This window comes from Myotis yumanensis, unplaced genomic scaffold (assembly GCF_028538775.1).
Source record: "Myotis yumanensis isolate MYYU_CA2020_CCGP unplaced genomic scaffold, mMyoYum1.0.hap1 SCAF_9, whole genome shotgun sequence".
NCBI lineage: Eukaryota > Metazoa > Chordata > Mammalia > Chiroptera > Vespertilionidae > Myotis > Myotis yumanensis.
In genome coordinates this window covers 13,142,754-13,214,471 of record NW_027223760.1, presented here as the reverse complement: position 1 = coordinate 13,214,471, position 71,718 = coordinate 13,142,754, and the positions used below count along the sequence as shown (strand labels likewise).

The 71,718-nt window shown below is 43.8% G+C and overlaps 1 protein-coding gene and 2 long non-coding RNA genes across 4 annotated transcripts; 2 read left to right on the top strand and 1 right to left on the bottom strand.

Annotated features, from left to right (window-relative positions):
- The first annotated feature begins 13,019 nt into the window (after window positions 1-13,019).
- On the top strand, window positions 13,020-27,703 carry LOC139016772 (leucine-rich repeat-containing protein 37B-like). Its single transcript, XM_070424992.1, has 11 exons — window positions 13,020-13,090; window positions 14,548-14,619; window positions 15,240-15,314; window positions 18,263-18,378; window positions 20,179-20,310; window positions 20,566-20,693; window positions 21,514-21,612; window positions 25,628-25,665; window positions 26,975-27,017; window positions 27,099-27,208; window positions 27,320-27,703. Exons 1-11 carry the CDS (start codon window positions 13,071-13,073, stop codon window positions 27,399-27,401), a joined length of 915 nt encoding a protein of 304 aa, XP_070281093.1. The 5' UTR covers window positions 13,020-13,070; the 3' UTR covers window positions 27,402-27,703.
- A 229-nt stretch (window positions 27,704-27,932) lies between these two features.
- On the bottom strand, window positions 27,933-51,928 carry LOC139016771 (uncharacterized). Of its 2 annotated transcripts, XR_011472719.1 has the most exons (4): window positions 51,658-51,928; window positions 35,108-35,178; window positions 34,747-34,823; window positions 27,933-28,384 (listed from the first exon to the last, which is right to left on the bottom strand). It is a non-coding gene; the product is annotated as an uncharacterized lncRNA (long non-coding RNA). The 2 variants fall into 2 exon arrangements; XR_011472718.1 differs by lacking the exon at window positions 27,933-28,384 and having other exon boundaries at window positions 34,688-34,823.
- A 6,903-nt stretch (window positions 51,929-58,831) lies between these two features.
- Window positions 58,832-65,756, top strand: LOC139016770 (uncharacterized). Its single transcript, XR_011472717.1, has 3 exons — window positions 58,832-58,882; window positions 62,803-62,909; window positions 65,566-65,756. It is a non-coding gene; the product is annotated as an uncharacterized lncRNA (long non-coding RNA).
- The last annotated feature ends 5,962 nt before the right edge of the window (window positions 65,757-71,718 follow it).

Sequence of the window (71,718 nt, the reverse complement as noted above, 5' to 3'; positions counted from 1 at the left end):
TTTCAGCTTTGTAGAGGAGCTCAGATTGCCAGACTGGACTAGCTCTTCTGAATTTCCTGAGAATGAAGTATGGTAGCAACCATCTCAGGTAGAAACTGTAGTTTAACTCTAACCCTGCTTTTTGGCTTAACAATAGAAAAGTTATTTTGTTTTTCTGAATTATATAAATCATCCCATTAGTGTACTGGGCTGCATATCCGTGCGCGCTGTGCTGTCTGTTTCTGGAACAGACAGATAGAAAGGTACTGACATCAGGTCAGGCCTTGAGATATGGTCTCATGGTCCTTCCTCAATATACTGTGCTCTCTGTCCCCGGAAAACATAGATAGGAAGGTGATAATGCTATACTGTGTCGGGAACAAATTGCGTAAACAAGGCTTTGTAACTTTGTAGTTTTTGCAAATAAATATGCTGTAACTTTTGCAGTCTGGACCACAGTCAGCCTTTTGCTTCGGCGGGGTGCTGGAACTGTAGTCAGCTGGCCAGCTTAATAAAGGCGCCTAAATTTAACTTCTGAGTCCTTGGTCTATCTCGCTGAGTCAAGCCATACAATTAGATTGAATGCCTTATTGATTGTAATGTGAATATCCCATTGATTGTGATCTTACTGGTTTTAGGAAGCATATTTTTCTGGTCCCCAAAAACCAGGACAGCGTAATTACTCTAAATTGCCTCCATGGCTCTAGATAATGTGTTCCTGGTAACTCAGTGGTCCCAAGACCCGAGGGCTCTAGATCATGTGTTCCTGTCAGTGCATTGATCCGGAGACCCAAAACTATAATTAACATGCTTAATTCTGCTTCTGCAAACTGCTTTATTGCCAACCAGGTTCCTCATCCCAAACCCGGGGATGTAGTCAATACCTTTGTGATTTTTGCCTCTATAAATCTGGTATTGCGGCCATCTTATCAATTTGAGATTTGGGAGAGTGAAATGCCCCCTCAGAGCCCCGGATTGCAATAAATGTGACTCTTTAATTCGACTGCTTGAGGCATCCTTCTGTGATTCGTGGGGTACATTATAACAAGATGCCAGGCCCTGTGGCTTTCTTGGAAAGCTCTTCAACACTCCTCCCTCCCCACCTTCTTTTACACCCCCTCCACACATCCCACCATGCCTGGGCTCTGGGGCCACCCAAGTGTGCAGTCCAAATCCTGCCTCACTGTGAGTGGAGAGGGCAGACCCAGAGGGAGATAGTTCTCTTTTCTGCAGGTGAAAAAACCACTTGGTCCCTGATGATTCTGCGGAAAAAAGCTCCCTCTTCTGTAGGCACTTCAACCCAAGAATAATCAAGATTGCCTACATAACGGTTAGAACTTGAGGTGGGGGAGGGGTGCTTGGTTGCTAAGGGCACATGCAGGACAGGCTGCCAATTGTGACATGGCTGCCAATTGTGACATGGCTGCCAATTATTGGGCTCCTGCTCAGCGCAAGCACTTGCATCCACTTCTCTGGGTTGCGTGTACGTGCCCCAGTATTTTGGATCGCTCCTTGTGCTCCAGTCTCCTGGATCGCGTATTGTGCTCCATTATTTTGGATTACCTCTTGTGCCCCAGTCTTCTGGGTCACTCTCCTTGCCCCATTCGCCTTGGTGGCTCACTGTGCCCCGGACCTCTGCCTGTCATGTCCGGGCTGCACATGTGGGCCCCACGGTTCCTGTTCCTATGGCAGCTGTTGTGGCTGCAGGTCCAGGCAGCTCCGATTCCGGAGGTGGCCATGGACTCTCTCCTGCTGACCCCCATGCCCCTGGGGCCCACCAAGCCCTGGTCTTGGGATCAGCAAAATCCTGCACACGTTGAAATTTCTTCTGTCAACCATGAAGTCTCAGCTGTACTTGCAGAGGCCCCTGAGAAAAGGGAACCTTCTCCAAACCCTCAGGAGGCTTTAGTTCAGCTTCCACCCCAACAAGAAGCTGCAACTCAGCCTGCAGTGTCCTCTGAGCCGTTGAAATTTTTGTTGGACCACCACGGAGATCAAGATAAACAGCAACCCTATCGTGAATATGTTCGCTCTTCAAAGAGATCAATTCTCCCTTCTGTGCCTCTTGAAGAGATAAAAAATTCTCACATCCATCAGGCTCAGCAGCCAACCTTTCCACCCGTGGACCTGGGACTCACCATCACTCCTGAACACACTTCGGGGGCTGCGGCTACAGCCCTGCAGCAGACTGCAGCTCCACCAAAGCCCTCTGAGGTGACATTTCAACAGGAAGCGGGGGTTCAGGGTCAGTGGCCAACCATCCCACCCGTGGACCTTGGACTCACCATCCCTCCTGAACACACTTCGGGGGCTGCGGTTACAGTTCTGCAGCAGAATGCAGCTCCTTCAAAGCCGTCTGAGGTGACATTTCAACAGGAAGCGGGGGTTCAGGGTCAGTGGCCAACCATCCCACCCATGGACCTTGGACTCACCATCCCTCCTGAACACACTTCGGGGGCTGCGGCTACAGCCCTGCAGCAGAATGCAGCACCTTCAAAGCCCTCTGAAGTGACATTTCCACTGGAAGTGCTGGTTCAGGCTCAGTGGCCAAACATTCCACCCGTGGACCTGGGACTCACCATCACTCCTGAACACACTTCGGGGGCTGCGGCTACAGCCCTGAAGCCGAATGCAGCTCCTCCAAAGTCCTCTGAGGTGACATTTCCACAGGAAGCACCGGTTCAGGCTCCTCAGCCAACCTTTCCACCTTTGGACCTGGTGATCACCATCACTCCAGAACCGACTTTGGAGGCTGATGTTACAGCCCTGCAGCAGACTACAGCTCCTGCAAAGCACCCCGAGGTGACACTTCAACATCCAGAACTTGCTCAGGTTACGCAGCCAACTTTTCCTGAGGTCACAGCCACAGGTCTACTGTTCAACCTAGAAGTCACCATAACTCCGCCTCCAGAGACATCAGAGACAGTTCCTCCAATGACTGGACAGAGTGCCACCATGAACATCTGTGAGCTCTGTTCCTGCAGTAATGGGACACTGTCGTGTATTGGTTTTGACTCAAAGCAGAGGCTCGACAGAGTGCCAGTACCAGAGCCCAGCACCTATAATGGCACCTTCACCATCTTGTAAGTATTGCCTTTCCTCATTTGCTCTCTGCATCCTGGCTGACATGGCAGCCTTTTCCTTGAGGTCTTCCTGGGCCTTCCTCATCTCCCCCAAACCATGTTGAATGACTTTGTTTTTATCTTTGTTTGATAGCTCTTTCTTATCTTTATTCTTCTTAATACTTTGTTCCCCCTTAACCAGTCTTTTGCTTGTAATTGCCCATATTATTTTTCCAAATTTTTAGCCCCAGCCCTTCATTCCTTAACCTCTACTGTCCTCCCACTTATGCTTCATTCTCTTTTTAGCCACATGGCCCTCTCCCAGACTCATTGGTGGTGATACAGCAAAGTGGTTTGGAGTAGAGATTCTACAACCAGAGTGACTGGGTTTGAACCCAGTACACCTTTATTAGTGTTGAGACTCAATTTTCTCACCTGTGAACTGAAGATTATATAGTTACCTTTACATAGGATTGTTGTGAGTTTTAGGAGAGTTAATGTGTGTGTGTGTGTGTGTGTGTGTGTGTGTGTGTGTGTGTTTGTATACATATATATAATTTATAAAATTTCCTAACATATGTCTGTGTTTGCTATTATTATTTGATCCATCAGTCTTATCTAGAACTTATCTTTGCCGCCTGGCTTTCTATATAAATGACCCATTTTGTTCCCAGCCCAGGTTTAAGTACTGTGTGAGCCACAGAAGTATGACTTTGTCTATGGAACATGACAGTGGTAGGGGGGAAGAAAGGGAATATACATAAAAAAGGAGGTGATATATAATTAAGCTCTGAAAGAAATACAGGCCAGAGGTGCTATAATACAGCAGAATCTTTAGATATTGGTGTATGGAAGTCAGGGAAAGCTGCATGGATAACCCAGAAGTTTAGCTGGGACTTAAGGGAGGCTATGGTTTGGTAAAATAGTGAGTACAGTAGGGCAAAGGCATGGCTACAGGAATGGTCATGACTTAATAGACCAGTCTGGTTATAAAGAATTGATTTAGGAAGTAGTGATAAATATGATGATGAAAACTCTTGACTATCAGATCTAGGGGTTTCGAAGTTACACTGAAAAAAGGAGTTCTAGTGAAAGTTTTCAAGTGAGGAAGACAGATCAGTAAAAAAAAGGGGGGGCGGGGCGGATTATTTCAGATTCCATTGGTAGAGTGATCTAGAAAGGAAATCTTGAGTCAGGGAGACCAAGTTGAATACTCTAGGAGTTCAGTGAGAAGACTCTGAATCAGAATGTTGTGATAGAAGAAGAAAGAAAATCCTCGGAACACTATAAAGGAAGAACTGACAAGCTTTAGTAATTGACTGGAGTGAGGATGGGATGTACAGTCAAGAGAAAGATCAAATATGACCCTGGAAAATTTCTGTCCTGGATGATGAGGAGAATGATGGTGGTATGACAGGTGGGCATACAGCAGTTGTGAAAGAGAGCCAGGTTTAGGAGGTGAGCTCAGTTTGGGCTTCTTTCATTGGTGAGCATAAAGCAACAAGAAGGCTTCTGCTTGAGAGGAGATGTCCACTAGGCAGAGGGGCAGACAGATAACTGACTTTTTCTGACCTTCCTGAAAAATATGTAAACTGAATAGGTAAGTTATTGCTGAGGGATGAGGACAAAGCTAAAGATTCAAAGTCATCCACTGAGTTAGTGTTTGAAACTGAACCTCAGGAATTTAACAGCTTCTTTTAAACACTTGTAATTCATGGACACATTCTCACTGTTGTGGGTTTTTAAAAAAAATACATTAATATTGATTTCAGAGAGGAGGGGAGAGGGAGAGAGAGAATGATGAGGTCAATGATGAGAATCAATGATGAGATGAATGATGAGAATCATTGATCTGCTGCTTACTTCACGCCCCCTACTGGGGATGGCGCCACAACCCAGGCATGTGCCTTTGACCAGAATTGAACCTGGGACCCCTGAGTCCACAAGCTGATGCTCTATCCACTGAGCAAAACCAACTGGAGCTCACATTATATCTTTATTAATTGTGCAAACTGGAAAGCTGTCAGATGTGTAGATTAGAAAGCTTGTGTTTCCTGCATTTAAATATCAAGGTTGCAATGATTGTTTTACTTATTCTGATCATTTGTTTCTTACTTATTCAATGATATTAACTGTTTCTTTGCAGAAACTTGCAAGGAAACGCCATTTCTTACATTGGTAAAGATACGTGGAAGTCATACCATTTGGTTGAGAAACTGTGAGTATATTCTCTCCATACGTAAATTAAAAAAAACTAACTGCATTGTAAGAACTTCTTGGTCCAGAATTTTGAGGTCAGTAGCTCTGAGAAAAGGTATTTCCTACTCTGTATCCCAAATCCAGTCTATTGATTGCAATTCTGTTCATTTTAAAAAATTAAATTTGGTAGGCCCTCTTTATAATCACAGTCAATTGAAACTTATTTTCTATTATGATAAGCAACACATGATTATTTTTTTTAATATATGAAAATTAGAGAGCAGATATACTGAAAACCCTGCTTGTGTCCTCATCCCCACCCGAAGGTAACTGATTCTCTATGTTTCCTATATTTCCTTACATATCCTTTTCAATGCATTTGCCTACATACATATTTACAGATAGCAAAATAGGTATGTTATGTGATTTTCATATCTTTCTTTACATAATTGATAACATCCTACGTCTTGATTCTTTCTCCTCATAATATATCTTACACATGTTTCCTTCTTGTTAGAGAGAGGGTTACCCAATTCATTTAAACTGTTTCAGAATATTTCATAGTTTAATAATCCCCCTATTGATGGCTATTTAGATTATGTCCAGTTTTCTTGTTACATGTATTTGATGCAACATACATTCTTGTTCATGCATCTTTGGGACCATGGGCTGGTATTTATGTAGAATAGATATTTAGAAATGGAATTGTTGGGATGAAACTATATTGATACAGCATTTAATTTTCCTTAAAGAAATTATGCCAATTTATACACCAGTAAGTGGGCAACTACAGTATTTATTGTCTTCTATCCTTCCATCACTAGATAGTCTCCATTTTTTGGCTGATCTAATGGGTGAATAAAGGCGGTCCCACCTAAGTTTGAATTTTTCTGATTACTTGTGAATTCAGATACTTTTATTTATTTATTGAACATCTGTTTCTTAAAAATAATTTTTTATTGATCCCAGAAAGGAAGAGGGAGAGAGAGAGAGATAGAAACATCCATGATGAGAGAGAATCCATTGATTGGCTGCCTTCTGCACACTCCACACCGGGGATTGAGCCCGCAATCTGGGCATATACCTCTACTTGGGAATCAACCGTGACCCCTTGCTTCATAGGTTGACATTCAAACATTGTGCCATGCTGGCCAGGCAGGTTTGGAGATTTCTAAGTCAGCTTGAGATTTATACCTTGGAAAGAAGAGGTTCCTAACTTAGAGTCAGTGGACCCCCCACTGCACCATTTCTTACCATTTTTCCTCCCAAATATCTCTTGGTTATCTACAGAAGCCTATATTCTTGAGGACTATATTTTTAAAAGATGTATAAGTTAAAATATATATGAAAATAAAGGAAAGCTATTATTAAAATGCGTATTCAAAAACATTTTTTATTTTCCTATGATTATTTATTTTTTAATCCTCCCCTGAGGATATTTTCCCTTTGATTTCTGGAGAGAGTGTAAGAGAGAGGTAAAGACAGAGAGAAATATCAATGTGAGAGAGACACATTGATTGGTTGCTTCCTGCAGGAGCCCCTAACAGGCCTGGGCTGGGGAAGAGCCTGCAACCCAAGTATGTGCCCTTGACCAGAATTGAACCCGGGACCTTTGGTCCATAGGCAGACATTCTATCCACTGAGCCAAACCAGCTAGGACTAAAATATTTTTAAAAAATAGATTATTGAAAGGCCAGCCACCATGGCTCAGTGGTTGAGTGTCAGCCTATGCACATCGAAGTCCCTGTGGGATTCCCATTGAGGACACATGCCCAGTTGCAGGCTCAACCCCCAGTGGGCTGTGCAGGAAGAAGCTGATCAATCATTCTCTCTCATCATTGATGTTTCTCTCTCTCTTTCTACCTCTTCCTTCCTCTGTAAAATTAACAAAAGTATATTTTTAAATTAAAGCAATAAAAATATTATTGATACTACTTCTCTTTTTTACGTTTTTCTTTAATCCTTGTCCTAAGATATTTTTTCCATTAATATTTTTCAAAGAGAGTGGAAAGAGGGAAAGAGAGAAAGAGAGAGAGAGAGAGAGAGAGATAGAAAGACATGAGAAAGAGATATAGATTGACTGCCTCCTGCTGGTTTGGGGCTAGGGATTGAACCTACCACCAAGGTATGTGCCCTTGACTGGGAATTGAACCCATGACCTTTTGGTTTGTTGGCCAGCACTCTAACCACCAAGCAAAACCCGCCATGGCAAATCTGCTCCTCTTATAAGTAACACAATCTATAGTGCTTGATCTGATAACTATTATAACTTCAATGTAGTGATGAGAATAAATGTTATTTTGAGATATCTGCAACAAGTATATTATATGAAAACATCTGTGAATTTATTGGAGACCTAATGAAGTACTATACTGTTAATCTAGTATGGTTTGTTGCCTACATTCACAATGTAGGGCAATGCTAATTTTTGGTAGATGTTCATGAAAATAGAGATGTAATTTTATTTCCCATTCAGGTTTGGCCCCCTGAATTCAATCCATACAATGCTATTCACCGACTCTGGCCTGAAGTGGTAATCAGCAAATGAAAATTATATGCACACTTTGGCATGTATTCAAGAAAGTGTAGTTTTCTAGGGAAAGGGTCCATAGTTTTATGAAATTCTCACAGGGCTCTTGTCTCCAAAGATTAATAGTCACAAATGTAGAGGAAAAGAAAGACAGTTCCTTGCCTGTAAAGCTGTGCTTATTCTCATGAGTAATAGTAAATGGATGATTTGTTTTACACAAAAGTAGTAGACTGAAAATGACGTTTGTCATTTTCTGAAATCATGGAAAAGGTATTTATGGAACGTCTGCTGTGTGCCAGGAACTGTTTTATGTGCCAGAATTACATGCTCAAGAACAAAGTAGGCAAATTACTCCATTTTTCAAGGGGTTTACAAGTATATAATATGAAAATGAATACCTATATATATAAAAGCCTAATATACATATTGTCCCCATGGGATTTCAACTGGGAGGCCGATGGCTTGCTAAGATGTGCGCTGACAATCAGGGAGTGGTGCGAAACAAATGAAGGAAGGCCCTGGCCAGCAGCCAGCAACCAGGGGAGGGAGGCCCTGGCCAGGCAGCAGGAAGGTCCCAATTAGCCCTGATCACCAGCCAGGTATATGGACCCTACCCTATTCATGAATTTTGTGCACTAGGCCTATATTGTGTATATATATACACACATATATACGTATTAACTAGGTACATATCATTTCAAATATTGGTAAGTTCTTTGGAAAGAAAGAAAGCTGAGTAAAGAAAGTGAATCCATTTTAGAATGCTATATTGTTTGCAAAAGAGGACGGGAGAAGAAAGGTTTGAAAAAAAACACACAGATTATCTTCCTTCAATTAAATAAGAATTAGGGTATTTCGCGGGCACCATTACCCGGGTTTCCCCATATATATTTCTGTGCAGGAAATAATTGTAGTTATTTTGCATTTTGATCCAGATATAACCTTTTCATTTTTCAGAAATCTCAGTGCAAATAATTTGAGAGAATTACGTAAAGATTCATTTGAAGGCCTGGCTTCCCTCCAGTATTTGTAAGTTAATTGTATTTACTTATGAGATTTTAGTTATATTATCTATAAAATAAATAAGGGGTTCAAATGAAAAAATTTCTACAATTTCTTCCAGCAATAAAATTCTACAATTCCATAAGTCTGTGTAGCTCATCTCTAGCATTTAATATCTCCTATGCATTTTCAGTTTCAGTTTTGCCCTCTAGACAAAATATTGATAGGAAAAACTCTTCAGTTATGGAGTAAAAGTGGTGATGAGGTCTGAGTAATGATACACACCATTATGAGCCTTGTTATATAAGGTTTATATACCATCTGCTTATATTTATATTTAGTTTAGGGACTAAGAATCAAATTGAGCCTATGATTGCTCATTACGTTTTTTAAATTTAAATTCTTTATTTTTTAAAGTATTACATAAGTATCCTTTTCCCCCCATTTACCTCTCCCTGGCCACCTCCTTCCTCCCCCAGATTGTTTTGATCTTACAGCACATAAGTTAAGAAGGATTTTCACACTTTTAAAGGACTTTGAAAGAAAAGAAACAAAGAAGAATATGCAAGACAGACTATTTGTGGCCTGCAAAGCCCAAAATATTTACTTTCTGACCTTTACATAAAAGGTTTTAAAATGTTGATTTAGTCAAATGAGAGGAATTTAGCTTAACCTCAAATTGCCTCCTATAGGACAAGAAACTATAAAGCATTTACATTAATTTGAATGCCATTAACCCAAAATTTTTTAATAATTGATTCTAAATTAGATTAACATTTACAATTAAATGTTTTAGCAGATGACTTATGTAAAAAATATTATTAAGAACATATTATATTATGAAGAGAGCAGACTGGTGTTGAGGATTTCAATGCAAGAATTGGTATACCAATACTAAAAATAAATGTATAAAATGATGGTTAAGTGGTATTAGAAATGTCTCCACTAAGTAAATATATCAGAAATTCCCCTGACTTGACTTCACTAATTACAAAATAAAAATCTCTTCAGCCTCCTTGTCAAGGAAGAAATGCTTGCCTAGTATCCTATTTACTTAGAAATAGGGAGATGTTGGTTACTATAAAAACTCAACTATGATTCTTTGTCCATGGCACCCAGAGGTGTGTATGTCATTAATCCTTATTAGGCTAATGAATGATGCTATTTAGCAACTGGGTTCTTTCTGCAAATATGGAAGGCTTCAGGCAAGTAGGTATAAAGAGCCTCACATGACACTAAAAATAGTCATTTGTATTATAAAACCTTTCAAACTTCAGAGGGACATCCACTTTTATATTGGTCTTCTTGCTATCTCGCTTTCAAACCTTCCATACAGTTTGGAGGAAATAAAATGAAGTAAATAACTGCTCAATAGCTTATGTCATTCATTACTTCTACTGTGAAATACTTTGTAAGGTACCTATTTGATGCTAGCATAAAATATCCCCACCCATTAAAAAATGCCTATCAATAAGCAATCTAAAACAGAACATGCCAAGCACTGTACCTAGAACTATAGGCACAAGATAGCTATGTCAGGGTTCCTACCCTTCTGATAATTGATGCTCTCATAGGGAAAATAAACATATCAACTCAAACCACAGAGCACAAGTACTAAAAGGAAGACTATGTGCTGCAGTGGCACACAAGAGGGAGCCATGAAATAATAAAACTACATTTCTTTTAAAAATCATTTTTCTCTCTACTTCCCAGCTATTTGTTTATTTGATAAATATTTCAGTTTGCACCTGTTTGCATGTCAGTAGACAATGCTGATGAGCAAGACCCAGTCCATACTTTAAGGAGTTTGTACTCAGAGGAGATAGGATGCAAAAATAACTCTATTAAAATTTGGTAAGAAATGAATATATAAATTGGTTTTGGTGACAGCAGAGGAAAAAAAGACTTTATGTTGGATCAGCAAAGATGTCAGTAGAGCAATGCTGTTTGAACACGACCTTGAAGGGCTTTTGGGGATCAATGGACAGACATCTTGAGTAGAATAAGCTTGCAAAAGGAGCTTGGGAAAATATACCTTGAGTAGCTGTAGAGTACACGTAGGCGGAGGAGGAGATTAGAGCCAGATCTTCTGGAGTTTTGAATACCAAGTACCAAGTTATCACACCATTGCTCGAGGAGAAGCTTTAGCCTACAACAGAGTCACTTGGAGGGCTTGTTAAAACCCAAGCTGTACCCTCAGTTACTAATTCAGTCGCTCCACAGTCGGACTGAGAATTTCCATCTTTAATAAGTTCCCAAGTGATGCTGACTTGGTATTTGAGAACCCCTTCTGGAGTGTTAATCTGGTGGCTGTGTGCAGGATGGTTTAGCAAAGGCGAGATTATAGATGGAAACACCAGTCAGAAGACAGTTAGAAAAGTGAGGAGAAAAGTGAGAAAAGTGAGGGACTAAAGTGGAATCAATGGAAATAAGACAGTGAATTATAGACAAGGGATGGTGTTTTCAAATAAAAATCCAGCACCATGTTGTGTTGTGTTGTCCGACCACTGTACAACTGAAGCCATTAAATACATGGATATTAAAACAATGTATAATAAGAAATGAATTGCTATTAGTATAATAGAAAGTATCATTAGTTCAACGTTCTGTATTAGTTCAAAGTTCTGTATTATTTAGAGCAGTCACTTACTTTTAAGTTATGTGAAAAGGCATCTTTTATTTCTTCTGGTATTGAATTTGTCTAAAACACAGAAGTAAACCAGGGAGGTGTGTAGATGTGAGACTATTTTTTTTTAATGTTAGACATTTATAAATGTACACGAAGATATAAACTTTAGCTCATAGTCTAAATTTGATGAGACCACAAAGGGTCTTCTAATCAATTCTTCTGCTCTCAGGAATAAATACCTTCAAAATGTATCCAGATCTATAGTTGTATGTTGTATTTGTGAAGATCCTGATGGTGAGACTTTTGAGTGAGGGCAGTATAATGGGTTCTAGATGGTTCAAATCACAATTCTTAAGGTTTTCAGTTTAGACTAAACCTGTGTATTCAATACTATTGTAAGCTCTACCAGTTATTCCTACTAATTAGATACTAATAAGTAATTAAACACTATTTTTCTTTTACTTTTTCTAGGGACTTGTCCTGTAATAAGATAGAATTTATTGAAAAGAATGCATTTGATTCATTACCTCTTTTACAATATATGTAAGTTATAAATATAACCTCATTGTGTTTAGGAATTTCATAAAACATAATTGTAAACCTTTTTGTTATTTATTTTGAAGTAAGATTAAAATTTTATTACTAGAAAACTACTAAATTTATGTAGAAAATCCCATTTGTCTCTAGCATAGATTAGTGTGAGAATTCTGTCACATTCTATCTGCACAGCAAAAGAAACCATCAACAAAACAACAAGAAAGCCCAGTGCATGGGAGAACATATTTGCCAATGATTTTTCCAATAAGGGTATAATCTCCAAAATTTACAGAGAACTCATACACCTTAACAAAAGGAAGATAAATAATCCAACAAAAATGGGCAACAGGTCTAAATAGGCACTTTGTGAAAGAGGACATACAGAATGCCCAGAGACATATGAAAACATGTTCAAAGTCACTAATCATCAGAGAGATGCAACTCAAAACAATAATGAGATAACATTTCAGACCAATCAGAATGGCTATCATCAACAAATCAACAAATGATAAGTACTGGTGAGACTGTGGAGAAAAAGGAAGCCTCCTCCCCTGCTGGTGGGAATGCAGACTGGTGTAGCCACTGTGGAAGACAGTATGGACTTTCCTCAAAAAGTTAAAAACAGTATGAACCATACTATAGCAGTGGTTCTCAACCAGGGTGATTTTGCACCAGGTGACACTTGGCAATAGCCAAAGAGAGTTGTAGTTGTCAGAACTGTAGATTTGCTAATGGCATCTAGTGGCAGAGGCCAGAGTTATTGTTCAAGGCAAAGGACAGTTCCCCATGATAAAGAATTATCTAGCCCCAAATGTCAATAGTGTTGAGGTTGTGTAGCTTTATTTCAGAGAAATATAGATCAGTTTAATAGAAGCATTTTTTTTATCTAATGCACCACATGTATAAACATGAAAGCATAAACCATAAGCAAATATCTCCCATAGTAAGAATTTTGGTATATAGAGGGAGTATTGAGGTTGTTTTATCATATATAAATTAGAATCTCTGCTAAAGGATAAGTGATCTGAAAGAATTTTTTTCTCTTCTTTTGCTCTTGTCTTTTTTTAATAGAAATCTTGGTTGCAATTTAATCACCAAAGTGAACTTTGGAACATTTCAGACCTGGCATGGAATGCAGCTGTTACACAAGTTGTAAGTGAAATAGAAGATGAACACATGTAAAAAGCTATGTGTAAAAACTTCATACAGTGATTGGTTGGCTGGGTATAAGCTCAGTTTTTTTTTCTTCTTTAAATGAGGAAACTAAGGTACAAAGTGTCCAAGAGACTTGTTTAACTGACATATGCCATGCTCTGCTTTCCCAGGACTGACTTTTGGCATGGGCTTCTTTGTTTTCAAGAATTGAGGGGGGAGGGTGGTAATACTGAATTGAGAGGAAAATTTATTTCAGCACTGGGAATAAAAGTTTGTGTCAATTAAGAAATTTATTTATTTGATTGATATGTAATCAAAATATTATTTAGTTTTTAAACAAGCATCCATTAAATTCCTAGTAAATGTCAGGCACTAATAGTCAAGAAATTGACAAGTAAATAGGTGATTACATACATTGTAAGGAAGCCTGTGATGCAAGAATACACATAGGAGTATGTGATAGGAGCATGGCTTTCACCAGTTCCTCTTACATCTATCCCATTTGTGGCTCCAAAAGCAAGGAATTAGGTCTGTTTTTCTATTTAACTTGATGGTTTACACTGGATTTTAAAAAATTTCTGGAGATGATAGAAAAGCACCTTGAATTATGAGGACATTGGAAATGGTATTTCCTTGCCCTGTCCAGCTTTGCTCAGTGGATAGAGCACCGGCCTGGGGACTGAAGGGTCCCAGTTTAAATACTGGCCAATGGGACATGCCTGGGTTGCAGGCTTGATCTCCAGTAGGCGGTGTGCAGGAGGCAGCATATCAATGATTCTCTCATCATTGATGTTTCTATCTCTCTCTCTCTCCCTTCCTCTCTGAAATGAATAAAGAAATATTGAAAAAAAGAAAAAAGAAATGGATTTTCTGTAGAGCAGGAGCTTCCTCTCAGCATAGTTAATAATGGGGTTTTCAATCTGAAAGGTTCTTCAGTATATTTTTCTTTGCTATCCACTTCTTTCTTCTTCTTTTTTATTTTTTACTTTCTCTTCTGCACTTTATCATTCAGAAACTTGGGTAGTTCCCCAATTAAGAATCCTTTGTAGCCCTGGCCTGTGTTATACAGTGGTTGGAGCATTGGCCCATACAACAAGGGATTCTGGGTTCAATACCTGGTCAAGGGCACATAGCTGAGTTGTAGGTTCTATTTCTGGCCCTCATTGGGTCATGTGGTGGAGACAACCAACCCATGTGTCTCTCTCACATCGATGTGCTGTTGTTGTTTTTTTGTCTCTCTCTCTCACTCTCTCTAAAAAAAGAAGTGGAAAAAATATCTTCAGGTGAGATTAACAACAACAAAAGAGAATGCTTTACAGATTCTAAGGGTGATCTCTGGAAATAGACGAAAAATGATTTTTTTAACCTTCACGTTTTGAACCAACAAAATGAATATAAACTTTCATAGCAGTTATTAAAAATGCAGACAATTTTAATTCTATTGCATTTTCCAGAATTCTACATGAAAATCCTCTGATGACTGTTCAAGATCCATATCTTTTTAATTTGCCAGCATTGAAATATTTGTAAGTATTGCAACAATTTCATGGCTCATGAGATGATTTCTGTTCTTTCTTTTGTCAAAGAAGAACAATTTTGCATTTTGACAAAAAAACTCATAATTTAAATTTTAACGGGGTTATTCTCAAAAATGATTTATTGGCACAGAAAAGTGATAAAAAATGTACAAGGGCAAGACAGCCAGCAGAGAAAGGGAGCAGTGTTGAAAAACACATTTGGACATGAAACATGTAGATGCATGGAGAAATACCATGGATCTCAAGAAGAAAAAAGGAATATACATTCTGTGCTTTTTTAAAAAAGTGATCAAATAGTGGTTGGAACAGAGAATGAGAAGTAGGATGATGGTAACACAAAAACAAAATAACACATTGTACTGTTCACCAAAGTCATTAATTTGATGATGAAAATACATTAATCTGAGGATGCAATACATTTAAATTTCTTCAAGAAGAGCTCTCTAAAATGATTATGTATGGAAAATAAACTAAAGCACCTTGAATTATGGAGCTGGCTTGACAGAGAAGCCAGAATTTAGGTCAACAGATATTGTTAAGTGTCTTTTTAAAGAATAAAATTTTTGTCTTTGGGTTCATATCATGCATGTTTGGTCCTTCTCCTTCAGAGACATGGGAAGAACACAAGTGACATTGACAACACTTGATAACATTCTCATGACAGCTCCTGAATTAGAAAAACTGTAAGTTGATTTTTCTTTTTGTTTTTTAAATATATTTTATTGATTTTTTACAGAGAGGAAGGGAGAGAGAGATAGAGAGTTAGAAACATCGATGAGAGAGAAACATCGATCAGCTGCCTCCTGCACATCCCCTACCGGGGATGTGCCCTCAGCTCAGGTACATACCCTTGACCGGAATCGAACCTGGGACCTTTCAGTCCGCAGGCTCCATCCACTGAGCCAAACGGGTTTCGGCAAGTTGATTTTTCTTCTATTTATTTTCACTTGGTTCTTATGGTTTGCTTTTTTATTTTCTTAAGTCGGGTTTATTTAAGTATAATTTGTATTTAATATAATTCTCTCTTTGAAAGCGTACAGTTTAGTGAGTTCTGATAAATGTGTAGTCTTGATAAATGTAGCACCATCACATTAGAGATCCAGAACACTTTTATCATCCCCACAGGGCCCCTCATATTTCTTCTTTTTTTAAAAATGTATTTCTTTATTGATTTCAGAGAGGAAGGGAGAAGGAGAGAGAGATAGAAACATCAATGATGAGAGAGAATCATTGATTGGCTGCCTCCTGCACACCCCTTACTGGGGAATGAGCCCGCAACCCTGACATGTGCCCTTGGCTGGAATCGAACCTGGGATCCTTCAGTCCACAGGCTGATGCTCTATCCACTGAGCCAAGCTGGCTAGGGTCCCCTCATATTTCTCTGCAGTCAGTTCCTCCTCCCACCTCCAGCCCCTGTCAAGTACAGGTCTGATTTTTTTATTGTTATAGTCCTGCCTTTTACAGAGTGTCTAATAAATGAAATCGTGTAGAGCAAGTGTGTCAAACTCAAATAATCCAAATAAATGAGGCATGTGGCCGTGGGCTGTGAGTTTGACATGCTGTATGTAGTGTAGCTTTTTGTGTGTGGCTTCTTTCATGTAGCATGATCCTTTTGAGATCCATCTTAGTTGTTGCATCTATCAGCAGTACATTTCTTTTTTTATCCCTGCGTAGTATTCCAATTGTGTGTATATACTAGTTTGTTTCTGTAGTAATCGGGTAATGGATATTTGAGCTGTTTCTAGTTTTTTGGCTATTATGAATAGAGATGCAAAAAATACTCACATGCAGGTCTTTGTGTGAACATACGTTTTCATTGCTTTGGAGTAAGATACCTAAGGGTGGGGTTGCTGCATTATATGCTGAGTGCATATCTAACTAGTAAAGAAACTGCCTAACTGTGTTCTAACGTGGTTGTTCCATCTCGCCTTCCCGCCAGCAGTAGATGAGAGTTGCAATTGCTCCACAGTTTCACCTGATCTTTATATTTCTGTTTGATTTTTTAAATTAGCCTTTCTAGTAGGAATGCATTTGTATTGCAGTGTGATTCTAACTTGCATTTTCTAATAGCTGATGTGTGGAATGTCTATGTGAAAATACATTTTTCAATGGAGTGTCTGTTCAAATCCATTTTAATTTGATATTTATCTTATCATTAAGTGTTAAGAGTGTTTTATATCAAGTCCTTTCTGTAAGATATGTGTTTACTAAATATCTTTTCCAAGGTTGTGCCTTCTACTAAACTTATCACTGAAGACCAGAAGTTTTTAAAAATATATATTTTTATTTATTTTAGAGAGGGAGAGGCAGAGGGAGGGGGGAGAGAGAGAGAGAGAGAGAGAGAGAGAGAGAGAGAGAGAGAGAAACCTCAATGATGAGAGAATCATTGATCAGCTGCTTCCTGCATGTAACCTAGTGGGGATTGAGCCTGCATCCAGGCCTGTGCCCTGACCCGGAATCCAACTGTGACCTCTTGGTTCATACGTCAATTCTCAGTCTCTAAACTACACCGGCAGGCTGGAGTGTTTTTTTGTGTTTTTTTTTTTTTTTTGTCTTTTTTTAATACTAACCAGGAGCTGTTTTTCCTATCGATTTTTACTGAGGGTGGAAGGGAGGAAGAGAGTGGGATAAAAGGGAGAGAGAGAGAGAGAGAGAGAGAGAGAGATCAATGTGAGGGAGACATATCAATTGGTTGATTGGTTGCCTCCTGCACACCACAAAGCCATCATTAAATCAAACTGTCTATAACCTCAAAAAGCTGTATCATGTCCCTTTTATAATTCTTCCTTCCCATTCCTCCTTGCCCTCCCCAATTCCTGTGCAAACACTGATCTGCTTTGTGTTACTATAGGTTAGTTTGCATTTTCTAGAATTTTATATAAATGAAATCGTATAGTATCTACTCTTTTCTAACTGGCCTCCTTTGTTCAGCTGATTATTTTAAGACTAGAGGCTCAGTGCATGAAAATCGTGCAATGGGGGCAGGGGGGCGGGGGAGTATCTCTCAGCCCAGATCTTGGTGGATGCCCAGTGACAGCTCCCTATAGGTAGTGGGCCTAAGCTAGCACTTGAACATCCTTAGCATTGCTGTGGAGGCGGGAGTGGCTCCTGCCACCACCACCACCACCACCGCTGTGTTCACCAGCCATGAGCCCAGCTTCTGGCTGAGAGGCATTCTCACTGTGGGAGTGCACTGATCACCAAGGGGCAGCTCCGGTATTGAGCATCTACCCCCTGGTGGTCAGTGCACATCATAGCAACTGGTCAATCTGTAGTTTGGTCGATTTGCATATTAGTCTTTTATTATATAGGTTTAGTCTATGTTGTTTTGCCTATCAATAATTCATGTCCTTTTATTGCTGAATAGTATTCCATTAAAAATGGATATATCAGTATTTTTCAACATTGATGGCTATTTGACTTGTTCCAATTTTTGACTATTACCAATAAAGCTATTGTGAATATTTATGTACAAGTCTGTTTATGGAAATATACTTCAATTTCTCTTGATAAGTGCCTGAAAATGGAATGGCTATGTCATACAGTAGGTGCATGTTTAAGTTTTAAAAAACAACTGTTTTCCAAGTAACTCCTCTGTCACTAATATAATTCTGTATGTTTCCATTTATAGTATCTTACCTAACCATTTGGCCTGCTGCCTCTGCCAATTTAAAAATCATATTGAGGCTGTTGCAAAGACAGTCAAACTGAATTGTGAGATCGAATGTGTGACCGACACACCTTGTGGTGAGTCTCAATTGCCTGATGATAAACTTTTTAATTTTTATTTTGTTTTCATTTTTTATTTGTAATCAATGACGATACATTTTTAGGCAAATAAAGTAACTGTATTATTCTTATTCAATTACTCAGAGTTCAACTCTAAAATTTTAAGAACTTCTCTTTGCTAAAAGTCAGATGAAGGGAAGGGTATTACCATTAATGGCTACATCGTGTGTGTTGTGCTCTCTGCTGGGTGCTTTGCTTCCAAAAGAGAAATTTTTCATTAGTGTGTCACAGTTTGTAAACTCTTTTGTATGCATTAGGTTTCAATTGCCCTTTGCAGTGTAGACAGATGAAGATACATTTTTATTTTGTTTGTTTTTGCAAGTTTATGAAAAGAGTACAAATGATGCTGTTTTATGTAAGTTTTATTTGGAACCTGAGAGTTTTTGGATCCATCACCAGAAGCTGCTACCCAGCCCTTCTATGGCATGGGAGGGCTCTTTCTTTATAGACTGTGCACCTCTGAACTTGCTCTGAAGCACAAGGTGTTCTATCCACCAAACAGTCGTGTGCTTTTAAGTATTTTTCTACACGTTAGGTTTATTGGCAGCTACTTGATAACTTCCCAAATGTGTTTTCATGCCCAGATAGCTTAAATACAAGTTTCTATCAGTGATCTGTGCTACTGATATAGAGTCAGTGTTGCTTATTTTGAAAACAATGTTTTGACCAATGATAGTACTCCCTTCTGCCCCAACAGTGGGCAGAACAGGCATTTTCATCTCCTTTTAAGGTGAGTGATAACAAGACCGGAAAGGGCTGACAGCTGTCACCGCATGCCCAGGTCTCCAGCTCCCAGTTTGGGGCTCTCCACAAGCCCATGCTCTTTCCCAGGACGTTACCTCCTTCTCTCACCCTTATCACCACCAGCAACACTTTTAATTCTTCTGAAAATTCTTGTGTACCAGCTGCACAATGGTGCACTTGACCTTCACACAGTCAGAATCTTTGGATGGTTCCCCAAGTACAGCTGAAAATATAAGAAATGACATGAAATGATAGCAAAGTAGGCATCTGACAAAAGTTATTTTTCCCTTATGTATTTCAGAACCCCAAATATTATTCCATAGATTTATTGAACATTCCACAGTGGTACACAACCTGGCAAGTCTCTTAATGTACATCCTAGATGCCTGCCTATATCTTAAGCACAGAGTGAGGGTAGAGTTTTTTTCTTCTGTTTAGAGCCGTCTGTTATGGGGCTGGCATATGTGGAAGCAGGGCCCAAGTGAGGAATGGGTGGGTTAGTGGAGAAGGGTGTGTCCAGATGAGGACGTGTTAGCAGTGGGTGTTAATCGTGGTCATCTGTGATGGTAGCAAGAACACAAGCATTCTGAAGAGCGGAGAGAGGAAGGCTCAGGCCCCCTCTGCATCTGAAGCAGGACAGGATGGGTGCGTGAATGTGAGGAGTTCACAGTAGATCTGCAGAGCATCTAACTGAGTGGGTCTTCCAGCCCTGGCTTTCCTCCAGTAACCGGCAGTTGGCCCTTGGGGACCAATGGAATAATCCTAAATATAGTCACCATATGTCATGCTATGGAATGTTCTAAGTAATTAACCACTTGAAAAAAAGAGACAGTTTCTCCTTTTGTTTTGTCGACAATCATAGATGTAAGTTGGGGTTTATATTTCTCTTCTCCAAACGGCACTCAGATACTTGCTGATTCCCTATATATTGGACTTGGATGTATGGCTGTGGACTGACAAATAACTATCCCGTGAGTCCTTCAATATCAAATTCGATTTCTTCTTTTTTGACAGATGAAGAACTCATAATAAAAGGACCGCTAATGAACACATTACAGGCCCGGCAGGACTCCAGCACTGAGCTGACCATTGAGCCAGAGAGGGCATCCTCAGTCAAAAAAGGCGACACTTCCGCATCCATTATGAGTGAGCAGCTAGACTTTAATGATAAAAGTGATGTTAATAGTGCACTAAATTACCAATTGCCTTATTTCTTGGAGGGAAATCTAGAAGATATAGAATCAACTTTATTACCATTCATTAAACTGCCTCTTTCAAATGTACATGATGCAGATATGTCCCTGAATCATTTGAAAAACAACAGATGAAATCCTTCTCTTAAACCTGAACTTAACCATTCAAGTTTCAAAAATTAACCGAGGAAACTCTTTTCTGGAATAGGCCTTCTGATGAGACTGCTCACTGAGCAGCAGGAAGTAAAGATATCCAACCCAGAGTGGAATGAGGAACAATGGAAAGATGAGAGGATGCAAACCCTCGGGAAGCAGGAAGAGAGGGTGTCTAATGAGGTAAGGACAGGTCCTGAAACACCTGACCTGGACTTGTAGTCAGTTTAGGACAGTGATGGAGAACCTATGACACACCTGTCACAGGTGACACACAAACTCATTTTTTTGGTTCATTTTTCTTTGTTAAATGGCATTTAAATATATAAAATACATATCAAAAATATAAATCTTTGTTTTTCTATGGTTGCAAATATCAAAAAATTTCTATATGTGATACGGCACCAGAGTTAAGTTAGGGTTTTTCAAAATGCTGACTCGCCCAGCTCAAAAGGTTCGCCATCACTGATTTAGGACATGCCATGAAAGTACCCAGGTAGGAAGACCAGGAGCACCTCCTCTCAGTCGTGTCTTGATCATGTGACTTTGGCTTAGACAGTGATCTTCCACTTTGCTCATTTAGAGATTTGTGCCACTGTTCCTAGGGTAGATGAGAAGAGGACCTAAATTCCAAGATAAACAAATTGTACAAGAAAATGCTAATGATCAGATTACATAACACATCAGATGTGGTATGTTCTTTAAAAACCTATAAGATTTGGTATATTGCTTAAGAACCATGTGGAAAGGTGGGGTTTTAGAGTAGTAGTTAAGAATAGCTAGCAATTCATTAGAATAGGCTAGAGAATAGTTAGTTTTTATGCTTTCCGTATCTTTGTGGGGTTTTTTTAATGTTGTTGTTGGTGTTCTTATTCTTGTTCTTCTTATTCTCCTCCCCCTCATTCTCCTCCTCCTCCTCACCCTCCACCTCCTCTTCTTCCCCTCCCTTTCCACCGTCCCCTCTTCCTCTCCCTCATCTTCCTCTTCCTCCTCCTTCTTCTAGCTCAGGCAAGAAGTGCCAAGATATAAGAAGGAAATCATCATTGCATCACCTGTGATTGCAGTAACAACGTTTTATTTTGTAGTTTTCTGTCTCCTTGTGGTAAGACAAGAGTTAATTCAGATTTCCAATATATAGTCCATCTTTGAGGAGGTTCAGAACCCACAACCTGAAAATCAAAGCCACAGTCCTGTCTACTCCTACTTGATGCTCTTCTTTAGTCATGAGCACTGAGATATGCTTTATTCTATTTTTTTTATTACAAATTATATTCTTGGGATGTCTAAAGGAAGCCCACTCCTTGAAATCTCTGAAATGAAATCAAGATAACAAGCCATTAGACCATTTTAAAAATATATATTTTTATTTTATTTTTTTAAAAATATATTTTATTGATTTTTTACAGAGAGGAAGGGAGAGAGATAGAGAGTTAGAAACATCGATGAGAGAGAAACATCGATCAGCTGCCTCCTGCACATCTCCTACTGGGGATGTGCCCGCAACCCAGGTACATGCCCTTGACCGGAATCCAACCTGGGACCTTTCGGTCCGCAGGCCGACGCTCTATCCACTGAGCCAAACCAGTTTCGGCAAAAATATATATTTTTATTGATTTCAGAGAGGATGGGAGAGGGAGAGAGATATAGAAACATCAATGATGGGCTGCCTCCTGCAAGGCCCTTATTGTGAGCAAGCCCACAACACAGGCATGTGCCCTTTACTGGAATTGAACCTGGGACCTTTCAGTCCACAGGCCAATGGTCTATCAACTGAGCCATACCAGCCACTAGACTATTTTGAAACTTAAGTTTTATAGGCCTTATTTGATATGATAGCAAAATTTCTTCAACTCAAAATGTACGAGGTTGAGTTGATGTACTCACCTATTAGTCTCTTCCTGATTTCTTACTTTGTTGGATAAAATGAGGAGAGATATAGAATCTCCAACCTCATGGAGCTATGTCACCCTAGCAGATGGGACATGGCATAATGATAAAAGTGTGATCTTGTCAATTCTTAAGGTATACTTAGCAGCTTTCTTCTCCAGTGTGTAAGGCATGGTGTTCGTAGGTTCAGTTAAAACACTGCAACCTAAATCCTGCATCAGGCTTCTCTAAAGCATGTCATGTTAGAGTCACCTGTTCCTAGAGCTTGTCTGTGTCCCTTTTGTTCAATTACATAATGGTGTACTTTTCCCTATAGGCAGATTGCTGACATTAAAAGAACGATTTTGTAAGCTGATGATCTTGACTCTACCCCATAAATCCAACATATTTTCTTTACCCTTTCAACAGTCATGACAGCCCTCCATTCCAGCCAAAGGCACCCCACACCATAACCTAGCCACACCAGCCCCATTCCCACTTTTTAAAATGCCTTTGCCCATCTAAAATTCCCTTATTGTGCTCTCCCTGGGGAAGTCTGGTGAATATCTCAAAAGCCAGCTCAGGTTCATCTTTCTTCATGAAGCTTTCCCAGAGTCTTCCAGCCATGCTGTTCCTAGTTTTTTTGTGAGCTGTGTCACTATTTTTCTTTGAGGTAATAGTAAGGCAGTTCCATCCCCTGAGAACTTAAAAATATGGTAAACAATTTTTAAAAATGTGCCTCCCCAAGAGAGAAATACCTGGGTGAACACATCATGGAGCAGAGCAGAGATGTGTAAAGACCAAGTGGCTTCAGACCTATATGTTCCTAAGACTTTTGAAATCTCACATTTTAATATTCTAATCTGTGGAAGAAAATGAAAAATGGGAATAGAAAAGCCACCTAATTATTTGAGAAGGAAAATAATAGCAGATTTATATTCTCATCTTAAACAAACATATTTACAAAATGTAAAAAAATATAGAACCTGTATAAGTACTAGAAGAAAACAGAAGCAATATATTTATAATCTGGTGGTGGGAAACAGCTTTTTGAGCCTGATACCACAGGCAGAAACTTTGATAGATTTGACCACCTTGTCTGTGACACCATTAGCAAACTTAGCACTGGTTGATGCCAAGCACAGGATGAAGATGTTTCCATATACATGAGCGATTCAATCCCCACAATCCTGTGAGGAAGATAGTACCACCTTCTCCCATAGATGGAGATGGACTTAAGCTCCCAGTGGCAAAGGCAAAAGCAGGACCCTGTTCTGCCTGACTGCGAAGTCCGTGCTTCCTACTCCACTGTTCTGTGTCCTTAAAGACAAAAACACTGGGGCCATAGCCGCTGTTTCTCAGTAGTTAGAGCATCAGTGCAAGCACCGAAGGGTCCCAGGTTGATTCCAGGACAAGGGCAGGTACCTGGGTAGCAGGGCACCTGCCATGCAGGAAGCAACCAGTTGATGTGCCTCTGTCACATTCCTATTTCTCTCTCTTCTTTCCCTCCTGCCCCCTCCCTCCCACACTCTCTGAAAAACAATGGAAAAAATATCCTTAGGTGAGGATTAACAACAACAAAAAAGAACACTGGGGAATATTTGAAACATTGAAATTCAGTGAAAGCCACTAAGGATTAAGTTATTTAATGTAAAAAGAGTTCCATAAATCAACAGGAAGAAGACAATCTAGGGTGGAAGAGGGCAAGGGCTGTGATGAGTAGGCTGTGTGTAGACATCTGTCACCATATCTGTCCATCTTCTCTTGGTTTATAGGGTGTGGATTTTATTAGCGAGGTCTTTGTCACCTCACAGTATGAAAGTAGTCTGATATTTTCTTCTAGTCCTTTTTGTAATATTTGGTTTTTTTTCTCAAATTAAAAAAAACTATCATTGGTTTTATTTGCTTTTCTTGTGGTTGACTGTTACTCCCCTACATGAAGATCCAATTGTCTTAAAATGTTTTATTGAAGATCTCATTCTTTCTTCACTGATCTGAAATTTACCTTTCTGTGGACTGTATTCTGTTGACCCAGTTATATTTGTTTTGTACCAGTAGAACTATCAGTAGCAGTATCAATATATATATAATGATATAGACATATACATATATCAGTATATATATATATTTATATATCTATATCTATCTATCTATCTATCTATCTATCTATCTATCTATCTATCTATGTATATTGCTTTCAGGGAGGAGGGGAGAGGGAAAGAAAGATAGAAACATCAATGATGAGAGAAAAATTGATCATCTGCCTCTTGCACATCCCCTGCTAGGGATCAAGACTGCAACCCGGGACTGTGCCCTTGACCAGAATGGAACCCAGGATGCTTCAGTCTGCAGGCCAATGTTCTATCCACTGAGCCAAACTGGCTACGGCCTGTGTCACTATATAATTCCAGTTCCATTTTAAACTCCTTTTTGGAAGTTAAACGCCTCCTTTTCTTATCTTTTTCATACATTTCATTGCATATTTTCTCTACCAAATGTCAGTTGGTCAGTTTATGTTTAAAAATTATCTTGGAATTTGAATAGGATTACAGTGCATTTGTAGGTTAATTTAAGGAGAATTGGCATCTTTACTACCTTCTAGGAACATGGTACCTCACTTTGTGTATTCTTTCTAAAGTCCTTCAGAAGAGTTTTAATGGGTCTCGCACATTTTTTGTTAAGTTTATTCCATTATACATTTTATTGATATTGTAAATGGACTCTTTCATTTTTTTATTAGTTATTTGTGGTATGTAGGAAAGCTGTTGAGATTTGCATGTCTTGATTTAGCCATCTTACTGACTACAATTTTAATCTATGCTCTTGGGCTTTTTAGGTTGTGCATTATCTCACGTGCAAATATGTTTTGTCTCTTTCCTTCCAGTACTTCATTTTTCCTATTAAATTAATTAGGACCTCCTCAACAATGATGAATAGTATCAGTAATAACAGGCATCCTACTCTGGTTCTTGACCTAAAACAAACCTGCTGTGTAGGTTTCTGGTAGGCACTTTCATTTTCTTTGCTACTTCTAAGAGTTTTTATCGGGAATTATCTGCTGAATGTGATCTGAAACAACCAATAAAATGCATTGCCAGCTGCATGCAAGGTCCTAAGTTAGGACTATGGGAGAGACAAAGGTCTAGACAGAGTTTCTGTCCTCAGAAAATTAATCATCTCACTTAAAAGAGAAGGAATAAAGCTTTAGAGGTCATTGTGCTGAATAATCATGACGTTTTCTTCCAAAATAGATTTTTCGGAGGAAGCTAAAGAAAAAGGGAAGCTCAAGGTAAATATGGGTCTGGTGATTTTTAAAGTAGAATTTTTTAAGGAGAGGAACTTCCTCTTTCTGTAAGCGGCCAGGGGTGATCTCGGAAAATGGCCCATTATTCACTTGAGTCAGAAAACCCCACAAAATCACGAAAGTCAAGAGATTTAAACCTTTGTGTTTACTTTAAGGACACTGGTGAAAACTACACAGGTCATCAAGGGTATGCATATCTGAAAACCACCAAGCATCTGAAGGATGTCACCTTATAGGAGCAATGTGTGCCATTCTGTCATTATAGTGGTGGAGTTGGTAGGCGTGCTCCAATGGAGGGGCTGGGTGCAGGATTGGGTGCAGGTTGGTGACCCCAAAGAGTGCTGAATTTTTGCTGCTGTTAACGTAAAAAAACATTGTAAAGAATTTTTGTGAGTTTATTTGAGCCAAACTGTCAACATATGCTGGGAAGTAGAACCTCTAGGAATTGAGGTAATGCTCCAAAGAATGGTGGGTTACATCTGTATTTATACATTGCAATCAAAGGAAAGGGATGTAGGTGGATTCCATGAACTCCATTGGTGATAGATTAAGGAGGTGGGATAAAGCAAAGCAGGGAAACCTCTGGGATAGGATAAAAAGTGAAATGATGGACATGTGCTGCTTTTACATAGATGGATACAGGACAGTTCAACATAATTAACAGTTGACGATTAACTTGATAACATAACAATGAGGGAATGTCTTGGTGCTATTTGTTGCACCCTGAAGGGTCCAGAAAAAAGAGGAATTTACAAGTTACCCAGACATTTCACAGATATGTTATCTTAGAGGCAAGAAGAGAAATGGGCTCAGTAAAGATCTAAGTTGATCTTTGTCAGGGAAAATACTGGCCTAGGACATGACAACCCACTATAACCTGTTTGCAGTTAAATATTGAATTTTCAGACCATCCTTTGTGGTTACTTTAGGTCTCTGAGTCTGCAAGACTGCCATGCAGACCTCCCCTGAGCTTGTCTGGTTAGGTGTGATCCCTTTTGTCCACACTGCACATGCTTAAAAATGCAGTAACACACTGAAAATCCTGCCTATATCCTATGCGAAGCTACATACATAGGTCCCCCAGAGACATTGCAGGGCCATTTTAAACTGTCACAGAGAATTGGAAGCCCAGCATGCAAGGAATCATTTTCCAGGTCCCAGGTGTGTGGTGATTTTGCTCAGGAATATAGACCCAAGTACCCAATTAGTCCGAATAAGACCAGAACTGTATGTGTGAGAGACATGGAGAATGGCATGAATCACTAACTGTTGGTATGTATTTTCCTCCAAGCAGCTTTTTCTCCAGATTCACATCTTCGTCTGACATTGATATAGAGGTAAATTTGAGGAGGACAAAGTACTGTGTCAAGACAAAGCAGGGGAAACGTAGAGTTCATGTCTCCCCATCTGTTTTCTAGCAACATGGATTTTGGAGCAGGCGGTCGTTTAAGCTGAAGCATGTATTTGGCAAGAAGACAAACAAGAAGGGGGAGCAGAAGGCACAGGAGCAGGAACCGTTCTTGAAAACGTAAATAATTGGGAACACTTAGAATTCTTATCTGAAACGAGGAAATAATGAATAGTTTAATTGTATCTTTCAAGAGTCAAAGCCTTGACCTTTGTCTTCTTCTTACTCCAGGGAGTGGAGTAAATTTGCTGATTCCTTAAGGATGGACATGTCCGAGTCTGCTTCTGACACAGGTGGAGAAACTAGCGCCTGATACCTTCACAGAGCAAGGCCATCTTCTGCCTAATTAAACATGTTTTGCAAATGTGTCAGTTCATAGCTACCTCTAGCCTTGATGTAAGGAATGAAAGTGTAAATAGTCAAGTATATATGCAAATAAGAAGGGCCATAGGCAAGAAAAGCAGGGCTGAAGCTGGAATCCCTGGGGAAGCCAATACTTCCTCAAGCAGCAGTGTGGTCCAAGGAGGTGAAGAGGTCTTCTCTCCCTTATTTCCCCAATACACTCAGTCCCTGAGAACTGGCAGACACCTCCTCTCCCAGGGGTATAGGGCAGTGGTGGGCAACCACTGGCTCGCGTGCCAAACAGAGCACGCCAGTAACTTTTGCTGGCACGTGAAACCCTCTCTTATAATCTTCCTGTTAGGTTAGGTGGCTCAGGAGGCGGCGTAAGAAATAAAGAGTCGAGTGAATCAGAAAAGAAAAGGTTTATATCTGCATCCCCGGGAGACCCACGTACTCCAAAGACAGGGCACATGGATTCACACAACCGCGGGGGGGGGGGGGGGCGCTTTTTTTATACTGTGGTTGGGTGAGGGGCGGGGACCTGAGCTGAGGTATTTAGCTGAGGAAGTTTCAGCTGCAGAGGGTCAGCAAGGTATTCAGGAAGGAGTCAGTATCTGTGTGGGGGCCGTCAGGGAGAAGCCAGTATCTGTGTCTGGCATGCTGATCTGTGAGAAATTCCAGGGGAAGTCCATTGTGTCATCACATGACTGCATGTATCTGATCCTGGGCTCTCTCTGACCTAACATCCTGGCCTTTTGGTGATAGGGGATGCCGACTCATTCTGGCTACTTCCAGTTGACCAGGGACACGGGGGTGTGGGGGTTGTTTAAAGGCCAGGGTCAGGTAGAGGCAGGTCAGAGGGGAGCCGAGTGTAGGGATGAAGCAGGAGCTGGTTCACAGTCACCCGTGACATCTCCGAAATCCGGGAGCAGATGAACTTGAGGAGGCAGAGGGCTAGGAGAAAAAAGACACAGATGAGAATCAGGGGCCCTACCCTGGGTAGGACCCAGGTAGCTAAGGGGCTTTGGAACCAGCTGAAAGGAGAGTTGTCCTGGAAGTGTCCTGCATGTAGTTCTTCACTCAGCTTAGTCAGGGTCTTTACGTTTTACTCCACTACTCCAGTCTCGTTGATGTAGCAGCAGCATTCTTCTTGAAGGAATATGCAGGTTCCTCCTCTTTCTGCACTCAGAAGGTCTAAGGCGCTCTGGTTCTGTAGGGCTACTTGGACTACTGATGTTATGTGTCGCAGTAGGGATGCTAAAGAAGCAGTAGTGGACTCCAGGGTTAACTGGAGCTTGTCATTAAAGTCCTGAGCCATGACCAGACTAATCCTGAGGACTCTCTCGCCCCCCCTCCCCGGCAAGGCCTATGGAGGTAGCTATACTCCAGTGACAGGGAGGAAGGCGGCCTAGGGGGCCCGGGGGCTGGATGGAGGGAGCAGCCAGGCGAGCTCCGACTCTCCATACAAGGTTAGTTGGGGAACTACCATGACCACGAAGCAAGGACTGGGGTCAGAGGAGTTTATGCAGTTGCTTAAGATGCCGTTGTACCAAAAGAAGGTACCCAGGCTGGCCTTGGGGAAACTGGATGGGATATAGTTCTGGGTGCAGTTCCAAGTGACTCGCCCTCCGATTACTGGATTACTGGTCTGGTAGCATATCCTTGGGGGCAGGGTGGGCTCTGGAGTTTCAGGTTCCCAAAGGGGAATGCCAGCCACAGGAGGCTGACATTTACCTTTCCCTTGGGTTCTTGGAGAAGTCGTGAGTGGGATGGCAGCCAGCAAAGACCTTCGGAGAGAGGTGCATAGAAAGCAGTGCGAGACATTGGGCAGGGTGTGGGTCTCATTGAGGAATAGTAGGGTGTGTTGAATAAGTCGGAGCCAAGAAGACAGGACTTCTACTTGGGGGGAGTCAGGCAGCTTCCCTTTAAGGGACTGTTCGGCCTGTAGGATGCTGTTGGAGACCTGGACTTGGGCCTCTTGGGCCAGGTCATATTCCCAGGAGATGTAAATGGTCCCTGAAGGGGTTGAGCTCCAACTACTTAAGTATAGCTTTCCCACAACACCTGTAACCCATTGCTGGTCTCAGGGATCTCGGATTATGATGTGGAAGGCCCCCTTCTCCCCGATAAAGGAGCCACCCCTGTAGGCATCATTGACAACACAGTCTCTCCAGCGGCAACCCCCATAGGTGTCAACATCTTGATTACACCTGTCTGGGTCCTCTTGGTCATAAGCAAAACAGGCATAGGGTCAGCCACCATTGTATATTGACCGGATGTCACCCTGATCCCTGTCTGGCATCTGACCAGGGGGCAATCCTGAGATCCTACCTGCTGGGTGACTTGTTTGCCATTCTGGTGGTAAGTTTCATGGACCTTGAACCTCCACACATAAGCAGGTAGGGGTTGGTGTAGGTTGCTCAGGGCCAGGAGGAGAAGGAGGAGGGGGTGGGTGGCTGAGGCGGACTTTAGTGGGTCCCAACACCTCACATTTACAGAAGTCACGCTGCACCGGAGTCCTCTTGAGCCTGGAGAGGTGGTGCCACGATGGGTCACCGAGCAGCTTGGCTGCGGTGGGTGTTGTAAGGATCACGATGTGAGGTCCCGTCCACCTAGGCTCCAAGGCTTGTGGATGTAGGTTCCCAGGGGAGGGGGATCAGTAAGGAGACGGTGGTTGAGCAAGAAGGGTCTCCCATATAGGAGCTCAAAAGGACTTAAGAAGGCGGGGCTCCTTGGTGTAGCAGAGTTTGGTCAGGGCCATGGGCAGGAGGTCTGGCCAGGAGCTGTGAATTTCTAGAGAGAGTTTAGTTAGATGGTCCAATTCATTGGAGTTGAATGGCTATGATGAGGGTTCGAGCCAGTGACAGACAAATCCAGCAGGATGTAGAAGAGGAGGGATTGATGTTGGAGAGTACATGGAAAGTTGTGTGATTGAGGGTGGGCATAGGAGTAGGTCCAGGGTTCATAAATAGAGAGTGACACTAGAGGATTTCCCATCCCAGACAGTAGAATTGATGACTCCCTCATCATACCATGTCCGTTTCACCTGAAAATATAAAAAACCTGAGCAAAATTGGAGGGTCCCTTGCCAGGTAAGAGCCTGTGAGGAATGATGGGTCATCCATCAGGTCCTGGATGGTGTCGCCGAATCTTCTTCAGGGATGGTGGGAGGCATTTGGTGAGCCTGAGAGAGGTAGGTATTGCAGTGAAAGTGAGAGGAAATGTTAGAATGTGCTATTATCCAAGGGAAAAGAGAAAGGGACAGAGCAGTGGAAGCCAGGGATCTGGAGGTTGGAGAAAAGGCGGGGAGGGAGGGAGCAGGTCGTGCAGCCTGTTTCCAGGCCTCTAGCAGCTTGGATTATAAAACTGCTGCATTTTTTCCTTTGGGAAGGGTGGAGCGGGATGGGGCGAGAAGGCGCTGAGGTCAGAGTAGTTCTCAGTTAAGAAAAGGGGACAGTCGTGGAGGAGATAAGGAGATCAGGTGTTCACAGCGAGACTGAGGTAGGCCACTGAGGTAGGCGAGACTGAGGTCTGGGACAACAGGGCCCCATAAGGGGCCTCGTGGCAGTGGATGGTCGGCATCCCTGTAAAGGGGGACAGGAGCAGGGAGTCTGAAGGGCACAGTGGCCACTAGGATGGTGAGAATATCTCGTCCTAAAAGGGGCACGGGGCATGCTATCATCAAGGAGGCAGGGAAGGGGTCCGGTGGCCAGCGGGCAGGTGGATTTGCCATCAATACCCATGACCGAGATCTTGGAAGGATAAAGGGGCCCTAAAAAGGAGGGCAGGACAGAGAAGGTAGCCCCCATGTCGACCAGGAAGGTGACCTGTTGCCTTCAGTGCAGCCCTGGGCTCGGCGATGGTGGTGGGGGCCGTCGGGGCTGGGCATCTTCAGTCTTCAGCCAGTCCCAGCATGGCCAGCGGTGGGTCATGACCTGGAAGGGTGGCCCCTCCACACTGGGGTGCAGAGGGCCTGCCACCTTTCCAGGGGAAGTCACTTTTCAAGTGGCAGCTTTGACCACACGCTGGGCAGGGCTTGGTTGGAGCCTGGGGCTGGGGGCACTGCATTGTCCAGTGGCCTTCATCTCTGCATTTGAAGCATTCTCCGGTGGCGTTCCTTTTGTTGCACCCCACTGCGCACAGCCCCCTTAGGGCCATGCGTGGCTGCCATTGACCTCAGGGCCAAAACCAAGGCGTGTCTGCAGATCTACCTTCTGTGAAAGGCAGGCCTGCCATTCTGACTGTGCCTGCTCCTCAGGGGCATTAAGAACCTTCAAGGCCATTTTTCACTTGATCTCGGACCGGGGTATGAGGGAAGAGGCTGTTTTGGAGCTAACGTTCTCAGGATTTGGGCTTTCAGGGATAGAGGAGAAGGAAGCTGCTGGTTAAGAGGGTCTGAAGAGAGCCCAGCTGCAACCTCTCGCAAAGGGAACTGGCCGGCCACCTGTGAATTAAAGTGTTGGCAGTCATGAGGGAGGAGATTCGGTGGAGCGCACAGAGGAAGGCGGGCAATTAGAATTTACAGAGGGTACTGCATGGGGTACAGGTTACTAGGCAGGCCCGTAAGGGGAGGGGAGAGAGCGGGAGAGGTGGCCTGGGTGGGCGTGGGAGAGTTACCGGAATTCTTTGATGAACGCAGTGGGGTTGGCAGAGAAAGACACCAGCTGCTTCTCAATTGTAGTTAAAAGTCACAACCTCCCAGGGGCGGGGCAAAGGGGAGGAGAGATAGAAGGAAGGTGGAGCCTACAGACGTGTGTGTGTGTGTGTGTGTGTGTGTGTGTGTGTGTGTGTGTGTGTGTAGCCTGAGGACGAGGGCGCAGTGCACACAGCGGTAGCGTGCAGGAGCGTGGGGTTGTTGTCCAGGCCTTTTGAGTTTTTGGCTTCTGTGGGGGCGGATGGAAGAAGGGAGGCGGGGCCAGGAGGCTGCAGAGAAGGCGAGGCTGGAGGAGGGTCTGGCAGGGAGGAGGGGAGAGTGTGGATGGACAGGGGCACAGAAGCTGGTGGGAGAACAGGCGGCTTTTGCCAGGGGATGTTCTGGGTGGTCTCCAGTGTAGGGGGGGGGGGTGGGGTGGGAGGACGCTGAGACGATGGCAGTGCCGTCGCCACCACACACACACAGCACATGAACCCACACCCCCACGCACCACAGACACCTCGGGCTCGGAGGCACGCAAGGCCGCTGGGCAGTGCAGGGACAGCCCAGAGGGAGGAGGAAGGACCAGGCGAGGAGAGACCGCAGAAGGAACTGTGGGGGGAAGAGATGGGGACACAGACTGGGTGGAGAGAGGGACTGAGAGAGAGAGACTTGGGCACATTTCCCAGTTCGCTGGCAGAAATTCCTGAGATCGGTGCGGATGGTAAAGTCAAGGTCCCATTTTCAGACTGAGGCCATGCCACATTACAGAAATAGGACGCAGTTCCGGGGCAGGCATAGTGTTTAGCCAGATCGGTGAGCCGGCACCCTAGAGGTGTGCTCAGTCAGGTTTGGAATTTGGATTCCCCCTGTGCTTGATCCCGTGGCCTGTAGAGGGGCCAAAGGCTGGTGTCCCAGCAGTTTAACCCACGCTACGGAAGGACGATTGGGCCTGGAAATGTAGGGACGTCTCCACTACTTCCCTGGTCCGGAGGAGCCTTCCTGGAAGGGTCCGGAAAGAGGCAATCTCTGACTCTGCCGCGTTTTATGGACAGAGATGCTGGCGGGCAGGTGGCCACCTGGGACCGGCACAGGGGTGGAATGGGACTCAGCGCTGATGTTGCCAAACTGGGAAAAGTTGCTGAGCTGAAGAGATGAGGTCCTGATGGGTCCAGAGCTACAAGGAGGAAGAGGCAGGCACCCCAAGCTGCAGAGGGACGGCCAAATGAGGTGCTCACGTCACCCAGGTTTCAAGGCACCAAATGTTAGGTTAGGTGGCTCAGGAGGCAGCATAAGAAATAAAGATTCGAGTGAATCAGAAAAGAAAAGAGAAGGAAAGGTTTATTTCTGCATCCCCGGGAGACCCACGTACTCCAAAGACAGGGCACGTGGATTCACGCCAACAGGGAGGGGGGGCGCTTTTTTATACTGCGGTTGGGTGAGGGGCGGGGACATGAGCTGAGGTATCTAGCTGAGGAAGTTTCAGCTGCAGGGGGTCAGCAAGGTATTCAGGAAGGAGTCAGTATCTGTGTGGGGGCCATCAGGGAGAAGCCAGTATCTGTCTGGCACGCTGACATGTGAGAAATTCCCAGGGAAGCCCATTGTCTCATCACATGTCTTCATGTATCTGATCCTGGGCTCTCTCTGACCTAACACTTCCATTTACAATTTTTTTCTTAATATCGACTTTTTTTATTTTTCAGGTAAGTTCAGTGTAGGTGCATCTTAGTTAAATAATTTTACATAAAAAGTTATCTTAAAGACCATAGACATGGATTGACGAGAGAGGGGAAGAGCAATGTCAATAGTGTCGAAAACGATCTATTGAGGACTTGAAATGCCATTGCAGAAAATTTTTTCTGTTTAAAAAACTGCAACAGCGTTACTCTCCATGTTTTCATCCACATGCACTTGTGAATCTTTGTGCTCAGTGATGAATTTTGTTAAGTCTCATAATAGGAGTAGCCTGATGGATGAAAGTAGTAGCTTGTGCATATTTCTGAAGGTCACGAAACATAAACCTGATGTAAAATCTCTGTCATCTATGATGCAGCAGCAAAAGTGCCACTGAAAATATCAAACGAAGTAATAAAGTTTTCTGTCGGACTATCAGTGCACATGTATACATTAAAAAATAAATATATTTTTCATCATCATATACTGTGTTTTTGTCGCTCAAATGAATTTTATGATTTCTTCAAGGTTCTTCACATATGTACACCTTAAGAGATATCAAGTAGGTGTAACATGTTCTCAAAAAATTAGGGTTGGCACGCAGAAGAATTTTGAATCAGAGATTTTGCTGGTTTTGGCACCCACTCACAAAAAGGAGCCCACCCTTGGTATAGGTTATTCTGGTGCTCTGTCCCCCTAGCTCACCAGTTATTTATAATACATTTGACCTCCTATCCATAGAGGATCATTCACTTTCTCCCCTCTCAACAGGCCTTGGGGTTCTCAGAATATTTGGGTCCCTGAGCCAATTTCCACCCCCTCCCCCCATCCCCCACACACAAGCCTTTAAGATCATGCATAAATGTGTGCCCTGTCCTGGAATAGCAGGTTCTTCACTCTGAAAAGCTAGTGTAAAATTCACAGTAGGTTTTTGGTATTTTTTTTTTTAATTAAAAAAATTCCCAGCCCGGCCAGTGTTGCTCAGTTGATTCAATGTCGTCTCACCTACCAGGAGGTCCATGTTGAATTACTGCTCAGGGCACATGTCAGGGTAGTAGGGGAGCATGTTTCTTTCCCTTCCTCTTTCTGAAATCAATAAAAATAATAAAGAATCAAAAGTCTTTTGAAAAACAAACCACAACAAAAAACCCTTCCTAACTGTTGGACAGCTATCAAGGAGTTTCTGGAGATAAAGAAGAATGTGTGAGCAGTAACTGACCAATTCTTTCCTCCTCAGGACTTTATTTCAGGAAACATACTTTTGGGGCGACTTCTCCATTCACTTGTCCTGCCTCAGCCTCTGTGGACCCCACTGCGGGTCATGTGTGTGCTCCTCCGCTCCCTCCAGCTCAGCCCAGCACCAAACCTACCTACTTCCTTCTGTGTCCAACACAGATCCTTCGACGCGTGATTCCAAGTGAATGTCCTGGTTCCTCTACTCCTGCAAAGAGAGGAGAGTCATTACTACATCACATTAAGTCGGTGAGAGTTAAATGCCTGAGTGAGTGAAAGAAATTCTGAGTGAAAAAGATTGACCTCAATGACCACAGATAACTGCTGGTGGCTTAGCAATCTGAGATGCAGAATGGTGCCAACCACACACAGGACAACAGCACAGCGTCCCCCAGTAAAGCAGTGGGGCTGGGAAACAGGCCAGCATGTTTTGTGGCAGAAGAAAGCAAGGGAAAGGCAGAATTCATATTTATGTGTCTGTTTCTAGGAGGGCTTTTTCTGGAGAAAGCAGCCGCCTTGGCTAAGGGATACGTTTAGACCTCTCAATGCCACATACAAGCAAAACATGGCACAGATGCTACATGACAAGGATTGTCTAATGAGGATGAGATTTTCTATAAGAATAAAGGGTAAATGGGGACAATTTGGAGTTCTTATCTGAAATGGTTAGCTGGGGTTCTAGGCAGAGTGCAAGGGCCTCCAGTTCCTATGTGGTTATTTGGTTTGCGGATGCTGTTCTCTTGGTGCCTGCCCAAGTGACCTCCCAAAGTTCCTTACTGAGAATGAAAGCAAGTGTTTTTCTCTGTGTTGTCCAGTGAGCCAGCAAATACATAGTGTGTTTAAGGCACAGCTTGGGAATGGGGATCAGTGAGTGTGGGGAATCCAGGTGGTGAGGAACAACAAATGGGATCGTCCTGGAGACTCATTTTCTGTCCCCTTTCAGTAGCTCACCAGATTGCTAGCTCAGCAGGTACCAGCAAGTAATGGAAAAATAGTCCCCTTTTCCAATGAGATAATTTCTTTCATCCAACAGCTTTCATGGTGGTGGTATAGATGTTCCTGCCTCACCTTTCCTATAAGCGTGATGCATTCCATGCAGGCTCCCTCTCCACAGGACCTGTAGCCATGGGACACATGGTCCTACTAAGTCTGGCCTAATCCCCTTCTATGGAAGCTTGGGGATTAAGTAAATTCTGTTACATTCTTTTAAATTTTTGAAAAGATTTTCTTTAAATGTGAGAGAGAACAGAAAGAAGGAGAGAGGAACATCAATATGAGACCAAAACATCCCTTGCATGCCCTCTCTCGGGAATGGAGCCTCCAACCCAGGCGTGTGCCCTGACCATGAATCTAACTGACAACTTTGGGGTGTACAGGAGAAAATACAAGCCTCAGAGCCACTCTGGCCAGGGCTATGTTATTCTGATTGGAAGTGTCCCCCCAAAACAACCAAACACTATATTGACACATGTGTCCTCTTTACATGCTGGCTTCAAGGAATTTTATACCCACAATAATCTATAGGTTGTTAGCATGGCTGATATACACAGGAAGACTTGGAGCCTGGAGTCAAGTTCGCAACCATTACAAGGGCATCATTTGTTAACATATGAACAAGCTCAAAGGGTCTCAAGTCTGTCTCACTGAACCCCTGTATCACAGTGTATTGGGCGTTAATTTCTCCACATATGAACCTGTCTATATTTTAATATGGATTTGCGTGTATATACATAAACTTGGAAAGACACACAAAGACTAGTGATGTTAGGTGTTTTTGCTGAAGAAATTGGTTGGCTGTTGGACAGAAGTGGAAGAGTGACTTCCGTACTCTTTGCATTTTTCTTATTTAAAAATTGTGGTAAAATGCCCATACTATAATAGTGACCATCTTAACCCTTTCAAAAACTATATTTTTATTGATTTCAGAGAGGAATGGAGAGGGAGAGATAGAAACATCAATGAAGTGAGAATCAGTGATTGGCTGCCTCCTGCACACCCCCTAGTGGGGATTGAGCCCACAACCCAGGCATGTGTCCTGACTGAACATTGAACTGTAACCTTCTGATTCATAGATTGACTTTCAGCTACTGAGCCACACTGACCCAGCCCATCTTAACAATCTTTTAGTGTACACGTCTGTGACATTAGGTACATTCACAGTGTTGTGCAATGATCACCACCATCCATCCCCAGAACATTTTCATCTTACAAAACTGAAACTCTACCGATGCCTGCTCTCCAGCCCCTGGCAACCACCACTCTCCTTTCTAGTCCTGTGAATTCGACCACTCTGACACCTTATACAAATGGGATCTTACGGTATTTGCCTTTTTGTCGTTGACTTTCTTCACATAGCATAGTGTCCTCCAAGTTCATATTGTAACAAGTGGGAGCACTGAATAATATTCCAGTGTATATAGCATATTTTGTTTATCCTGTCCTCCCTTGTTACCTTTGCTTCTACCTTTTTGCTATTGTGAAGAATGTTGCTATGAATATACTTTTTTTTAATTTGAGAGAGAGGGGAAAGGAGAAGGAGAGAGAGAGAAACATAGATGTGAGAGGAGAACATGGGTCGCATGCCCACTACCGGGGATCAAGCTTGCAACCCAGGTATATCCTCTGACCAGAAATCAAACCAACCACCTTCAGGTGCATGGTAGGACACCCAAGTCACAGAGCTACACCAGCCTGGGCTCCGTTGTTATTCTGATGGTTATTTCCCCCAAAAAAACAACAAAACAGTATATTGACACATTTGTCTTCTTTACATGCTGGGTTCAAGGAATTTTTTGCCCACAAACATCTATCGGTAGTTAGTGGGGCTAATATTATACAGAGGAAGACTTGGAGCTTGGACTCAAGTCCCCAACCATTACAAGGGCATCATTGGTTAATATTTGAGCTCAGAGAGTCTGAAGTCCGTCTCACTGAACCCCTGTATCACAGTGTATTAGGCCTCAGTTCCTCCTCATATGCACCTGTCTACATGTATGTATGGATTTGCTTGTATAGGCATTGATTCTGGAAAGATACACAAAGACTGGTGATGTTAGGTGTTTTGGGTGAAGGAATTGGATGGATGTTAAGACAGAAGTGGAAGGGTGACTTCTGTACTTTTTATGTTTTTACTAGAGGCCCAATGCATGAAAATTGTAGTAAAATGCACATACCCTAAAATTTACCATCTTAACCTTTTAAAAATATATTTTTATTGATTTCAGAGAGGAGTGGAGAGGAAGAGAGAGAGAGAGAGAGGAGAGGAAACATCAGTGAGAAAGAATCCTGATCGGCTGCCTCCTGCACACCTCCTACTTGGGATTGAACCTAGGTATGTGCCCTGACTGGTAACAAAAGGTATTTGCTACAAAGCTGGAGCACATTCTGGGGAAATAGCCTAGAGACTTCAGAAACAAAAGTATCTAACATAGATTCTTTAGTTGCTTGTGTTGCTATGTAGCAAAATCTTTCATTTCTGCAAATTTAGCAGGGTATGGAATGTAAATATATAAAACTGTATGGGGTTTTTCCAGGCTAATATGCAAACTGTCTCCTCCGGAGTTCGACTGGGAGACCGTAAGTTCGATGGCTCAGTATGATGTGCGCTACAACCAGGGGGCAGCATGGAAGGAAGGAAGGTCCCACCTGGCAGCCAGGGGAGGGAGGCCCTCCCCACCCACCCCGCCCCTCCCCACCCACCCCGCCCCCCCTGCAACTCTCCCCCCCTTCTTCCCTTCTCCCCCTTCCCCCCAGCATCTGCTAGGCAGCCTACCCATGCACGACTTTCATGTACTGGGCCTCTAGTATAAATAAATAAATAGTATTTCTCCAAATTAATATTAAAAGGCAAATACTCATAACAGCAACAGGGAGGCATCAGTCTGGACAGCATGCACATCTCCCTCTAGAGCAGTGATTCTCTACCTTCCTAATGCCGAAACCCTTTAATACAGTTCCTCATGTTGTGGTGACCCCCAATCATAAAATTATTTTCGTTGCTACTTCCTAACTGTAATTTTGCTAAGGTTATGAATCATAATGTAAATATCTGATATGCAGGATGTATTTTCATTGCATAGTGATTAATCACAAAAGAAGATGTAATTACATATGTGTTTTCTGATGGTCTTAGGTGACCCCTGTGAAAGGGTCCTTCAACCCCCAGTTTGAGAACCACTGCTTTAGTGCATCAGTGAGGCTCATTCAGTTCTAGGCTCCTGGGAGGTGCAGCTCAGGTGACCACGCTGCTCCAGGCCTGTGGTACCTGTTGCTTGTCAACCATTGGTTCCAGCAGTTACCTAGAAAATTGGAGGATAGGACTTAGGGCTTCAAGACGGTCCAGAGTGAGGCCCCAGCAATTCCCTAGGGCCTCATTCCTGCCCGCACCAGGCGGCCAGCTTCAACTTGAATGGACACTGGGACAGGACACCCAGGCAGCCCTGGCCCCGCCCCCGCCCACTTGCCAGTCCACCCAGGCAGCGCTGGCCCCGCCCCCGCCCACTTGCCAGTCCACCCAGGCAGCGCTGGCCCCGCCCCCTCCCACCTGCCAGTCCACCCAGGCAGCGCTGGCCCCGCCCCCACCCACGTGAGGACCCATCTAGGGTTCCGCTCTCCTGGTGGCACTTCCGCTCCCCTGGCGGCGCTTCCCCGGCAGGACCAGGTGGCTGAGGTGGGGGCCTAGATGATTTGGGGCGGGGGAGCGGCGGGGGCAGCAGTAACCCCAGGTAGCAGCCGCCAGCTCCTCCCCCACCTCTCCCGACCCGACCCGACCCCCAGCGCCTGGGGCCATAAGGGGCTCCCTGGCTCAGACCCAATGCTGTGTGGTGTACGTTGACCACAAAGGAGAAGAGGACGACGAAGCCGGGAAGCAGAGGAGGCCCTGGATTCCGAGGACCCCAAGGAAGAGGACGGCGCAGCCAGTGGCTGCAGGGAAAGCGGCTTCAGGAGGCACAGCGCCTACAGGTACCCACCCAGTCCATGGCTGCGGGCTCCTGCCCGCCTCCTCTGCCCTCACCCGAGCTCTCCCAAACCCGAACCCCAACCTCCACTCCCCTGACTGAGGGGAAATGACAGGGCACATCGAGTGACACTCACACACAACAGAAACACACACAGCACAACAGAACAGCACACCTACATCTACTCTCTCTTACTGGCTTCCTTTACTCAGATGATTACTTTAAGACTAGAGGCCTCATGCAGGAAATGTGTGCACTGGAGTGGGGTCTCTCAGCCCAGCTCTCGGGGGAAGCCCAACTGATGGCTCCCTGTAGGAAGCGGGCCTTAGCCAGCACTCAGACATCCTTAGCACTGCTTTGGATGCAGATGAGGCTGCAGCCACCACCATTGCACTCACCAGCCGTGAGCCCAGCTTCTGGCTGAGAGGCGCTCCCCCTGTGCCAGCGAACTGACCACCAGGGGCCAGTTCCTGTGTTTAGCGTCTACCCTCTGGTGGTCAGTGTGCATCATAGTGACCAGTCATTTCGTCATTCAGTTGTTTTGCATATTAGCCTTTTATTATGCAGGATTAGTCCATGTTGTTTTGCATATCAATAATTCATTTTTATTGCTGAATAGTATTCCATTAATAATGGATATATCAGTATATTTCAACACTGATGGCTATTTGAGTTGTTCCAATTTTTGACTTACAAAAAAAGCTATTATGAATATTTATGTACAAGTCTGTTTATGGAAATATACTTCTATTTCTCTTGGTAAATACCTGAAAGTGAAATGGCTGGGTCATACAGTAGGTGTCTGTTTAACCTTAAAAAAAAACTATTTTCCAAGTAACTCCTTTGTCACTAATATAATTCTGTATGTTTCCATTTATAGTATCTTACCTAACCATTTGGCCTGCTGCCTCTGCCAATTTAAAAATAATATTGAGGTCTTGCCAAGACAGTGAAACTGCATTGTGAGACTGAATGTGTGACTAACACACCTTGTGATGAGTCTGAAATGCCCGATGATAGACTTTTTATTTTTATTTTATGTTTTCACTAGAGGCGCTGTGCACAAAATTGTGCACGGGCAGGGAGTCCCTCAGCTTGGCGTGCACCCTCTCCAATCCAGGACATCCCTCTTGCAGTCCGGGACCACTGGCTCCTAACTGATCAAGGGCCTGCCTGCCCGATTGCTCCTACCCATTCTACCTGCCGTCCTGATCGCCCCTAACTGCCCTTCCCTGCTGGCCTGATTACTCCTAACTGCCTTTGCCACATTCCCTGCCACCCTGGCTTTTTCTGGAAGATGTCCGGTCTGATTAGCATATTACCCTTTTATTAGTATAATTTCTTTATTTGTAATCAATGACGATACATTTTAAGCAAATAAAGTAACCGTATTATTTTTATTCATTTATTCAGAGTTCAACTCTAAAATATTAAGAACTACTCCTTGCTAAGAGTCTGATGAAGGGAAGGGTATTTCTATTAATGGCTACGTCCTGTGTGTTGTGCTCTCTGCCGGGTGCTTTGCTTCCAAAAGAGAAATTGTTCATTAGTGTGTCACAGTTTGTAAACTCTTTTGTATGCATTAGGTTTCAATTGCCCTTTGCAGTGTAGACAGACGAAGATACATTTTTATTTTGTTTGTTTCTGCAAGTTTATGAAAAGAGTACAAATGATGCTGTTTTATGTAAGTTTTATTTGGAACCTGACAGTTTTTGGATCCATCACCAGAAGCTGCTACCCAGCCCTTCTATGGCATGGGAGGGCTCTTTCTTTTTAGACTGTGCAACTCTGAACTTGCTCTGAAGCACAAGGTGTTCTATCCACCAAACAGTCGTGTGCTTTTAAGTATTTTTCCACACGTTAGGTTTATTGGCAGCTACTTGATAACTTCCCAAATGTGTTTTCATGCCCAGATAGCTTAAATACAAGTTTCTATCAGTGATCTGTGCTACTGATATAGAGTCAGTGTTGCTTACTTTTCAAAACAATGTTTTGACCAATGATATTACTCCCTTCTTCCCCAACAGTGGGCAGAATAGGCATATTAATCTCCTTTTAAGGTGAGTAAAAACAAGATCAGAAAGGGCTAAGAGCTGTCACCTAGAGCCCAGGTCTCCAGCTCCCAGTTTTGGACTTTCCACAAGACCATCCATGCTCCTCTTTCCCCGAATGTTACCCCCTTCTCCGACCCTTATCATCACCAGCAACACTTTCAATTCTTCTGGAAAATAAACCCAGCTGCTCAATGGTACACTTGACCTTCACACAGTCAGAATCTTTAGATGGTTCCCTAAGTAAAGCTGAAAATATAAGAAATTACATGAAATGATAGCAAAGTAGGCAACTGACAAAAGTTGTTTCTCCCTTTCTGTATTTTAGGACCCCAAAAATTATTTCATAGATTTATTGAACACTAGAGGTTCAGTGCATGAAATTTGCACATGAGGGATCCCCTCAGCCCAGCCTGCACCCTCTCCAATCCGGGACCACTTGGAGGATGTCTGACTCACAATATGGGACCACTGGCTCCTAACTGCTCATCTGCCTGCCTGCCTGCCTGATCAGCCCTAACTGTCCCCCCTGCTGGCCAAGTCACCCACAACTGCCCCTCCTGCCAGCCTAGTTGCCCCCAACTGCTCTTCCCCTGTCGCTGGTCGAGCCTAACTGCCCCTGGCCTGGTCACCACTTACTGCCCCCCGCCCCCCGCCCCCCCCCCTTGTGCCGGCCTGGTCGCCCACAACTGGCCCCCCCACCCCCCACCGTGGGTCTGGTTGCCCCATGCACCATGCTGCTTGGTTGTTTGGTCAGCCCTCACTAACTCCCTGTGGGCCTGGTCACCACATGCAGCCTGCTTCTCAATCATTTGGTTGCCCCTCACTAATCCCCCTGCCACCCTAGTTGCCTCATACAGCCTGTTTGGTCGCCTGTTCAGTTGCGATGGTTGCTTAGGCTTTTATATATATAGAAGATTCTACAGTGGTACACAACCTGGCAAGTCTCTTAACGTACATCCCGAGTACCTGCCTAAATCTTAAGCACAGAGTGAGGGTAGACATATTGTTTTTTCTGTATAGAGCCATCTGTTATGGGGCTGGCATATGTGAAGGCAGGGCCCAAGTGAGGAATAGGTGAGTTAGTGCAGAAGGGTGGGTCCAGAAGAGGACGTGTTAGCCGTGGGTGTTAATCGTGGTCATCTGTGATGGTAGCAAGAACACAAGCATCCTGAAGAGTGGAGAGAGGAAGGCTCAGGCCCCCTCTGCATCTGAAGCAGGACAGGATGGGTGCGTGAATGTGAGTTCACAGTAGATCTGCAGAGTGTCTAACTGAGTGGGTCTTCCAGCCCTGGCTTTCCTCCAGTAACTGGCTGTTGGCCCTTGGGGCCCAATGGTATAGTCCTAAATATAGTCACCATATGTCATGCTAGGGAATGTTCTAAGTAACCACTTTAAAAAAAGAGACAGTTTCTCCTTTTGTTGTGTCAACAATCATAGATGTAAGTTGGGGTTTATTTTTCTCCTCTCCAAATGGCACTCAAATATTTGCTGAGTCCCTATATATTGGACTGGGATGTAGGCTCTGGACTGACAAATAGCTGTCCCGTGAGTCTTTCAATATCAGATGTGATTTCTTCTTTTTTGACAGATGAAGAACTCCTATTAGAAGGAACTGTCATAAAAGCCTTGCAAGGCCGACAGAACACCAGCACTGAGTTGACCATTGAGCCAGAGAGGGCATCCTCTATCAAAAGTAGCGACACTTCCTCATTTCGTATGAGTGAGCTGCTAGACTCTAATAAATTCCTGAATGAATCTCCAGAGTGAACCCCATCCTCAGGCATATTAATAAAGCACTAGTGGCTCAGTGCATGAAATTCGTGTGTGTGTGTGGGGGGGGATGCGGGGGGTTGTCCCTCAGCCTGGCATGCATCCTCTCCAATCTGGGACACCTCGGGGGATGTCGGACATACCTCTCACAATCCGGGACCGCTGGCTCCTAACCACTCACCTGCCTGCCTGCCTGATTGCCTCTAACCGCTTCTGCCTGCCCGCCTGATAGCACCCGAACTGCTCCCCTGCCAGCCCAATTGATGTCTAACTGCTGCCCTGACAGCCTGAGCGCCCCCAGCTGCCCCCCCCGCCCCCCCACCGGCCCAATTGCCCCCAGCTGCCCTCTGCTATAGCGACCCGCCTCCTCCACTGGGATCCGCCTACTTTACTTGAGGTGGCGGAGATGCCCATACTGGCCTCTTCCGCACCATGTGGAGCAATGGGACCCCTAGGCCTCACCACATGGAGCGGCCACTGGGCACCGCCTGCGTGGTGCATGTGGCCATCTTGTGGCGGCCATCTTGTGATGATGTCGCATGCAAGGACGTGAGGACCACCTAGGCCAGGGGTGGGCAACCCCTGACACGGATGCCATGTTTGGCTGAACCATATGTTTGGCAGCAAGAAACGCAAGAAGGGGGAGTGGAAGTCTCAGGAGGAGGAATTGTTCCTAAAAACGTAAGTAACTGGGAACACTTAGAGTTCTTATCTAAAATGAGGAAATAATGAATAGTTATAATGAGTTATAATAATGAGTAACTTTTGCTGGCACGTGAGACCCTTTGTTATAAGCTCCCATTTACAATTTTTTTCTTAATATCGACTTTTTTATTTTACAGATAAATTCAGTGTGGGTACATCTTAGATAAATAAATAACTTTACATAACAAGTTATCGTAAAGACCATAGACATGGATTGACGAGAGAGGGGAAGAGCAATTTCTATGCCTCTGCCTTAACTCTGCCTTCCTAGATCCGACTAGTGTTTTGGTTTCATCCACATACACTTGTGAATCTTTCTTCTCAGTGATGAATTTTGTTAAGTCTCATAATAGGAGTAGCCTGACGGATGAAAGTAGTAGCTCGTGCATATCTCTGAAGGTCACAAAATATAAACCTGATGTAATTTCTCTGTCATCAGTGATGCAGCAGCAAAAGTCCCACTGATAATATCAAACGGAGTCATAAAGTTTTCTGTTGGACTAGCAGTGTACATGTATACATTAAAAAATAAATGTATTTTTCATCATCATATACTGTGTTTTTGTCGCTCAAATGAATTTTATTATTTCTTCAAATTTCTTTTTTTTTAAATATATTGATTTTTTACAGGGAGGAAGGGAGAGGGATAGAGAGTTAGAAACATCGATGAGTGAGAAACCTTGATCAGCTGCCTCCTGCACACCCCCCACTGGGGATGTGCCTGCAACCGAGGCACATGCCCTTGACCGGAATCGAACCCAGGACCCTTTGGTCCACAGGCCATCGTTCTAGCCACTGAGCCAAATCGGTCAGGTCTCTTCAAGTTTCTTCACATATGTACACCTTAAGAGATATCAAGTAGGCCTAACATGTTTTCAAAAAATTAGGGTTGGCACGCAGAAGAATTTTGAGTCAGAGATTTTGTTGGTTTTGGCATGCACTCACAAAAAGGCTGCCCACCCCTGACCTAGGCTTTTATTGGTATAGTTTATAAAGCATGTATTTGAAATGTATCAATTCATAGCTAACTCTAGCCTTGAGGTAAGGAATTATAGTGTAAATAGTCAAGTATTTATATGCAAATAACAAGGGCCATAGGCAAGACAAACAGGGCTGAAGCTGGAATCCCTGGGGAAGCCAATACTTCCTCAAGCAGCAGTGTGGTCCAACCAGGTGAAGAGGTCTTCTCTCCCTTGTTTCCCCAAGACACTCAGTCCCTGAGAACTGGCAGACACCTCCTCTCCCAGGGGTATAGGCTATTCAGGTGCTCTGTCCCCCTGGCTCACCAGTTATTTATAACATATTTAACCTATCTGTACCGGATCATTCACTTTCGCCCCTCTCAACAGATCTTGGGGTTGTCAGAATATTTGGGTCCCTGAGCCTATTTGCCCCCCCAAGCTTTTAAGATCATACACAAATGTGTGCCCTGTCCTGGTGTAGCAGGATCTTCACCCTTAAAAGCTAGTGTAAAATTCTCAGTAGGTTTTGGTATTTTTTTTAAATTAAACTCCCAGCCCAGCTGGTGTGGCTCAGTTGATTCAATGTTGTATCGTTTACCAGGAGTCTATGGTTGGATTACTGGTCAGGGCACATGTCAGGGTAGTAGGGGAGCATCTCTCTTTCCCTTCTTCTCTCTGAAATCAATAAAAATAATAAAGAATCAAAAGTCTTTTGTAAAACAAACCACAACAGAAACCCCTCTAACCTGTTGGATAGCTACCAGGGAATTGCTGAAGATACAGGGTAAAGAAAAATGTGTTAGCAGTAACTATCCAACTTCCTTCTGTATCCAACACAGATCCTTGGCTGCATGACACCAAGTGATAATGGTTCCTCCACTCTTGCAAAGAGAGGAGAGTCATTACAAAATCACATTAAGTCATGAGATTAAATGCCTGTGTAAGTAAAAGAAATTCTGAGTGAACAAGATTTAATAATTGACCTAAATGACCACAGATAAATGCTGCTGGCTTAACAATATGAGATGCAGAATGGTACCAACCACACACAGGACAATAGCACAGCGTCCCCCAGTGGAGCAGTGGGAATGGGAAACAGCCCAGCATGTTTTGTGGCAGGAGAAAGCAGGAGAAATGCAGATTTCATATTTATGTGTCTTTTTCTAGGAGGGCTTATGCTGGAGAAAGTGGCCGCCTTGGCTAAGGGATACATTTAGACCTCTCAACGCCACATATAAGCAAAACATGGCACAGAAGCTATACAACAAGGATTGTCTAATGAGGATGAGATTTTCAATATGAATAAAGGTTAAATCAATAGGGACAATTTGAAATTCTTATCTGAAGTGGTTAGGTGGGGTTCTAGGCAGAGTGTAAGGGCCTCCAGTTCCTATGTGGTTAATTAGTTTGCTGATGTTGTTCTCTTGATGCCTGCCTAAGTTACCTCCCAAAGTTCCTTACTGAGAATGAAAGCAAGTGTTTTTCTCTGGGTTGACCAGTGAGCCAGCAAATACATAGTGTACTTAAGGCACAGCCTGGGAATGGGGATCAGTGCGGTGTGGGGAATCCAGGAGGTGAGGAGAAACAAATGGGACCGTCCTAGAGACTCATTTCTTGTCCCCTTTCAGTAGCTCACCAGATCGCTAGCTCAGCAGGTACCAGCACGTAATGGAAAAAGGGCCCCCTGTTCTGATGAGATAATTTTTTTTCATCCAACAGCTTTCATGGTGGTGGTATAGATGTCCCTGCCTCACCTTCCCTATAAGCGTGATGCATTCCATGCAGGCTCCCTCTCCACAGAACCTGTAGCCATGGGACACATGGTCCAACTAAGTCTGGCCTAATCCCATTCTATGGAAACACAGGGATTGAGTAAATTCTGTTTTGTTCTTTTAAATTGCTTAAAAGATATGTGAAAAATATGAGAGAGAAGAGAAAGAAGAGGGAGAAAGAAACATCAACATGAGAGCAAAACATTGATTGCATGGCCCCAGCCACGTATTGAGCCTGCAACCCAGGCGTTTGCCCTGACCAGGAATCCAACATACAATCTTTAGAGTACAGGAGAACATACAAGACTCAGAGCCACTCTGGCCAGGGATCTGTTATTTTGATTGGAAGTCCCTCCTCCCCCAAATAACCCACACTATATTGACACATGTGTCCTCTTTACATGCTGGGTTCGAGGAATTTTATACCCACAAAAATCTATAGGATGTTAGCGTGGCTGATATTACACGGAGCAAGACTTAGAGCATGGAGTCAAGTCCCCAATCATTATAAGGGCATCATTCATTAATATAAGAGCTCAAAGGGTCTCAAGTCTGTCTCACTGAACCCCTGTATCACAGTGTATTGGGCGTTAATTCCTCCTCATATGAACCTGTCTATATCTCCTTATGGATTTGCGTGTATATACATAGACTCCAGAAAGACACACAAAGACTGGTGATGTTAGGTGTTTTGGGTGAAGAAGTTGGATGGCTGTTGGATAGAAGTGGAAGAGTGACTTCTGTACTCTTTGCATTTTTCTTATTTAAAAATTTTGGTAAAATGCCCATACTATAATATTTACCATCTTAACCCTTTTAATAACTATATTTTATGTTGATTTCAGAGAGGAATAGAGAGGGAGAGATAGAAACATCAGTGAAGAGAGAATCAGTGATCAGCTGCCTCCTGCACACACCCTAGTGGGGATTGAGCCCACAACCCACACATGTGCCTTCACTGGGCATTGAACTGAGACCTCCTGATTCATAGACTTTCAACCACTGAGCCACACTGACCCGGCCCATCTTAAAAATCTTTTAGTGTACACGTCTGTGACATTAAGTACATTCACAGTGTTGTGCAATGATCACCACCATCCATCTCCAGAACATTTTCACCTTGCAAAACGGAAACTCTACCCATGCCTGCTCTCCAGCCCCTGGCAACCACCACTCTCCTTTCTAGTCCTGTGAATTCGACCACTCTGACACCTTATACAAATGGAATCATATGGTATTTGCCTTGTTGTCTTTGACTTTCTTCACATAGCATAGTTTCCTCCAAGTTCATATTGTAGCAAGTGGGGGCACTGAATAATATTCCAGTGTATATACCATATTTTGTTTATTCTGTCCTCCCTTGTTACCTTTGCTTCTACCTTTTTGCTATTGTGAAGAATGTTGCTATGAATATGGGGGTACCAATATCTCTTCGAGATCCTTTTAACTTTACCTTTTTAAAGCATATGAATGTGCTGCTTATTTGAAAAACCCCCACAATAAATTAAAACTTGAAAGTAAAATACAAATCAATACGAATGAAAGTTGTACTTTTTTCTCCCACATCCTCTTCAGAATCCCCTGGGCAGCCCTTGAGCCTCCAAAGGATCATTTTACTTGGGGGTGAGGATGGAGTCCGGAAGGACAAAAAGCATCTGGCTCCCCCATACCACACCCTTGTATGGTAACAGCTGGGGACCCTCAGGGGCCTCCAGGGAGGGTCAAGTGCAGCAATGTCCTTGCCTGCCTGCCCCCCACCCCCTGCCAGACCATTGGCCTGGACACATGCAGGAGTTGGTGCCCTTTGTGGGAGCTTTTCACAGTTGGAGGTGGAATGCGGGAGTTGGTGCGTTTTGCAGCAGCCGTTGACAGTTGGAGGTGGAATGGAGGAGTGGTGCCTTTTGCGAATCCCACCGACAGAAACAAAACCATGGCGGTTTGGGACTGAGCCCAGGGTGGAGGGAGTATGGAGACACGGCTTCCGGGCGACGGGGCGCCCCGGAGTCCAGCCTCAGCACCTCAGCCGCCTCAGGTCCTCTGAGCCGGGCCCTTGCACAGGTGGCCTCCTCGTTCTTCTCGAATGTTAGGATTTCAGACAAAACTGGTTCATGAAATGACCCCTCGGCAGGTGCCTTGGGGAAGAGGCGGGAAGGGGCGGTTTTGTTTTCCCGGCTGACATTTCACTTAAATGTCCGGGGACCACCCACAGCGTCCTCGGGTGCTCCCAGCCTGGCCACCCCGCTGCAGGGCCGCCCGGTTCCCGTGCCTTCATGGAGGGTCCTGCTCTTCAGCCAGGGATGCCCACGGAGCCCAAGGCCTGAGACCAGAGCAGCTTTCCCCGAAATCTCCAGTGAAGGGGCCCAGGTGCACACTCCCAGCTCCACCGCAGGAAGCACTGAGCTCAGGGTAACAGGCTGCCATTTGCAGGGCTTACAGAACGCCTGCGGATGCCTCGCTACACCCTTCCGCTGGGTCCGATTTTATTGTGATTATTCTTGTTATTAGATAAAGAAACGTAAACTCAGGAGGGTGAAGGGACTTACTTAAGGTTCATGACAATACCGGTGGAAGCTCGAGGTCACACCCAAATTTAATAATGATAAAGCCCCTGTCATTTTATGCTGCCGCTTAATTTAAGAAATGTTCACTGGAAGAATCTTGCTTGCATTTACTATTACATGGTTTTAAGATATGTGTGCTTGACAAAATTTCTCATGCGTTATAACCTAAGGGATGCTTTATCATCACTCCCAAACTGCCTATTCAGAACTCCCTTCAGTTCCCAGAAAAATGTTGAAACATTCTTTAATGCATTGTAGAAACATTATTCCATTTAAGTGCTGTCCAATTTTACTTTCACAGAGCCCCAGAAGTATAGTAAATTACCAGGTATGTGCCTCAATTCAACCATCATTCTTTTTTCATGGACCATTTCATTATTATTAGCCATGACTTTTTAAAAAAATCTTTATTGTTGAAAGTATTACATATATCCTCCTTTTCCCCCCATTGATCCCATCCAGTCCTTCCCTGCCGCCACACCAGGACTTTACCACACTATTAAGTACATTCACAGTGTTGTGCAATGATCACCACCATCCATCTCCAGAACATTTTCATCTTGCGAAACTGAAACTCTACCCATGCCTGCTCTGCAACTCCTGGCAACCACCACTCTCCTTTCTAATCCTGTGAATTTGACCACTCTGACACCTTATACAAATGGGATCATACGGTATTTGCCATTTTGTCTTTGACTTTCTTCACATAGCATAGTGTCCTCCAAGTTCATATTGTAGCAAGTGGGAGCACTGAATAATATTCCAGTGTATATACCATATTTTGTTTATTCTGTCCTCCCTTGTTACCTTTGCTTCTACCTTTTTGCTATTGTGAAGAATGTTGCAATGAATATGGGGGTACCAATATCTCTTCAAGATCCTTGTATCTTTACATTTTTAAAGCATTTGAATGTGCTGCTTATTTGAAAAAAAAAAAAAACCCACAATAAATTAAAAGTCCAGAGTAAAATACAAATCAATAGGAATGAAAGTTGTATTTTTTTCTCCCACATCCTCTTCAGAAGCCCCTAGGCAGCCCTTGAGCCTCCCAAGGATCATTTTACTTGGGGGTCAGGGTGGAGCCTGGAAGTACAAAAAGGGTCTGTCTCCCCCCCTCCCCCACCCTTGTAGGGTAACAGCTGGGGACCCTAAGGGGCCTGCACTGAGGGTCCAGTGCTGCATTGTCCTTGCCTGCCTGCTGCCCACCCCCCTGCCAGACCATTGGCCTGGACACATTCCTGTGCGCTGCCTGCTGCACTGCCAGTGACTCAAGGCCCAGGAAACCTGGGAATGCCTGGCCTTGCCCTGGAGTCCTGCAGCTGCTGGTTTTCTCATTTAGAAACTCCTTTGCTTCCTCTGCTCCAAACAGCCCCAGCGTTGGAGGGAAAGAGGTTTAGAACAGAAACCAAGGCTTCCCACAATTGGTTCTGACAGTTTTATCTCCCCCATAAGTCAAGGCAGATAGATATTCCCCCTTTACCCAGTGGTCTTGTTATAACATCTATCACAATGTATCAGGTCACCTTCTAAAAACCTTTCAATGCATATCACTGCAGACTTTATCCAAGTGTCTATGCGCCTTTCATAATCTGGCTGCTGGCTTCCTATTGTACCTGGTCCGCTCCACTCTGCACCTCACCCCATTGAACATTTCAGTTCTCCAGCTACGAGAAGCGCCTTCGGCTCCTCTACTGCCCCGGGCACTCCCCCACCGAGCACCTTTGCACTTGGCTGGGCACTACTCCTGTCCTGCTCTCCGTGGCTGGTGCCTCTCAGATGTCATCTTCTTGGAGACTCTTCCCTCCCACACGTCCAGTAAGCCCTCCAGTCACTCCAGTCCCCACCCGCCCGCCTCACCTCACTCTGCCTGTCATGACTTTCACCTAATTTATAACCCAGGGTTACCTTGTCGGTGTGTATCACCCGACTTCTGTACAGCTCTGCTCTGCAGCGGGGGTGGGGCTGGGGTGGGAGTAGGCGGGTGGTGGGAGCGCTGAGGGGACCCGTGCCGGGATGACCCCGCGCGGACCAGCGCTTGACGGCACGGCCAAAGGATTACATCTTTAGCGGTCATTTCTCAGAGTCAGGAAGTGGAAACATTTCTAAAAATTCAGCAGTTAGTGCTAACTCCCTAGCACTCCATAGTCTGTTTTGGGAAGAATGAATCTGCAGGCGAAGAATCCCGGAGTGGGCGGGGCCAAGGAGAGGTCAGGTGCAGAGCTGGCCCCGCCCCTCGCACAGCCTGGCGCAGGCGCAGTGCCGCTGGCGACTCAAGGGTCTGCGCGGAACCCTTCAAGGTGGAAGGCGGGAGTCCGTGCCCTTTGGGAATCCGACCGCCAGTAAGAAAACCATGGCGGTTTGGGAGCTGAGCCCAGGGTGGAGGGAGGATGGAGACACGGCTTCCGGGCGACGGGGCGCCCCGGAGTCCAGCCTCGGCACCTCAGCCGCCTCAGGTCCTCTGAGCGGGGCCCTTGCTCGCAGGCACTGATTTTCGAGAGAGAACTTTCCACAGCAGCTCAGGTGGCCTCCTCGTGCTTCTCGAATGTTAGGATTTCAGACAAAACTGGTTCATGTAATGACCCCTCGGCAGGTGCCTTGGGGAAGAGGCGGGAAGGGACGGTTTTGTTTTCCCGGCTGACATTTCACTTAAATATCCGGGGACCACCCACAGCGTCCTCGGGTGCTCCCAGCCTGGCCTCCCTGCTGCAGGGCCGCCCGGCTCCCGTGCCTTCATGGAGGGTCCTGCTCTTCAGCCAGGGATGCCCACGGAGCCCAAGGCCTGAGACCAGAGCAGCTTTCCCCGAAATCTCCAGTGAAGGGGCCCAGGTGCACACTCCCAGCTCCACCGCAGGAAGCACTGAACTCAGGGTAACAGGCTGCCATTTGCAGGGCTTACAGAACGCCTGCGGATGCCTCGCTACACCCTTCCGCTGGGTCCGGTTTTATTGTGATTACTCTTGTTATTAGATAAAGAAACGTAAACTCAGGAGGGTGAAGGGACTTACTTAAGGTTCATGACAATACCGGTGGAAGCTCGAGGTCACACCCAAATTTAATGATGTTAAAGCCCCATGTCATTTTATGCTGCCCCTTAATTTAAGAAATGTTCACAGGAAGAATCTTGCTTGCATTTACTATTATGTGGTTTTAAGATATGTATGCTTGACAAAATTTCTCATGCGTTACAACCCAAAGGATACTTTATCATCACTCCCAAACTGCCTATTCAGAACTCCCTTCAGTTCCCAGAAAAAATGTTTAAACATTCTTTATTTTTATTTTTTTAAAATATATTTTATTGATTTTTTACAGAGAGGAAGGGAGAGAAATAGAGAGTTAGAAACATCGATGAGAGAGAAACATCGATCAGCTGCCTCCTGTACATCCCCCACTGGGGATGTGCCCGCAACCCAGGGACATGCCCTTGACCGGAATGGAACCTGGGACCTTTCAGTCCGCAGGCCAACGCTCTATCCACTGAGCCAAACCGGTTTTGGCTGTTTAAACATTCTTTAATGCATTGTAGAAACATTATTCCATTTAAGTGCTGTCCAATTTTACTTTCACAGAGCCCCAGAAGTATAGTTAATTACCAGGTATGTGCCTTAATTCAACCATCATTCTTTTTTCATGGACCATTTCATTATTATTAGCCATGACTTTTTAAAAAAATCTTTATTGTTGAAAGTATATCCTCCTTTTCCCCCCATTGACCCCTTTCAGTCCTCCCCCGCCCCCACCTCAGGCCTTTACCACACTATTGTCTCTGTCCATGGGTTATGCATATACGCATGCAAGTTCTTTGGTTGATGTCTTCCCACCTACCCAATTTCTCATGGACCATTTTCATTCCTCTGAATGAATGAGTGAGGCTTAGATTTCCCAAACTTTTCATGTTATAATTATGTCTTCATAAGCTTCTCTGATTGACTTCATGATCTGGCTTTTTATTGACCTTGCTGCCTATTCTTACCCATGTTCCTTTCCTCATTGACTTCACCTCTACTGAATCTGAGAACTCTCCTCAGATATGACTCAGGTAGACCACCTTCACTTGTGTCCCCTGCTCACCACCTTCTTCAATCCTGTCACTGAGAAGATGATCAGCAGACATTAATTTGCAGACGCCAATCTACCTCTTTCAAGCCTGTAGCCATTTCACACAGCCATTCAGATGTTACAGGTACTCGAAAGATCAGGAAACAGTTACTTGGTATCCGTTGTAATACATTTCTTCCCCTCTCAATTGGACATTAAGACCTATTCATTGCATAAGCTTTAGGTTTTGAGATTTTCACAACATAAAGCCCATCACTGATAGAGTAATGAAGGAAATGTTCCACATGTTAATATATAGTTGAGAAAAGAGAGCATTGTAGATTTATTTTTTTTAATTCAGGGCCTTAATTATTAGTGATTATTTGTACCTTTATATTTTTGGCAAGTACACATGATTAAACTCTTTATAAATTCAGAAAATGAATAATGTCTTAAAATCAAGGAAAGCCCTAAGGCATCAGAGAGATTGTTTTTTTTTCAGTATCATGAAGGAAAATGGTTGCCAGCAAGCAGTGTGGCCAGGTTATCCAAGGAGACAACTGTCTCTGCTCCCCAGGGACCAGCTTCGGAAGCTTCCTTGCTGTCCAGAGCTGCTTCACTGATTCACTGTACAGGCTGGCTTTCCCTGCAGCAGTCAGCATTTAAAAATTTGTCTTCAGCCCTGCTTGTCAGCAGTCAGCTTCAGTTGGATAAAGTAATTTCATTTTCATATTTGCTCATTTCATTCATTCACTCAATCAACAGACTATCAATCTCCTATCATATGCCAAGAACTGTGTTAGGTTCTGGAGATGAAAAAATAAGATAATGGTTCCTTCTAGCACTTGAAGAGCTTACAAACTAGTGATAGAGGAAGATGTACCAATAACTCAATAAAAATAATGCTTTGACTTTATTTGTATTATTGGAATTTTATAAATCCATTCATATACACAAAGTGCTCACATAACCATGCTGGTATGTTCTGCAACTTTTAAGTGAAATGATGTAAAACAAAAACAATTTTACCATATAGATTAATTAATAAGATAAGAGTTAAGTTCCTGTGGACATTAGGACACAACAAAATGATGTTGAATTTGAGGACCTGCGGTACATTAAAAATTGAAATACACCTTTAAGGAAAGTCTAGGGATATGAGAAATCCACATGAATGTGTAAGTTATTTAGAGAGTTAACACTGAAGATTTGCATTCTGAAAACAGCTTTGAATCTTAGATGCAGATGACCTTTGTTTTAGTTGCTTATAAAATTTATGCAGAGGTATCTTCTAACAGGGGTTAGTAACTTGGGGAGGGGAGTGCTGCAAATTAAGATCCTATTGGTGGGAGGTCCATTTTTTCTGTTCTTCATGCTATAGTCTGAAACAGGAGCTACAGGATGGGATGACTAAAACAATTTACTGCCTCTGGGTACCCATAACCCTATATTGGCATAGGCATGGCTTTCTAAGTTGTTCCATCATCATTTTCACCACCAGGGTTCAGTGCAACTTTTCAGTTAGCCAGGGCCCCTAGAAATGGTGCCGAAAAGTACTGTGGCTTAAAATATAATACTTATAGTTTACTATGAACTTATTGCTTAAAATGTATCCTATTTAATATTCACAATCACTATGAAATTCATAAATTTCAGGTGTATTAAAAATAGGTCTCTGTGTCAGATTTGTGGTATTCTTTTGTTTAGATGAAATCTTTATTGTTCAGATTATTACAGTTGTTCCTCTTTTTTCCCCCCATAGCTCTCCTCCACCCAGTTCCCACCCCACCCTCTTCCCCTTCCTGTACCCCCACACCCCTTTCTCCCCAAGATTTGTCAGTCCACTCTCTTTCTATGCCCTTGGTTCTATTATATGCACCAGTTTACGCTGTTCATCAGATTTTTTATTCACTTGATTTTTAGATTCACTTATTGATAGATATGTATTTGCTGTTCATAATTTTTATCTTTTCCTTTTTCTTCTTCTTCCTCTTCTTAAAGAATACCTTTCAGTATTTCATATAATACTGGTTTGGTGGTGATGAACTCCTTTAGCTTTATCTTATCTGTGAAGCTCTTTATCTGACCTTCAATTCTGAATGTTAGCTTTGCTGGATAAAGTAATCTTGGTTGTATGTTCTTGGCATTCATCACTTTGAATATTTCTTGCCACTCCCTTCTGGCCTGCATAGCTTCTGTTGAGAAATCAGCTGACAGTCGTATGGCTATCCCCCTTGTAGGTGACTGGCTGTTTTTCTCTTTCTGCTTTTAAGATTCTCTCTTTGTCTTTTGCCCTTGGCATTTTAATTATGATGTGTCTTGGTGTGTCCTTGTTGGATTCCTTTTATTTGGGGTTCTCTGTGCATCCTGGACTTGTAAGTCTATTTCTTTCACCAGGTAGGGGAAGTTTTCTGTCATTATTTCTTCAAATAGGTTTTCAATATCTTGCTCTCTCTCATCTTCTGGCACCCCTATAATTCGGATGTTGGTACGCTTGAAGCTGTCCCAGAGGCTCCTTACACTATCTTCGTATTTTTGGATTCTTTTTGCTTTTCTGGCTGGGTATTTTTTAAAAAATATATTTTATTGATTTTTTTACAGAGAGGAAGGGAGAGAGATAGAGAGTCAGAAACATCGATGAGAGAGAAACATCGATCAGCTGCCTCCTGCACACCCCCCACCGGGGATGTGTCCGCAACCCAGGTACATGCCCTCAACCAGAATTGAACCTGGGACCTTTCAGTCCGCAGGCTGACGTTCTATCCACTGAGCCAAACTAGTTTTGGCTGGTTCGGTATTTTTTCCTTCTTTGTATTTCAAATCTTTGACTTGATTCTTGGGATCCTCTTGTCTGCTGTTGGATCTTTGTATATTATTCTTTATTTCAGTCAGTGTATGCTTAATTTCTAGTTGGTCTTTTTTCATATCCTCTTACTAAATTTATCGGCGGTTTCTAGAAAATTCTTGACAAACCTTAATACTATGGTTTTGAACTCTATATCCAGTCATTGGCTTTCCTCCATTTCTGTCATTTGTGACCTGTTTCTTTGTCTCCACATTTTGGCTGCTTCCCTGTGTTGATAGAGTGGCTTTGTGTGCTAGGTGTCCTATAGGGACCAGTGGCTCAGCCTCCCCAATTACCTGAGGTGGACACTGTTGGTGCTGCCCCTTTGTGAGCTTTGTGCACAGTCTTGTTGTAGTTATGCCTTGATTGTTGTAGGTATCACTGGGAGGAATTGACCTCCAGACCAATTGGCTGTGAGAATCAGCTGTGTCTGCAGTGGGAGAACTTCTGTGCTGAAGACACCCTTCTGGGGCAAGACTTGCTTCAGTGGGGCTTTGGTGCTCATTGAGTCTGCCCCCTGAGTGTGTCCCTTATGGATCTGAGGAGTTGTAATCTGGATGGTCTCACTCTGACCACTGGGTACACTGGCTCTTGGATCTAAGGTAGTTCTAATTTAGCCTCTGCCTGAGGCTACCCGACAGGAGCTATGAAGATATCTGCAGATTCCCCTTCCTTGTTTGGGGTTTGGAGGTGCCCAGATGAGTCCCTGCTGTGAAGCAATGCAAGCTGCTGTGGGGCCTTGGGCCTTCTCTTGGAAGTTCTGGGTCTGTCTGTCCCAGCTACAGTTGTTAGGTAATGTTCAGATTGCAAAGGGCCAGGGCATTCATATGCAAAAGCCTCTGCAGCAGCTTGGGTGGGGTGGGGTCTCAGGGAAACAACAGGGTGGAGCAAGCAGCTATGGCTGATCCTCAGCCCTGCGCTAAGGCCCGCCCCCCCCTCTCTGTGTCCCGGTAATTGCTGCAGGCACCCCTGAGAGAAAGCTGCCCTCGAGTTCTGAGTTCTGCCTGCTGCCAGACAGTCCAGGTTCTCCCTGTATGAGTCTAAGTCCCCAGAGACTCACCTGGAACTGGAGTTCAGAGCAGTAGGGGGCTTGTGACTCCCTCCTTGCCGTGTGTGCCTCTGTACCTCTGCACTTTACCTCCGTACCTCCTCTGAGTCTCAGTGTGCTTTTCTCTTTTTTTCAAGTTGTAGTATTTCCACTCAGCCAGCTTTCCTGTGGTTCTAGATGATGTCCTTTTGTCTTTTAGTTGTTTTTTGAATTTGTTGTGGGAGGCAGCAATTTCCAGTGTTTACCTATGCCAGCATCTTGGTTTCTCCAGATTTGTGATATTCTTATGTCTATGTCTTTTGTCCTATGGTTCATCTTGGCATCAGACATAGGACAGTTCAACATGAGGCCCTTGACCTAAACAGCTCCCAGTGCTAACTAAGAACTGGCAATTTACTACATTGTTTTCAGTGATTGTTCAAAAGGAATCATCGAGGTAAACTTTGTGGATTTTCTTTGGCTAACTCCGTGGTTGGCAAACTGCAGCTCACGAGCCACATGCGGCTCTTTTGCCCCTTGAGTGTGGCTCTTCCACAAAATACCACGTGTGGGTGTGCATTTACAGTGTGATTGAAACTTTGTGGCCCATGCGCAAAAGTCGATTTTGGGCCTGGGCGAGTCTATTTTGAAGAAGTACTGTTGATATTTGGTTCTGTTGACTAATTAGTTTGCTGACCAATGAACTAACTAGACTCCTTTCAACATTGAAATTCTAGACTTTAGAGACAAGAATAGACCTGGGTTGTGGGGAGGAGATGTGAGAGGCCTGTAAGTGGAAGTATCTGAGTATTGGACTGCCAGCTAGAATTAATAATAATATCATAGACTTGGGTGATGGTGTCCATAATTTTCTCCAGTATTTGTATGGCACTTATAAAAACAATTGTTTATATCTAGTAATGCATCTGCAAGTCTTCTTTGATTTTGAAGCCGCAGAACACCTCAACTGATAGCTGGGATTGTTGGAATTTAGTTTTTATTTCTAATAAGAAAACATTTTGAAGTCTACATTGAGACTCTGGGAAGGACCTTTACTTCAAAATCCTTACAGCTTCAGGATCTTTCTGACCTTGAAGAAAGGGAAAAGGAAGGTATTGTGGTTGCATCACTTCAGAAGCAAAGCTGAAGTTCTGTGCTTTACAGGTGGTGTCATTCTGAGTGCAGGAATCTCGGAGTTGGCATGGCCGAGGAGCGTTTGGGTAAGCTGGAGGAGGGTCTGTTTCTGGAATGTGTTTGGGTAGTAGGGACCTCTCTTTTTTTCTTTGATTTAAAACTCATCTTTTCGGATACATCATCAAGTTCTCCCCTTGTTAAACCACTAACCCTCTGAGCAGAATTTTTCTGCCTTTCAACACTGGTTTTTTGCTTGCTTGTTTTTGTTTTTTAATTTTAAGCAATACCTGAAAGAACCATTAACTTTAAAATTTTAGAGATGACTTCTTGCTAGGATGCTTGGAGGAGGGAAATTTTCGTTAAGGTTTTGCTTCAAATACTGATCTCGTGTAGCCTTCCATTAAAATTACCTTCCAAAGATTTAAATAAACTCTCATGAAAATATTCAATCCTTTGCCTCTTATAGATGGGCTTGAGGAGAAAGAGTGAAATGTAAATAGGATATTCTGATCAGTACTGAGTTTTTTCCCTAAAATCTATAGCACTTTGGCTTAGGGTTTTAAGTCAGAGGCAGGGCTGTTTGTGGATGGAGTGGATTAACTGCTGCCCTGGCCTGCTTGGGTTGCATAAGTTCCTCCCCCCGCCCTCCCCCATCCCCTGCAATACCCTCGAGATCTCTTGGCATCAAAGGGTCAGGAGGGGGACACCTTTGAGGCCTCCCCTGCCTTCCTCTCCAAGCTGGAAAGGGAGACAAGGAGGGAGGCCCTGATGAGATATATGCCACAGTACAGAGCCGCCTGGGTTACCTATAGTACCCCCCACACCCCCATCCTATCCCAACCTCACTGCATGCCCTATAGTGGTCCCTTCATGGGCTCAGTCTCTTCTAGGCTCCTTGGAGACATAGCTCCCTTGACTGACCATGCTAAACCCATTGTTAGTTCTGGTCACATAGGGAGAGATAAAAAAAGTCTGAAGTTGATCCAGAGGGACCTCAGCAATTTCGATGGGCCTTCTACCTGCACAAATTTCTGCAGGCCTGCACCTCCTGCCTGGCCCCAGCACCTCCCCACTCAGCTCTCCCTTTTTCCTTGCCTGCACTCCCATTGGAGGGGCCAGCAGGGGCAGACCACTCATGCAGCCCCCAGCTCCAGCTCTGTCTGTGCCCCACATGGTAGATGCCCATGTGATGGACCCACGGGGAGAGGTGCTCTGCTCCAGGCACCTAGGCAACAGCCGGGCAAGTGGGCTTTTGCCCAGGCTGAGGTGGTGCCCAAGATGGGGCTAAGCTTGCCCAAGGGTAGTAGCCAGAGGAAGCCCACCACCCTCACCCCATCCCCAGCCCCAATCAGGTAAATGTGTAGATGTGGGTATGCTTTGGAAGTGAAAACTTTCTAGGGGTGGTTTAACATATTCCAAAAGCACATAAGGAAATGTGATAGGTGGATTTGAGTCCTGATGTACTGTCAGCGGAAGTTATTCTGATACTAGTAGCCCATCCTGCGATATCGTGTGCAGTAGTCCACCTGCTGCTGCTGCGGGCGCCGGGGGGAACCGAGGTGCACCACAGGGAGCTGCGAAGCTTCCACAAGAGGCTGAATCGAGCCACCAGCGCTCACAGGAGCCGGGAGGGACTCACGCCAATTCTGCGGGAGGCCAGAGGGAGCCTTGCTGCTTCCACGGGATGCGGGCCCACAGTCTCCTCTCCAGGCTTGTGCTCCATTGCAGAGGCTGCCAGCGAGCCCTGTCCTTGTCTGTGTCCGCTCTGGCTCCAGGGGGCCGGCCCAAGTCCAGCACGACGGCTTGCCAGCCCTCCTGTCTCTGTCTCCATATTAGCTCAGGCCTCACCTGTGCGCACAACCTCCTGGTGTATGGTCATGACATGTTATGGTGTCCTGGCCTAATTTGCATATTTCCTCTCTCTCTCTCTCTCTCTCTCTCTCTATATATATATATATATATATATATATATATATATATATATATCCCATGTAATAAAAATCTACTATGCAAATTGTCTCCTTGACCAGAAGTTCAACCAGGGGGTGGGGCCTGCTGGCTACCTGCCATAACCTACTTTTAGTTAAAAAGTTTTAATTTCAAACCATTCTTTGTGGTTACTTCAAGTCAGCATGGCTTAGTTTGTTGAACTTTGTCCCATGCATCAGGAGGTGAGGGCAAATGCCCGGTTTCAAATTCAATTCTAGTACGAGGGCTGGCCGTAGGCATCTAGTCTCTCTCTCTCTCTCTCTCTCTCTGTCTCTCTCTCTCTCTCTGTCTCTGTGAAATCCAGAACTAAAAAAAATAATCAAGCATTTTTATTAAACACACAACAAAAATCCCTTCCTAACTGTTGGCCAGCTATCAAGGAGTTGCTGGAGATAACGAAGAATGTGTGAGCAGTAACTGCCTACGACTTCCCTCCTCAGGACTGTATTTCTGGAAACGTACTGGTGGGGCCACTGCTCCATTCACTTGTCCTGCCTCAGCCTCTGTGGACCCCACTGCGGGTCATGTGTGTGTTCCTCCGCTCCCTCCAGCTCAGCCCAGCACCAAACCTACCTACTTACTTCTGTGTCCAACACAGATCCTTTGACGCATGATTCCAAGTGAATGTACTGGTTCCTCTACTCCTGCAAAGAGAGGAGAGTCATTACTACATCACATTAAGTCAGTGAGAGTTAAATGCCTGAGTGAGTGAAAGAAATTCTGAGTGAATAAGATTTAATAATAGACCTAAATGACCACAGATAACTGCTGGTGGCTTAGCAATCTGAGATGCAGAATGGTGCCAACCACACAGAGGACAATAGCACAGCGTCCCCTAGTGGAGCAGTGGGACTGGGAAACAGGCCAGCATGTTTTGTGGCAGGAGAAACAAGGGAAACGCAGAATTCATATTTATCTGTTTTCTAGGAGGGCTTTTTCTGGAGAAAGCAGCCGCCTTGGCTAAGGGATACATTTAGACCTCTCAATGCCACATACAAGCAAAACATGGCACAGACGCTACATGACAAGGATTGTCTAATGAGGATGAGATTTTCTATAAGAATAAAGGGTAAATGGGGACAATTTGGAATTCTTATCTGAAATGGTTAGGTGGGATTCTAGGCAGAGTGCAAGGGCCTCCAATTCCTATGTGGTTAATTAGTTTTCGGATGCTGTTCTCTTGGTGCCTGCCCAAGTTGCCTCCCAAAGTTCCTTACTGAGAATGAAAGCAAGTGTTTTTCTCTGTGTTGACCAGTGAGCCAGCAAATACATAGTGTGCTTAAGGCACAGCCTGGGAATGGGGATCAGTGAGGTGTGGGGAATCCAGGAGGTGAGGAACAACAAATGGGATCGTCCTGGAGACTCATTTCCTGACCCCTTTCAGTGGCTCACCAGATCGCTAGCTCAGCAGGTACCAGCACATAATGGAAAAAGAACCCCCTTTTCCAATGAGATAATTTCTTTCATCCAACAGCTTTCATGGTGGTGGTATAGATGTCCCTGCCTCACCTTGCCTATAAGCATGATGCATTCCATGCAGGCTCCCTCTCCACAGGACCTGTAGCCATGGGACACATGGTCCAACTAAGTCTGGCCTAATCCTCTTCTATGGAAGCACCGGGAGGTGGCTGAGGTGGGGACCTAGATGATGCACGGCGGAGGGGACAGCAGTCACAGGAGGTAGCTGCTGCCAGCTCCTCCCCTACATTCCCCCCAACCAGGCACTGAGCTCCTGGGGCCATTAGGCAGTGATGGCGAACCTGTTGAGCTCTGTGTGTCAGCATTTTGAAAAACCCTAAATAACTCTGGTGCCATGTCACATATAGAAATTTTTTGATATTTGCAACCATAGTAAAACAAAGATTTATATTTTTGATATTTATTTGATATATTTAAATGCCATTTAACAAAGAAAAATCAACCAAAAAAATGAGTTCTTGTGTCATAGGTGCGCCTCACTGCCATAAGGGGCTCCGTGGCTCAGATCCAAATAGTGTGTGTTGTACGTTGACCACAGATGGAGAAGAGGGGAAGATGGTGAGGAAGAGGAGGGGAGGACGAGGAAGAGGCCAACTCAGCCAGTGACTGCAGGGAAAGCAGCTTCAGGAGGCACAGCGCCTACAGGTACCCACCCAGCCCATGGCTGAGGGCTCTTGCCCACCTCCTCTGCCCTCACCCGAGCTCTCCCAAACCCGAACCCCAACCTCCACTCCCCCGACTGAGGAGAAATGTCAGGGCACATCGAGTGACACTCACACACAATAGAAACAAACACAACACAACACAACAGCACACCTACATCTACCAGAGGACAGAGCGAATTGTTCATGGAGGTTGCCTTGTTTCAGTTTGCAGGCCACATACTGGCTCGCTCTTTCTCTGCCCCCAGCCCTCCCATTTTCCTCTTTAATGCTGTTCTCTTGGTGCCTGCCCAAGTTACCTCCCAAAGTTCCTTACTGAGAATGAAAACAAGTGTTTTTCTCTGTGTTGACCAGTGAGCCGGCAAATACATAGTGTGTTTAAGGCACAGCCTGGGAATGAATCAGGTGAATTATCACATTTGTTTTGGCTTTGCTTGCAGTGTCTCCATGAGGCAGGACCAAAACTTTGGCACATGGATCCATTGCATTCATTTTTTCTCCCCTTGTGTTGGTTTGGTATTTTGGGATGAAAGAAGCCTCTTGTTTTGCAAACCTCTCTGTGTTTCTAATGTGGTTTCCTTTAGGTTTATATTATATATCTGTTCTTTAAAAGGGACTTAAGGATTTAGAGAGGTTGTCTCCCTCCCTGTTCCCTCTTTTTCTCTCTCCCTCTCCCTCACTCTCTCCCTCTCCCTCTCTCCTCTTTCTTACACACACACACACACACACACACACACACACACTCCCCTTTGCACGCCTAGCTGTGTGGTTTTAAAATTATGTTGAGGAAATGGATCAGTTTGGGTTATGTCAACCTAAGAAATATTCAAACCTGTAAGAACTTTTGTGAGTTTATTTGAGCCAAACTGACAATTGCTGGGAAGCAGAATCTCAAAGGATTGAGAAAATGCTCCAGAGAATGGCAGTTTCGCACCTTATTTGATACATTACAATCCAAATAAGACTTACATGTATTAAATCCATTGGTGATAGAATAAAAAGTAAAATGATAGACACATACTTCTTTTTTAAAAATATATTTTATTAATTTTTTTATATTTTTTTAATTGATTTTTTACAGAGAGGAAGGGAGAGAGATAGAGAGTTAGAAACATCGATGCGAGAGAAACATCGATCAACTGCCTCCTGCACATCTCCCACTGGGGATGTGCCCGCAACCCAGGTACATGCCCCTGACCGGAATCGAACCCGGGACCCTTCAGTCCGCAGGCCGACGCTCTATCCACTGAGCCAAACCTGTTAGAGCGGCACATATTTCTTTTACATAGGTGGGTACAAGATAGTTAATAGTCAGCAACTAGTTCAATAACAGTGAGGGCATTTGTGGTCTCCCTTCTAATGTGGTATCTGTGCTTTGAGGGGTCTAGAAAAAGGAAATTATTTTGAGATTCCAAAGGAATGTTATGGTAGATGCAAAAAGACAACATACAGGCTTAGTAAGGTGAAAATTGAACTTAGTCAGGTAAGATTCTAGCCTAGAACGTGACTACTGCTTTTAGTTTTAAATTCAGCCCTAGCCAGTTTGGCTCTGGGATAGAGCGCTGACTTGTGGACTGAAGGGTCCGGGTTTCATTCTCGGTCAGGGCACCTGTCCATATTGTAGGCAACTAATCAATGGTTCTCTCTCATCCTTGATGTTCCTCTCTCCCTCTCCTCCTTCTCTGTCTGAAATCAATAAAAATATATATTTTTTAAACAGTTTTAATTTCAGATCATCCTTTGTGGTTATTTTAAGTCTCTGAGTTAGTAAGGCTGCCACACAGGCACGGGAAGAAGACCACGGCCCCAGCACCGCTCGGTATACAATGTTTCATTTTAGCTTGCCATTGTACACTCAATCTTTAACTTAAGGATCAATATAAGTCTTTGTAAATTTAGTTGGCATTACTAAATTATTTTCTTAATGATTTTTATCCAATTAGAGTCTTAATCAGAAATAACTTTGTTCCCTCAACCCCAGGCAAGTCCTTGCTGGCTTTATGCTTAAAATTCCAAAAAATATAGGAGAGGTCAGAGAGTTGTTGGCTGGCTTACCAGAACTCATTGGAAAATGCAACCAGACTTTGTCAAAAATAAAATAAGGTGGCAGAGAACCATGGGCTCTTTGAATGAACCGGAATTACAGCAAATTTCAAGAGCTTGCTTTCAGTGGCATTTGTGGCTATGAGTTGGTTTATTACTTTCACATCAGTGGTTCTTTAATAAATAGTATAAGAGTAAACAAATAACAAAAATTATGTTTTCTCATTCATTTATTTCCCAGAAAAACAAGCCACTTGATCTTTGAATTTGTTAGCTGTTTTCAGTTGATTTTTTAAAGTCTCTGCCTTAAATGGTTTTGTTAGTGTAAGCATGTCAAACTTGCAGCCGGCAGGCCGCACATGCCTCATTCCCGCCAGCCACGAGTTTGACATGCTTGCTCTAGGGGAGTGTTCTTTCTTGCTGTTTTATGGCTAGCCAGCATTCCCATGGGCATAGACATCATTAATTAGTCAGAACAATAATACTTATACTATGATGTAGATTTTGCCAGCCAACAAGAAAGGATTTTGGAATTTTCAGTTATTTGGAGCTTGATTTGAGTTTCTGATTTTTCTTTCATCATTTTTTCCTTGTAGATGGAGTCCTAGAACATAATTTCATTTTTTGATTAACTGACCTTATCTGGGGCTCTTCAAGTTCTTCGTCTCTGGTGGATTATGGATCAACTGCCTGGGGTGGTTGGAAATACACAGATTTTATCCTGACAGCCCCAAGCTGTGAATTAATTGTGGGGTCTGGCTGAGAAATGTTCCTTTATAAAGGTAATAAATAGCCTGGCTGCATCAACCTATGAACGATCAGATCATGGTTTGATTTCCCGTCAGGGCAGATGCCCAGGTTGCAGGCTCAAACCCCAGTGTGTGGTGTGCAGGAGGCACCCAGTCAATGATTTTCTCTCGTCATTGATGTGTCTATCTCTCTCTCCCTCTCCCTAATTTTTGAAATTAACAAAAAATATATTTTTAAAAGGTGATAATTCTTTTATTCTCTAAAGATTAAGGAAAGTTATTTATGTATATGCTATTTTCAGTTAGCTTTATATTAATCAAGAGACCTGAGACGATTTCTCAACCCACTAATCACTGAAGTTCAAAACCATTCCTGAAGGGTAGTTGGAGTCTGTATTAGTTTGATAGGTCTAGCGTAACCAAGAACCACAAACTTAGCTTAAGTCCAAAATTGAAATGTTACGGTTCAATATCTATGTCACCCCAACCCAAATTCATATGTTGAAACCCAATGACCAATGCAAGAGTATTATTTCATTTGGCAAGTAATTAGGGTTAGAGGAGATCATAACGGTGAAGCCCTCATGAATGAGAATAGTGTCCTTGTAAGGGTCATGAAGAGCTTGCTTCCTCTCTGTCTACTCTCCATGTGAGGATGCCGTGTGATATCAGTTGTGTACTGTAGGCAACCGATATATTTCTCTCTCATATTGATGTTTCTCTCTTTCTCCCCCTCTCCCTACCCCCTTGTCTCTCTTTAAAATCAATAAACATATCTTTGGGTGCGAATTTTAAAAAAAAATCAAACATGGATATTGAGAATTTCAAGAAAATGGCAACATTTTTGAACTGTAAAGTGTGTCCCACTCCACACCACTGTAACTGGTGTATTTTGTAGGTCAGCTATTTTTCCAGGAAGCAGTATGGCCATGGGAGGAAGACTGTCAGATTTCAGCTTTGAAGAGGAGCTCAGATTGCCAGACTGGACTAGCTCTTCTGAATTTCCTGAGAATAAAGTATGGTAGCAACCATCTCAGGTAGAAACTGTAGCTTAACTCTAACCCTGCTGTTTGGCTTAACAATAGAAAAGTTATTTTGATTTTCTGAATTATAGAAATCATCCCATTCGATTGAATGCCTTATTGATTGTAATGTGAATATCCCATTGATTGTGATCTTACTGGTTTTAGGAAGCACATTCTTCTAGTCCCCAAAACCAGGACAGCACATTTACTCTAAATTGCCTCGATGGCTCTAGATAATGTGTTCCTGGTGACTCAGTGGTCCCAAGAGCCAGGGCTCTAGATAATGTGTTTCTGTTAAGGCACTGATCCTGAGATCCAAAACTATAATTAACATGCTTAATTCTGCTTCTGCAAACTGCTTTATTGCCAACCAGGTTCCTCAACCCAAACCCTGGGATGTAGTCAATACCTTTGTGATTTTTGCCTCTATAAATCTGGTATTGCGGACATCTTATCAATTTGAGATTTGGGAGAGTGAAATGCCCCCTCAGAGCCCCGGATTGCAATAAATGTGACTCTTTAATTCGACTTCTTGAGGCGTCCTTCTGTGATTCGTGGGGTACATTATAACAAGATGCCAGGCCCTGTGGCTTTCTTGGAGAGCTCTTCAATACTCCCCTCCTCCCACCTTCTTTTACACCCCCTCCCCACATCCCACCATGCCTGGGCTCTGGGGCCACCCACGTGTGCAGTCCAAATCCTGCCTCACTGTGAGTGGAGAGGGGAGACCCAGAGGGAGATAGTTCTCTTTTCTGCAGGTGAAAGAACCACTTGGTCCCTGATGATTCTGTGGAAAAAAGCCTAAATAAAGGTTAGAACTTGAGGTGGGGGAGGGCTGCTTGGTTGCTAAGGGGCACATGCAGGACAGGCTGCCAATTGTGACATGGCTGCCAATTGTGACATGGCTGCAGATTATTGGGCTCCTGCTCAGCGCAGGGACTTGGTCCCACTTCTCTGGGTTGCGTGTACGTGCCCCAGTATTTTGGATCGCTCCTTGTGCTCCAGTCTCCTGGATCGCGTATTGTGCTCCATTATTTTGGATTACCTCTTGTGCCCCAGTCTTCTGGGTCACTCTCCTTGCCCCATTCGCCTTGGTGGCTCACTGTGCCCCGGACCTCTGCCTGTCATGTCCGGGCTGCACATGTGGGCCCCACGGTTCCTGTTCCTATGGCAGCTGTTGTGGCTGCAGGTCCAGGCAGCTCCGATTCCGGAGGTGGCCATGGACTCTCTCCTGCTGACCCCCATGCCCCTGGGGCCCACCAAGCCCTGGTCTTGGGATCAGCAAAATCCTGCACACCTTGACCTTTCTTCTGTCAACCATGAAGTCTCAGCTGTACTTGCAGAGGCCCCTGAGAAAACGGAACCTTCTCCAAACCCTCAGGAGGCTTTAGTTCAGCTTCCACCCCAACAAGAAGCTGCAACTCAGCCTGCAGTGTCCTCTGAGCCGTTGAAATTTTTGTTGGACCACCACGGAGATCAAGATAAACAGCAACCCTATCGTGAATATGTTCGCTCTTCAAAGAGATCAATTCTCCCTTCTGTGCCTCTTGAAGAGATAAAAAATTCTCACATCCATCAGGCTCAGCAGCCAACCTTTCCACCCGTGGACCTGGGACTCACCATCACTCCTGAACACACTTCGGGGGCTGCGGCTACAGCCCTGCAGCAGAATGCAGCTCCACCAAAGCCCTCTGAGGTGACATTTCAACAGGAAGCGGGGGTTCAGGGTCAGTGGCCAACCATCCCACCCGTGGACCTTGGACTCACCATCCCTCCTGAACACACTTCGGGGGCTGCGGTTATAGTTCTGCAGCAGAATGCAGCTCCTTCAAAGCCTTCTGAGGTGACATTTCAACAGGAAGCGGGGGTTCAGGGTCAGTGGCCAACCATCCCACCCGTGGAACTTGGACTCACCATCACTCCTGAACACACTTCGGGGGCTGCGGCTACAGCCCTGCAGCAGACTGCAGCACCTTCAAAGCCCTCTGAAGTGACATTTCCACTGGAAGTGCTGGTTCAGGCTCAGTGGCCAAACATTCCACCCGTGGACCTGGGACTCACCATCACTCCTGAACACACTTCGGGGGCTGCGGCTACAGCCCTGAAGCCGAATGCAGCTCCTCCAAAGTCCTCTGAGGTGACATTTCCACAGGAAGCACCGGTTCAGGCTCCTCAGCCAACCTTTCCAGCTATGGACCTGGAGATCACCATCACTCCAGAACCGACTTTGGAGGCTGATGTTACAGCCCTGCAGCAGACTACAGCTCCTGCAAAGCACCCCGAGGTGACACTTCAACATCCAGAACTTGCTCAGGTTACGCAGCCAACTTTTCCTGAGGTCACAGCCACAGGTCTACTGTTCAACCTAGAAGTCACCATAACTCCGCCTCCAGAGACATCAGAGACAGTTCCTCCAATGACTGAACAGAGTGCCACCATGAACATCTGTGAGCTCTGTACCTGCAGTAATGGGACACTGTCGTGTATTGGTTTTGACTCAAAGCAGAGGCTCGACAGAGTGCCAGTACCAGAGCCCAGCACCTATAATGGCACCTTCACCATCTTGTAAGTATTGCCTTTCCTCATTTGCTCTCTGCATCCTGGCTGACATGGCAGCCTTTTCCTTGAGGTCTTCCTGGGCCTTCCTCATCTCCCCCAAACCATGTTGAATGACTTTGTTTTTATCTTTGTTTGATAGCTCTTCCTTATCTTTATTCTTCTTAATACTTTGTTCCCCCTTAACCAGTCTTTTGCTTGTAATTGCCCATATTATTTTTCCAAATTTTTAGCCCTAGCACTTCATTCCTTAACCTCTACTCTCCTCCCACTTATGCTTCATTCTCTTTATAGCCACATGGCCCTCTCCCAGACTCATTGGTGGTGATACAACAAAGTGGTTAGGAGTAGAGATTCTACAACCAGAGTGACTGGCTTTGAACCCACTACGCCTTTATTAGTGTTGAGACTCAATTTCCTCACCTGTAAAATGAAGATTATATAGTTACCTTTACATAGGATTGTTGTGAGTTTTAGGAGAGTTAATGTGTGTGTGTGTGTGTGTGTGTGTGTGTGTATACATATATATAATTTATAAAATTTCCTAACATATGTCTGTGTTCGCTATTATTATTTGATCCCTCAGTCATATCTAGAACTTATCTTTGTCCCCTGGCTTTCTATATAAATGACCCATTTTGTTCCCAGCCCAGGTTTAAGTACTGTGTGAGCCACAGAAGTATGACTTTGTCTATGGAACATGACAGTGGTAGGGGGGAAGAAAGGGAATATACATAAAAAAGGAGGTGATATATAATTAAGCTCTGAAAGAAATACAGGCCAGAGGTGCTATAATACAGCAGAATCTTTAGTTATTGGTGTAAGGAAGTCAGGGAAAGCTGCATGGATAACCCAGAAGTTTAGCTGGGACTTAAGGGAGGCTATGGTTTGGTAAAATAGTGAGTACAGTAGGGCAAAGGCATGGCTACAGGAATGATCATGACTTAATAGACCAGTCTGGTTATAAAGAATTGATTTAGGAAGTAGTGATAAATATGATGAAAACTCTTGACTATCAGATCAAGGGGTTTCGAAGTTACACTGAAAAAAGGAGTTCTAGTGAAAGTTTTCAAGTGAGGAAGACAGATGAGTAAAAAAAAAGGGGGGGGGGGCGGGGTGGGGATTATTTCAGATTCCATAGGTAGAGTGATCTAGAAAGGAAATCTTGACTCAGGGAGACCAAGTAAAATACTCTAGGAGTTCAGTGAGAAGACTCTGAATCAGAATGTTGTGATAGAAGAAGAAAGAAAATCCTCGGAACACTATAAAGGAAGAACTGACAAGCTTTAGTAATTGACTGGAGTGAGGATGGGATGTACAGTCAAGAGAAAGATCAAATATGACCCTGGAAAATTTCTGTCCTGGATGATGAGGAGAATGATGGTGGTATGACAGGTGGGCATACAGCAGTTGTGAAAGAGAGCCAGGTTTAGGAGGTGAGCTCAGTTTGGGCTTCTTTCATTGGTGAGCAAAAAGCAACAAGAAGGCTTCTGCTTGAGAGGAGATGTCCACTAGGCAGAGGGGCAGACAGATAACTGACTTTTTCTGACCTTCCTGAAAAATATGTAAACTGAATAGGTAAGTTATTGCTGAGGGATGAGGACAAAGCTAAAGATTCAAAGTCATCCACTGAGTTAGTGTTTGAAACTGAACCTCAGGAATTTAACAGCTTGTTTTAAACACTTGTAATTCATGGACACATGAATTCTCACTGTTTGTGGGTTTTTTAAAAAAATACATTATTATTGATTTCAGAGAGGAGGGGAGAGGGAGAGAGAGAATGATGAGGTCAATGATGAGAATCAATGATGAGATGAATGATGAGAATCATTGATCTGCTGCTTACTTCACGCCCCCTACTGGGGATGGAGCCACAACCCAGGCATGTGCCTTTGACCAGAATTGAACCTGGGACCCCTGAGTCCACAAGCTGATGCTCTATCCACTGAGCAAAACCAACTGGAGCTCACATTATATCTTTATTAATTGTGCAAACTGGAAAGCTGACAGATGTGGAGATTAGAAAGCTTGTGTTTCCTGCATTTAAATATCAAGGTTGCAATGATTGTTTTACTTATTCTGTTCATTTGTTTCTTACTTATCCAATGATATTAACTGTTTCTTTGCAGAAACTTGCAAGGAAACGCCATTTCTTACATTGGTAAAGATACGTGGAAGTCATACCATTTGGTTGAGAAACTGTGAGTATATTCTCTCCATACGTAAATTTAAAAAAACTAACTGCATTGTAAGAACTTCTTGGTCCAGAATTTTGAGGTCAGTAGCTCTGAGAAAAGGTATTTCCTACTCTGTATCCCAAATCAAGTCTATTGATTGCAATTCTGTTCATTTTAAAAAATTAAATTTGGTAGGCCCTCTTTATAATCACAGTCAATTGAAACTTATTTTCTTTTATGAT

What these genes read in the sequence shown, in the direction of transcription:
- LOC139016772 (XM_070424992.1), top strand. Translation starts at nt 13,071, where the DNA reads ATGCAGCTGTTACACAAGTT. An exon ending in GCTCCTGAATTAGAAAAACT is followed by an intron (nt 15,315 to 18,262) that starts GTAAGTTGATTT and finishes TTCCATTTATAG; the next exon opens with TATCTTACCTAACCATTTGG. An exon ending in CGTCTGACATTGATATAGAG is followed by an intron (nt 27,018 to 27,098) that starts GTAAATTTGAGG and finishes TCTGTTTTCTAG; the next exon opens with CAACATGGATTTTGGAGCAG.